The sequence below is a fragment of the Triticum urartu genome, chromosome 6A (assembly GCF_056163025.1).
Source record: "Triticum urartu cultivar PI428250 chromosome 6A, HENAU_Tu73, whole genome shotgun sequence".
In the NCBI taxonomy this organism is placed as follows: domain Eukaryota; kingdom Viridiplantae; phylum Streptophyta; class Magnoliopsida; order Poales; family Poaceae; genus Triticum; species Triticum urartu.
This window is the reverse complement of record NC_141878.1, coordinates 269,940,920-270,013,008: the sequence shown is the minus strand read 5'-3', so window position 1 is coordinate 270,013,008 and position 72,089 is coordinate 269,940,920. Positions and strand designations below refer to the sequence as shown.

Here is a 72,089-nt window from a genome sequence, read left to right as displayed (position 1 = left end):
TGGGTTATGTTTAATGATGATGCTTAATTGGGATTGAGAATGCTGTCAACCATTCTCAATGGTTAACAACCACCATGATAGTAATTAAATTTTATTCCTTTGAAGTAGGGAAAAATTGGCTTTACGCAAAACTGTAACCATAGAGCTTTCCACCAGCCAAATATGCATATAGTATAGCTGTTTCATTCCATTACTCTCTATGTGTTACCTTGCCAGCATATTCCATGTGCTGACCCGTTTCGGGATGCAACGTTAATGTTGCAGACTTTTCAGACGACGATTAAGGAGTTTTTAGGTCGTGGTTCTATACTCAGTGATGCCGTTGGAGTTGATGGACTCACTTATCTTCCAAGCCTTCCGCTGTTATCGTTATTAGATGGCCTTAAGCCATATTTATTGTAATAAGTTCTCTTTTGAGACACTCGATGTAATAAGTGTGTCATTGCTACTCTGCTATAAATCCTCCGAGTACTGTGTGGTGTCAGCATTACTGATCCAGGGATGACACCGGAGCACAGAGATCAGACTATTTGAGGTCTGGTCGCTACAGACAGCAAGGTCTCTTTCGCTCTGTTGCTCACCCAAGGAGCAAGGGATAGGAAGAAAGGATGAACACTGAAGTGTTGTGAGGGCTGAAAACAAGAACTTTTGATAGATTGCGAAAATGTGGCAAGCGCTGGATTGATGAGTTGCCAGTGGTTCTTTGGTCAATCAGGACGACACCAAATCGAGCTACTGGTCAGACTCCCTTCTCCCTAATATATGGTGCAGAAGCAGTGCTACCCACGGAACTCATATATGGGTCGCCTCAGGTACTTGCCTATGATGAAGTAGTGCAAGAGCATCTACGGCATGATGATGCCATGCTCCTCGAGGAAGATCGTCTTTGGGCAGCTATAAGTGTTGCATGATACCAGCAAGCCTTGCGCCGCTATCATAGTCACAGGGTTCACGCCCGGATCCTTGAGGAAGGTGACCTTGTCCTTAGGCATGTTTAATCCACCAAGGGTTCAAACAAGTTGACATCAAAGTGGGAAGGCCTTTACCGTGTAGTACGTGTCACCACACCTGGCGCAGTCCGTATGGAGACCGAAGATGGCATCCCAGTGCAAAACTCATGGAACATTGAGCATCTTCACAAGTTCTACCCGTAAGGCGTGGTTGCCGGGCCTTGTTTGCCAACCTGTTTTGTACAAGCATAGTCCCTTGGACTTGTAACCCTTTGTACAAAGCCAGGCGCAGACCCTGTGCAAAGATAATAAAATGAAGCGTTGGCATGAAACTTGCATGCATGTTTTATTAAGCACGGCTTTATGTGATTGCAATAATCCTAATATAAGGTGACTAACCCATTAAGAAGGATCATATACATTCGTTTCTCCCATGTCCTTCTTTTTGAAGTTAACAACAGGGTTCTGCCGCAGATGGACTCTCCGGGAAGAAGAGTGAGAACGAGCCCGCATATTGGTCCTCGAGAACTTTTTCTTATCGGAAACGGTAAGAATAACACCAAACACAGATAAGTCCACCTCTCCATCTGTGTCGTATTCATGTATGAAAAACTTGTGCGTAGGGAAACCTTGTTGCTTCTGTCATCTATGCTCCCACCTTTTGATTGGAAGTCTTTTCGGTCAAGTTGGTTGTCATGACATTTGATGGGAGCTGACAAGGGGCGAGCCTTCATCTACGCTCCTAACCCATTTTTCAACTCATCGGATGAGGTTTAGTGGCAGTTGTGATGAGGGCCGGTAGGATGTCTAGCCGAAAAGATTCGTTGACTTAAGAGTATAGAAGGATCATTCCTCAACATGTTTTAACACATGCACAAGTGCGCGGCAAGCATTCTTCCATTAGTACGTGGATAAACAAGTACAAATCATACATAGTACAAACATGGATAGATGATTGCATGATTTAAACTAAAACTTGGCAAATGCCTACATCTTTTAATTTGAAAAATGATAAGTGCCCCATAATGCCTTTATTGTCCCTCTCGTCCTAGGAATTGCATCAGGAAGGAAAGAAGGCAAAAGCAGTGCATGTGCAGAAGCCCAGCCCGACCCCATCAGGACCCGCGGGACGCAGCCTGACAAGATGGGAGGGAGCCTCCCTGACAAGGAGAAAGAGGCCGGGGATGGGGAAAGTGACTAGGCAATGACATGGTGACCACTACCAGGACGAGAGGAACGCGACAAGAGGGACACTGGCAGGGAAGACAAAGCCGGAGTCCATGAGGAGGCCCATAGGGGTCTAGCTAGAGGAAGAGAAGTCGACCAGGCCAAGCACCCCCGCCAAATCGCTCTGTCGGGGTCCAGCTACAGATGATGGTGCTGTCGGTGCCTAGCTGACGGTGACGGTGCGTCTGACGCTCAGCCGGAGTCCGAGTCATCATCCTCATGCTTGACGATCAGGAGCTCGGCGTTGCAGTCTTCACCGTCAGTGTCCTCTTCATTGTTGTCGCTCGAGGAGGAGCCGTCATCATCAGTCGAGCTCTCCGCGCAGCACCCTAAGCGAGCACCCGAACGCCCGAAGACCTTGATGGATAGCAGATCGACCTCCATTAACTTAAAATGGAGAACGTGCCCCTCCGCAGGGCTATGGGCACAAGAAAAACTCTTCTAGCCACGTAGAAGAATAATGACATGAGGTGAAGGGAACTCCACGTCCACCTGAATGGTGCCATTACAGCAACCCCCCTTGTGCAGCTTCAACTTGTGTGGCTGATCGACCACCATCACCCTTGGGAAAGGGCCAGGGAGCCGCAAGCGGATGCGCGGGGCCTCACGCAGCCTCACGATGAATTCCAGCGTTGTGTCTCCCACATGGCCCTCCATTGGTGTAGGAGTGAATGCATAAGTGCTCCCTGGGTGATTTTGGTAATTAATGTCAACATATCTCTTGTTGGACTAATACTTCTATCTAGTGTATTTCAAACAAGTTCAACAATGGCATGGGAAGGACAAGAGGATGTGGAACCCCTTCAAAATGCTAAGGACACATATTGGCAAAAGCCCAAGCCTCTTCATTTATATTTTAGTGATTCAAGATCACATTGAGTCCATAGGAAAGCCGATACTATTAATAAGGGATGAGGTGTTGTTTAATGGTCTACTTGCTCAAAGTTCTTAGTGATATTGCTCCAAAGCCCTCAACCACTTTCTCATTTCCAAATGTGGGTAATGGTTGGATTTTATGTGGAGGCTATATATACCCCTCCACCCCCTTCTCCATTTGTGAGAGAGACATCAGAACGTGCCTACACTTCCAGCCTGCATTTTCTAAGAAAGAACCACCTACTCATGTGTTGAGATCAAGATTTGCCAGCCGCCCCTCTGTGCCAATCCAGGGCACTACGCTTTCTGCCATGGCACACGTTCTCGTGCCCTCCGCATCCGCCACCAACCTTGCACAATGCATGCAGCGAGCATGGTGGAAACGGCAAGCGTGGTGGGAAAGGTGAAATTGCAGTTACCCATGGATCAGGCGCGGGCACTCTAATTAACCCCCATGAATGTGGGTGTCCTCTGGCCCACTGCATGGGTGAACCCATGGCGTTTTGATGTTGCACTACTTGCAGGAGCCCGGAAGTTAACTCAATTCTAGGTTAATGAAAAAGCAAAGAACTCAAAGACATGGATTCCACTGTGGCAAGGTCAGGGTGCCAGCCTGTGCATTGTTTGGGACTACCCCAACGATGCACGGCGCATGTATGGGCCAGACCCGGGGGCTCCTGTCGGTGCAGCAAACATTCACATTTGCTGACCAAACTCATGCACAGGTGTGCTGACAATTATACATCCAGCACTAGTGCATGACATAAGGATAAACGAGTGAAGCCGCTCTTCTTGAGATCAAGGAGATCATTAAGGAGAGAAAGCTAGCAGAAGACACCTTGGGAAGGCAGGAGTTCCTTGCTAGGAAGGAGAGCCTAGCCAGGTCGAGGTCGCGCCTAAGGATAATTCCAGTTCTCCCCAGTACGGTTGCCGGGGCCGCCAAGACCATGACCCGCCAAGCTCCTTTGCCAGGAAACCTTCACCAAGATGCCACCGTGGGAAGGCCTCCCTTGACAGGCAGGAGAGCCTAGCCAGGTCGAGGTCGCGCCTAAGGATAAGTCCACTTCGCCCCAGCAAGGTTTTACGCTGCAAAGCGGCCCGATACTGGGTAAAAGAGAGTTGTACATCACCGTGATGCCCCCTACTGCTTCTGCTCTTTGTGCAACGTGGTCGTCCCCTTGCCGAACCACAAATGGGCAACCCTGCCCCATTGGTGATCGTGCTTCCATGTCGACAGCAGACACTCCATGTGATGACCTCAACTTGCCCCTGGGCCCAAGTCATGTACTATCTGCTTTCATACTCAATGAGAAGCACAAGATTACACATGCAAAGCTCGTGAAGAAACAACAAATTCAGAAGGGGAAGGAATTGAAGAAAAGCATGATTATCATATCTCCTCAGTAGCTCGTGACACTACAGCCTAAAATTAAACAACTGTCTGAAGAATATGAGCGCCAAGCCAATCACTGATGTGGCGTCAAGGATAGATTGATCACTGCCACCGCCAAGGTAGTTGATGACCACAACAACATGAGGCAGTGAAGTTTGGTATTGTGCCTCCTTAAAATTCTTCAACTCCTCTGCCAACTGCTCAGGCCAGTGAGATTGCGCCTTCACCTCCTCCGCACACACAAGCTAGGGCAACTAAAGAAGTTGCGCGTGAAGAAACTGCCAGGGCGACTGCATCAGTCATGCCTGAAGAAACTGCTCCACCAAGTTCCTCAACAACAGCGCCTTCAATGACTTCATATTTGAAGATCGTCACTCTTCCTTCTACATCAGAAGCGAAGAAGACTAAGGCAGCTAAGAAGGAAGCCAAAAATAGAAAGGCTTCAACTCCTCCTACCACTAGTGAATCAGTGAAGAAGCTAAAGACGACCCCATTTTCTTCAGTTATTCCTATTGATGCAAATCCTATTTCATCAGCATCCCCTGCTCGTACAACTGACAATCATCAAATTGTTCCTTATGGGGTATAATATGTCATTCCTCCACCTGATGAAGATGAAGAAACTAATGCCTATTATGCTACTACCATAGAGCAAATGGATGAAAAAATTGAAGTGGAAGCAGATGCTTCACTTCATCAAGTGTTGTCACGGAAGCCTTCTCAAGCTCCGATGACTAAAGAAAATGCCTCTGCTTCATCTGGAAGTAGTGAAGAAACTTAAGAGGATGCGGATATTGATGGTGCAACCACACCCGTACTCCATGATGAATATTTGGAAGCAGCCCATCCAAATTGACCCGTCACCATAGCTCTGACGCAAGTGCCTCAATTGCCCGCGCGCACTGAAGACATTCACACTAGTTCTGAATAAAGACAACCTTCTCTTCAAACCATTGATGAGGAAATTCCAGCTGCAACAACTAATGAGACTACACAAGAAGACCCGATGGTGGATGTTGTGAGGTAGAGTAGAACCCTAATCGCCCGGTCTTTCATGAAAGGAGCGGAATCCCGTGACGAACATGAAGAACAAAAAGGGGAAAACGAGGGAAACACAAGGGAAATAGGAGAGGAACACTCAAACCAACAAGATAGTCACACACGTGATAGATCCCCGAATACATAGGGTAAGATACACGATCCACGATCAATTAGGGACGATACACGGTAACCGGTCTTCTCCGTGAGGAGGTCTTGATATTCTTCCCTAAAGAGGGGTCTTGAATCTGCTTGGGGAATCTTCTCCGAGGAGGTGCGATCTCCGAGGAGAAGGTAACCAAGTGGGTGAGCAAAGCTCTCACACAATCATGAGCTATCTCTTTGCTAACCCTAAAACGTAGGTAGGAGAAGAGTATTTATAGTCTAGGTGACGAAAGGGTACCCGGGCCTCGGCCCAAGTCGCTACGCGCAGGCAGGGCCGGAAGTTCCGGGCGCCGGAGGTTCCGGGTAGGGTCCGGCCTAACCCGAGAGTTGGCACGGGTGGAGCTGGGTTGGCATCCGGGGGCCGGAAGGTCCGGGCTGGCCGGAGGTTCCGGGCACCGAAAGGTCCGGGACGGGTTCCGGGCTAACCAAAGAGTTGGCACGCCTAGGCTGGTCGAAGTCATCAGAGCCCGGAAGCTCCGGGTCGGCCAGAAGGTCTGGGGGCCGGAGGTTCTGGGCTGTCCAGAGTGTTGACGCATGTCTCTTCTTCTACAGCCCTCGGCTCCGTGTCTTGAGCGTTGTACCTGATCACACATAGCATCTCATACTTAGGAAGTATCCATGTCTCACTTGAAGAGGAGGGAAACTCAAGTAGGAGTGATGTCACCTCAGATTGAATAGCACGCGCCCTAGCTCTTGTCATGGGCCCACTTGGAGCTTGGATAGTTGAGGTGGCGTCCATGGGTATGGTCGTGGGATGCTCCGCATCATCTCCCCTCCCTTGGGGAAGATCTGTCCTCGGATTGAATTCTTCATCACCATGGAAGGGAGAGAGATCTTTGATGTTGAAGATGTCGCTCACGTAGTACTTGTCTCGCAGGAGGTCGATCTTGTAAACGTTGTCGTTGTAGCATGCGAGCACCTTGAAGGGTCCATCTGCTCGTGGTCGAAGCTTAGACTTGCGTTCTTGTGGAAAGCGGTCCTTGCGAAGGTGTAGCCACACGAGATCACCAATGTTGAAGACCATAGGTTGCTTGTTGACGTTGAACTTGGTCGCAAGGCGTTGTACTTGGCGCTCTATGGTGTTTCTTGTATCTTCATGCACCTTCTTGAGATGTGTCGCTCGTGCACTTGCGTCCAAATTGATGTGCTCGTGGAGTGGTAGCACATCTCAAGAAGGTGCATGAAGATACAAGAAACACCATAGAGCGCCAAGTACAACGCCTTGCGACCAAGTTCAACGTCAACAAGCAACCTATGGTCTTCAACATTGGTGATCTCGTGTGGCTACACCTTCGCAAGGACCGCTTTCCACAAGAACGCAAGTCTAAGCTTCGACCACGAGCAGATGGACCCTTCAAGGTGCTCGCATGCTACAACGACAACGTTTACAAGATCGACCTCCTGCGAGACAAGTACTACGTGAGCGACATCTTCAACATCAAAGATCTCTCTCCCTTCCATGGTGATGAAGAATTCGATCCGAGGACGGATCTTCCCCAAGGGAGGGGAGATGATGCGGAGCATCCCACGACCATACCCATGGACGCCACCTCAACTATCCAAGCTCCAACTGGGCCCATGACAAGAGCTAGGGCGCGTGCTATTCAATCTGAGGTGACATCACTCCTACTTGAGTTTCCCTCCTCTTCAAGTGAGACATGGATACTTCCTAAGTATGAGATGCTATGTGTGATCAGGTACAACGCTCAAGACACGGAGCCGAGGGCTGTAGAAGAAGAGACAGGCGTCAACACTCTGGACAGCCCAGAACCTCCGGCCCCCAGACCTTCCGGCCGACCCGGAGCTTCCAGGCTCTGATGACTTCGACCAGCCTAGGCGTGCCAACTCTTTGGTTAGCCCGGAACCCGTCCCGGACCTTTCGGTGCCCGGAACCATAGACGTCCTCGAAGGGGGACTTGCAAGTTGTTGAGTGTCTTGCCCGATTGTAGGTGAACTCGGCAATAGGTAGACACTCCTTGATGTTCTTCTTGATGAGTACTCGAAGTAGAGCGGAGAGTGTGCGGTTGGTCACCTCCGTTTGGCCGTCGGTTTGACGATAGTAAGCCGTGGAAAAGAGTGTCTTGATTCCGAGCTTGGTGCATAGGGTCTTCCCAAAGTAGCTAAGGAACTTGATGTCACGGTCCGAGACGATAGTGTTTGGCACACCATGTAGACGCAATATTTCCCTACAAAAGAGATTAGCAACATGTGAAGCATCATCTATCTTGTCGCAAGGAATGAAATGTGCCATTTTAGAGAAACGGTCCACAACGACAAATATGGATTCTTTCCCATTTCGAGTCCTAGGCAAACCAAGTACAAAGTCCATGCTAATGTCTTCCCATGGTTAGTATGGAATTGGTAGAGGCATATAAAGGCCATGAGATTGAGCTTTGGACTTAGCTTTGCGACATGTAGAGCATCGGTTGGTAAAATGATTGATGTCCCGAAACATCTTGGGCCAAAAGTAGTTCCTCGAGAGTGTGGCGAACGTCTTGTCGCGTCCGAAATGTCCCATTAAGCCTCCTCCGTGAGATTCCTGCAAAAACAACAAACGACGAGAAGACTCGGGGATGCAAAGTTTGTTAGCTCGCATAAGATATCCATATTTGATGTAATAGCATTCCCAAGAGGTGTGCGACAAACACTTGGCATAAGGAGTAGCAAAAGTTGCATCATGCTCATACAAGTCTTTGATATGCTCGAAGCCAATGACATCTAACTCAAGTTGTGTAACAAGCATGCATATGCGGGAAAGAGCATCCGCTACGATGTTTTATTTTCCCTTAATGTACTTTATGACATAAGGAAAAGACTCAATAAATTCACTCCACTTAGCATGACGCTTGTTCAACTTGGTTTGGCCCTTAAGGTACTTGAGAGTATCATGCTCGGTATGAATGATGAACTCAAGGGGACTAAGGTAATGTTCCCATTCATGCAAAACACGGACTAAAGCATATAGCTCTTTGTCATAGATGGGGTAATTGAGTTGCGCCCCGGAAAGTTTCTCACTAAAGTAAGTTAAGGGGCACTTCTCTTGAGTTAACACACCGCCCATGCCATTACCACTAGCACCGCAATGAATCTCAAAAGGCTTGTCGAAGTTGGGTGAAGCAAGCACGGGAGAATTAGTAAGCAAATTCTTAAGCTCATCGAATGCGGTACTTAGGATGGTCCCCAAACGAAAGGCGCATTCTTCTTACTCAAAGCATGTAAAGGCGAAGCAATGGTGCTAAAATCCTTCACAAAGTGATGATAGAAACCCGCAAGGCCAAGAAAACTACGCACTTGATGCAAGTTGGTTGGTTGCGGCCAAGTCTTAATAGCATTGATCTTGGACACATCAACATGAACACCCTTATAAGAAACAACAAAACCCAAGAAAACGAGCTTATCAACACCAAAAAGGCATTTCTCCATATTAGCATAGAGGCGCTCTTTTCTAAGAGTTTGCAAAACGGTGCGGACATGGGTGACATGCTCTTTGATAGATTTCCTAAACACAAGAATGTCATCGAAGTAAACCACAACGAATATACCAATGTAAGGGCAAAAGACATGATTCATAAGGCGCATAAAAGTTCCCGGTGCTTCCGAGAGACCCATGGGCAACTAAGCACTCATACAAACCAAACTTGGTGTTGAAGGCGATTTTCCATTCATCACCTTCTTGTATGCGGATTTGATAGTAACCACTCTTAAGATCAATTTTTGAAAATATAGTGGCACCACTAAGTTCATCTAGCATATCATCTAGGCGTGAATGGGATACCTATAGCGAACGGTGATAGCATTGATAGGTCTGCAATCGGAGCACATGCGGAAGCTACCGTCATGTTTTGGCACAAGAATGACCGGTACGGCACAAGTGCTCAAACTTTCACGCACATGTCCGTGGTCTATGAGATGCTTTACTTGCCTTTGTATTTATTTGGTTTCTTCGGGGTTGATGCGGTAGGGAGCTTTGTTCGGAAGCGGTCCTCCGGGGATGAGGTCGATGCGGTGCTCAATGCCTCGTAGTGGAGGTAGTCCCGGAGGTAGCTCGTCGGGGAAAACATCGTGAAATTCCTGGAAAAGAGAAGACAACACTAGAGGAAGAGTGTGAGAAGTGTTAGTTTGTGGTGCATTGTCCTTGCACACAAGGACGTAGTGTAGGATACTATATGGGTTCTCACACACTCCTCATATCCCACTTTTGGTGGCAAATAGGAGTAAGTTCTTCTTTTCGCTCATCGTGGAGGTGTTCAATTTGGGCTTGTGGCGCTCACTCTCTTTTTGGTGGCTCGCTCTCTCACTATTCTCTCCACGATGGGTGGCTTGCTTGTCGGCGATCACTTGACTTGGGGACATGGGACGAAGTACATACTCCTTGTCCTTGATCTTGAAGATGTAGTGGTTCGTTCGGCCGTTGTGGACGACTCCTCTATCGAATTGCCATGGCCGTCCAAGGAGAAGATGACAAACGGACATTGGAACGGCGTCGCACTCCAAGGTGTCTTCGTAGGCGCCGATTTTGAAGGATACTTGTACTCGGTGCTCGACTTGGATGGTGCCGGAGTCACTAAGCCATTGCACTTTGTATGGATGTGGATGCTTCGTCTTGGGCAATTGGAGCTTGGAGCAAAGATCTTCGCTTGCGAGATTATGACAACTTCCTCCATCGATGATGACCTTGATGGGTCGTCCATTGAGGCCGGCCTTGGTCTAGAATATGGTGCATCTTTGGTCTTCTTCTTGGTGATGTTGGAAGGTCAACACTTTGGAGACAACGAGTGCGGGACATGAGTCTTCATCGCAAAAGACTTGTTCTTCTTCATTGTTCACTTCGCGGTGCATGGCGACTTGCTCAAGGGCTTCCATTTCTCCTTCACTCATGGAGTCATAAGTGCCATCGTCTTTGAAGACCATGGTTCGCTTGTTGGTGCACTCATAGGACTTGTGGCCTCGGCCTCCGCAAATGAAACACTTGAAGGAACTCGTCCTGGTGGTCTCATCGGTTGGGGTTGATGATGATGAAGCTCTCGGCTTGACGTTGCTCGTTGTAGGATGGCTTGTAGTTGACGAAGCTTTCTTGGAAGTCGACTTGTCGATGTTGGTAGAAGAAGGCTTTGTAGTCGGTATTGGAGTTGTTGAAGCTTGGTTGTTGTAGAAGCCGTAGGACTTGGATGAGAACTTGGCATACTTGAAGTCATCTTGCACTTGGCGTTCCGCTTTGGTAGCTTGGTGCACTAGCTCGATGAGATTTGAGTATGGTTGGAAGTCGGCGATCTTCTTGATGGGATGATTGAGTCCATTCAAAAAGTGTGCCATTGTTTGCTCATCATCTTCTGTGACATTGGCTCTTATCATTGCAATCTCCATCTCCTTGTAGTATTCTTTAACGCTCTTGGTTCCTTGTTTGAGTTGTTGGAGTTTCTTGAAGAGTTCGCAGTTGTAGTAGGTAGGTAAGAAGAGTGCTCTCATGACATCCTTCATTTGTGCCCAAGTGGTGATGGGTGGTTCACCTCTTGCCTCTCGGCGCTCTATGATTTGTTCCCACCAAATGAGCACATAGTCTTGGAACTCAAGGGATGCCATTGCGATCTTCTTCTATTCTTCATAATTGTGCAAACGAAAGATCTTGTCAACTTTTAAAGCCCATGATAGGTACACTTCGGGATCGTTGCTTCCATTGAACTTGGGCATGGTGAACTTGAGTTTGCCGTAGCGTTGCTCGTCATTGTGTTGGGGTCGGGGATGATGACGCCCATGTTGTTGATGATTGTTCAAGTCGTGGTGCTCTTGGCGCGGAGGGTTGTCAACCACGTGTTGCTCTTGTCGTGGGGGATCTCCATTGTCTTTCATGATCTTGAGGGACTGGTTGTTCTTGGCATGCTTGTGGAGGAGCTTCTCGAGCTCGAGGAGGAACTTGACGGTGCACGCGAGCTTGATAAATCCTCTCGCGGACTTCTTCGTGAAGTGCTTCGGCATGTTCACGAGCTTGTCGGCCTTGGTTGGCTACGGCTCGACTTGAATCGTGTAGAGCTTGTTGTGCCTCAAGTGCTTGAGTGTCATGAAGTTGTTGTTCTTGATGTTGTGCCTCGGCATCTTGTGCATTTTGGTGTAGACGCGCGCATTTTTCCTCTTCATGTTGGCGTTGTCGTTGCCGTTCTCGTGCTAGTGCAAAGGCTTCTTGGGTTTGACGTCATCGGTGCTCTTGCGATTCGGTGTCATGTAGAGGATTGTGGTTTTCTTGATGCTCGTTGCGTGCGGCACAACGAAGAGTGTTCGATGTCGGTGTACTTGAGCCGGAGAGGGTGAAGTCGGAGTGGTGACTTGAACGGCTCCTTCTTGAAGTGGAACAAGAGCGGTTGAGCAACAAAGCGCGAATCTCGTCCATCCTTGCGTCATTCTCTTGCTTGTAATCGTCGAGCTTGTGGTCGAAGTAGTCCCTTGTACATTGCTCAGAGAGTCGCAAGTCGGTGGCGAGGTTGTCGATGCAGTCACTCATGGCTTGTTGTTCTTAATGCAAAGCATGTTGTGCACCAAAGAGGTGACTCTTGGTGATGAAGGAGTTCATGTCATCGTCTTGCTCCATGACGAGTGGATTGGTAGAAGTACTTGGCCTATCCATCATTCCAAGACAAATGTGACTGGTAGAAAGAGAAGAACGAATACCAAATATACCTTGACCGAAGTTGAAAGTGGATCGATGATCACTCCAATGGTGGACAAGGAAATAGCACGATTGGTACCAATTTTTGTCGGTTTCTCACACCTACACAAGTAAAATCTTATGGTGGAGCTTGGTTAGGATGGTGGCACAAAATTTGATGCAATTTGTAAGTGAGCTTCAATAATGTTGGAAAAGATTCGCAAGATGCAATGTAACAAGTAGACCAAGCATATAAGGTACACGGAAACACACACGCAAAAAGATAAGTGGGGTTGGGCAACCAAGGATGAGCCAAAATGTGGAATCCACAAAAATGCTCGTGTTGCACAACACTAGAGAGATGCTAGCACGATTGCACAATAGGCGGATACAAGAACTTGTGCACAACCTACTTAGCAAAAATGCAACGACTTCTATCCCAAGTATGTTCTATGCAAGGTGTTCCGATGATATGATCCAAGATGATCTAGTATGACAATCTTAATGTTGTATGATGCTATGGTTCTTGATTAAAAGCTCTTTGCTTATCTTTCCTTTTTGCTTAAAAGCTCGTTTGGCTCTTTAATGTTTGAGCTATTTCTCATGCAATGCTTGACGAACCAAGATAGTGATTGTGTATGCGGTAACAACGTTGTGACACAAGGGATGATACCAATATATGCAACAATGATGTGTGTATTCTATGGGAGGTATGATCACTAATGTGCACAAGTCTCGTTGCCGGCAATACTCAAAGGCTAGTCTCGATGGGTAAGCAACGCAAAGGAGTAAAGCTATGATGGCTGTCGGTGTCAAAACCGGCGGATCTCGAGTAGGGGGTCCCGGACTGTGCGTCTAGGCCAGATGGTAACAGGAGACAGGGGACACTTTGTTTTACCCAGGTTCGGGCCCTCTCGATGGAGGTAATACCCTACTCCTACTTGATTAATATTGATGATATGGGTAGTACAAGAGTAGATCTACCACGAGATCAAAGAGGCTAAACCCTAGAAGCTAGCCTATGGTATGATTGTTGTGTATGGAGTTGATTGCCTACGGACTACAACCCTCCGGTTTATATAGACACCGGATAGGGTTAGGCTTACACAGAGTCGGTTACAATGGTAGGAGATCTTGAATATCCGCATCGCCAAGCTTGCCTTCCACGCCAAGGAAAGTCCCATCCGGACACGGGACGAAGTCTTCAATCTTGTATCTTCATAGTCCAGGAGTCCGGCCGAAGGTATAGTCCGGCTACCCGAACACCCCCTAATCCAGGACTCCCTCAGTAGCCCCCGAACCAGGCTTCAATGACGATGAGTCCGGCGCACAGATTGTTCGGCATTGCAAGGCGGGTTCCTCTCCAAATCTTGTGTACCTGTAGGAATAATGTCCGATTTTTTTAATGTAGTCCTCCTCGGCTTCCATGCCCAATAATGGCCGTCTTCCACGTGTTCAAACAAATCCGAAAAGCCGGGCATTTTACATCCACACCCCTAGCCGTATAAACGAGCCGCCTATTTAACGGGATGGGGATTTAGGTCCAAACCACATCTTCTCCTTTCCGCGAGTTATCATCAGAGCACTTCCAGCAAAGGTCCATTCCAACATGACCAGCCATCGCAGCTCCTCCCCTCGCCCCTTCGGTCCCAAACCCGGGGACTGGGAGAGTTGCACCATCCTGCATAGCAAGTTAGCGTCACTTCAGGCCCAGGGATACCTCCCTCAGGCATGCATGGTCCCGGTCCGAGCCGGTCTCGCCACCTATAATGGCGGAAAACAAGCGGAGAACACCCCCAATCCTTCTAAAGGAGAGCGGGTGTGCCTCGTCCCCTATCTAATAAGGGGACTGGGATTTCCAATTCACCCATTTCTCTGCGGGCTTCTGGAGTTCTACGGCCTCCAGCTGCATAATCTCACGCCTGCCTCCGTATTGCACATTGCGGGTTTCGTCGCCCTCTGCGAGCTATTTTTAGGCGTTGAGGCTCATTTCGCGCTGTGGAAGAGGTTATTCTGCCTGGTGCCCCATTCTGAAAAGGGGTCCATATATCAAGTGGGCGGAGCCGAAGTATGGCGCATCATCAGGACCGGATACCTATCCGGAACCCCAAAGAAGGCGTCCAAGGACTGGCCTTCGGAATGGTTTTACATAGATGACGTCCCGCCACCGGACCCTATCCGGGTTGGTCTCCCTGAGTTCAACAATGCTCCATTGAAGGAACGCTTGAGCTGGCGTCCGCGGAGCTCTCAGAGAGAAAGTGACAGAGACGTCCTTTACCTGATGGGCCGGATAAGACTGTTGGCTCATTCCGGAGTAACCATGATTGGAGTCATGGTCGCATGCATTATGCGGGGGGTGCAGCTGCTTCAATATAGAGGCCACCCCATGTGGGATTTCAACGGGGAGGATGACGCCACATGTTACGGTCGTAAGGGGCCGGACTCAGCCGCCGCCTTAGTAAAGATCTTATCCTCTTTGTATAAGGGAGAAAAGGAGGAATTCCTCCGCGTCAATCCGCAGGCCAGATTCAGTATGTACGATCCTCCAAGTTGGGTAAGTGAACAATTGCACTTGCCCGTTTGTTTTATACTCCCATGGTTAGATAGGTAGTCTAACGACTTCAATGCAGGAACTGCGACAGGAGGTAAAGGACATAACCTGCCGCCCTCCACAGCCCGAGGACCTAGAACGGTCCCTCAATCCGGACTCCGAAGAGGATCCGGACATATCGGTGGATCTTATCGACGGGGTGTTCCATCAGCTAAGCAAGGGCAATACCTTGGTAGCCATCATGGCTGATTACCCAGGGTTAATTCCGGCCTCCCAAGTGACAGAAACCGGAGTCTCATTCCCTTGAGAGAGATTGCACTCTCGCGTATTCCGGTGTTTCTGACGACAACCGTGTTTTGCAGGAGAGTTTTCCGAGGTAGGAGGCCGAACCTGCGGCGGCTAGCCAACGAGGGGCTGCAGGGCCCCGTGGGGCAAAAAGGAATGAAGTCCAGACTGAGATGCCGGCGCAAAGGTATAGCGCACCCTCTGTTTCCATGGTGTTATTCTGTCAGGGCATATTTAACGTTCGTGCTCTCTTCAGAACGAAGAGACCTCGCCGGACTACATCCGGAGAGGTTGCCAATCGCGCCTCCACCAGCCAGGCTCGAATGGCTGGCCAGGAAGCGGAGGCGAGCACAAGGCACGTACCGGATGCTCCTCCGATAGAGGATGAAGACAGGTTGTCTGCCACAAATTCTGAAGTGGAGAGTGCCATGAACCACAGGCGTCGCCGGACAGTTCTACGCGACGCTTGTTTCTCCCAAGAGGCTTTAGATGCCTTTAATTCGGGAGATGCGTACCTCCGTGCCGCTCAAAATGGTTTAGCCAGAGCCACGGAGCAGTATGTAGAAGACATACGGGTAAGAAAATTTTGGTCAAATATATATATACCAGTAGCCCCCGAGACATGAAACAGTTAGAGCAACTGATTTAAGGATCTTTTAATATGCAGGTTCTTACATAGAAGAATACTGTACTGTCCCAGGAGATGGAAAAGTGCAAGGCCCAACTAGAGGCCGCACTAGCCGCAGCAGGGGAGTCCAAAGAGACCCCCTCAGGTAAGATACACTTTGAAAGATTAGTATTGTGCGGTGTGGGTGTAAATCTGACAAATCATATTGCAGATGGCGCCGGACTCGATACGGACAAACAACAACTCTTACGCCAGCTAAAGGCCGGTGAGAGTATGTTGACAAGGGTGAGGCGAGAGAAGAATGATCTTCAGGATGCCAACACCAAGCTGGACGTCGAACTTAAAGATGCTCGTGGCCAGCTGTCGGACTCCACGAAGGAGAATCAGCGGCTTCGACGCGGCATTTTTAGTAAGTGCTTGAACGAACTTTGAAAAAGGAGTTCGGCGAAGAAGTCGACTAACAGAGTAATGTCTGTAGGTATGCTCACAGGTCGTCCTGCAGAGGAGATGCCGGGTTCTACGGGTGACCTTCTTCCCGAACTCATATAACTGCATGAGCGAATTCGGCAGGCGATGCGAGGTGTTGCCCAAGCCTTATGGCCTGCCCACTCCATGCCCGAGGACCTTGGAGAGCTTGCGGAGAAGCTGAAGGGAGCTCGGCGGCGCTTCCGGTTGTGGAAGATATCGGCCTGCCGACAAGGCGCTAGGGAAGCCTGGGCCATGGTGAAGACCCGTTTTACGAAGTCTGACCCAAACCACATGGCCGAGGTCGAACCAGTGGGGCCTGACGGGAAGGAGATCCCTGTGAGCTTAGTATACAGCCAAGTAGAGTTGGCCGCGAAGTATTCCCAGCAGGACTGTAAATTAGACAGCCTGTTAGATGGTATAGAAGAGGAATACAATCAGTCAGAATGACTATGTAATTTTGAATTGACATGTGTAATGCCTTCTAGCCGGATTGTAGATCATTTGTCGTTGCTGACCTTTTCGCTTCGACCTCGGGACCTGACGGTCCGGAGTGTGTCCGAATACCATAGCGGTTATATAAGAACCGTGGTATGCATGGAGACCAGGCGTAGGGGTCATTAGTGCTTTATCAGACAAGTGCCCGACTAGTTATGTAATATTACATGGTTAGTAAGAAACATCTTCCAGAGAGAATAGTTCCGTTAGGGGTTCCTTTTGCTGGGAGGCATGCCCTAAAGTGCATGTCCGGACTGCGTAAAAAGACGCAGAAAAAAGCATCTGGGGGTGCATATAAAAAAAGAAAAAAGATCATCTTTTATCGCACCGACCGAATATTCCCTTAAGAACGCTAGCTTTCGGCTTCACCCAGTCTAAGGTACACATCCGGCTGACCCGGCAGTAACAATCACAGAGGTGCTCCCTTTACCACCTAGCCGAACAATCGGGAACGTAGGGGTAAGCACAGGAGCCAGGCAACCCAGCTTGGCCAAAACTTAAGTCATATCGATGCATATAATGGTGAAGAAAAAGGTACATGCGGAAGTTTGACGCATGTGTTGGGCGTGAAGCCCGTATAAATAAGCTTCTGTTAAAGAAGCCCCCAGGTTTAGTGAGCGCGAGTGGCGCGTCACTAGATAAGCCTTTAAGGGCTATAAAAGAAAAGAAGGGAAGGAGAGAAATGTAAGATAGAAAAATGCAAAAAATGGACAGAGGAAGGAGATGAACACAGAGTCCGGCGCTAGGCATAGAACTTCGGAGACGGGTGGCGTTCCACGGGTTCGGCTCGAGTCGGTTATCCGATGCATCTCGCAGGCGGTACGCCCCGCCAGTCAGGACTTGGTCGATTATGAATGGACCTTCCCACCTGGGCTTGAGTTTGTCCTTTTTCTTATCCGGCAGGCGTATAACTAGTTCACCAACATTGTAATTTTTGGCCCGTACTTCTCTGCTTTGATATCTTCGGGCCTGCTGTTGATAAAATGCGGAACGGGCTTTTGCCACGTCGCGCTCCTCCTCCAGGGCGTCCAAGTTGTCCTGCCAATCGAGCTCGGCTTCTCTTTCTTCGTACATGCGCACTCTAGGTGAGTCATGAATTATGTCGCAGGGCAGAACTGTCTCTGCACCGTACACCATAAAAAATGGTGTGTATCCGGTGGTGCGATTTGGCGTGGTCCGCAGCCCCCATAGCACGGAGTCGAGCTCCTCTACCCAGTGCGTGTTAGATTCCCTGAGGGACCGCACCAGTCTGGGTTTAATGCTGCTAATGATAAGACCATTTGCACGTTCGACCTGGTCGTTGGTTTGTGTGTGATAGACGGAAGCATAATCGAGCTTGATTCCCATGTTTTTGCACCAAAGTTTTACCTCGTCAGCGGTAAAATTTGTACCGTTATCGGTTATGATGCTGTGGGGGACGCCATAACGGTGTACAACCCCGGATATGAAGTCTATCACAGGTCCGGATTCGTCCGTTTTAACAGGCTTGGCTTCTATCCATTTGGTGAATTTATCCACCATGACCAGTAAGTATTTTTTCCTATGGGTCCCACCTTTAAGGGGTCCGACCATGTCAAGCCCCAAGACCGAAAAAGGCCAGGTGATGGGTATAGTTTGGAGTGCGGTGGGTGGCATATGGCTTTGGTTGGCAAAAAGTTGGCAACCAGCGCATCGTTGGACTAAGTCCTGAGGGTCTGCCCGGGCCGTCGGCCAATAAAAGCCTGTACGGAAAGCCTTGCTAACAAGGGACCAAGCAGCGGCGTGGTGACCACCGAGTCCGGCATTAATTTCAGCCAGAAGGTTCCGCCCTTCCTCTTCGGAGATGCACCTTTGAAGGACTCCGGTAGTGCTTTTCTTATAAAGCTCTCCCTCATGGACTCTATAGGCTTTAGATCGCCGCACTATGCAGCGGGCCTCGTTTTGGTCCTCTGGGAGTTCCTGCCTAGTAAGGTAGGCTAGGAATGGTTCTGTCCACGGGGCGATGACCGCCATTATTACGTGGGCTGAAGGTGTAATTTCATTAGCAGAGCCTCCAATTGTGTCAGATTGTTTGGCGTTGAGTGGTGCGGCTGTGTCCGGGCTGTTATTTACGGGTTCCCCCTCCCATGTTATGGATGGCTTGAACAATCTTTCCAAAAAGATGTTGGGGGGACTGCATCGCGTTTTGCTCCGATGCGTGCCAGGACGTCCGCTGCTTGATTGTTTTCTCGGGCTATATGGTGAAACTCCAGCCCTTCGAACCGAGCTGACATTTTTAGGACGGCGTTGCGGTAAGCTGCCATTTTTGGGTCCTTGGCGTCGAAGTCTCCATTTTTTTGGGATATCGCGAGGTTTGAATCCCCGCGTACCTCTAGGCGCTGGATACCCATGGATACTGCTATCCGGAGACCATGTAGGAGGGCCTCATATTCGGCTGCATTGTTGGAATCCATGTACATGATCTGGAGCACATATTGGACTGTGTCTCCTGTGGGGGACGTCAGGACGACGCCAGCCCCTAGTCCGGCCAACATTTTGGAGCCGTCGAAATGCATAATCCAGTTTGAATATGTGTCGTACTCTTTAGGGAGCTCGGCCTCCGTCCATTCTGCGACGAAGTCGGCCAAAACTTGCGATTTAATAGCTCGCCGTGGCTTATAGGTTATATCGAACGGGAGAAGCTCGATGGCCCATTTTGCAATCCGGCCCGTTGCGTTGCGGTTGTTGATAATATCGTTGAGTGGTACTTCCAAGGCTACTGTTATGGAACACTCTTGAAAGTAGTGTCGTAGCTTCCGGGATGCCATGAATACCGCGTATGCAATCTTTTGATAATGCGGGTACCGTGATTTGCATGGAGTGAGGACAGTGGATACGTAGTAGACCGGCCTTTGAAGGGGGAATTTGTGTCCGTCCGTTTCCCGCTCGACAACGAGCACTGCGCTGACAACTTGATGTGTTGCTGCAATGTACAATAACATTGGTTCGCCGGTGTTCGGTGCGGCCAGGACTGGGTTTGTTGCCAATATGGCTTTTATTTCATCAAGTCCGGCCGTGGCGGCCTCCGTCCACTCGAAGTGTTCGGTGCGCCGAAGGAGGCGATAGAGGGGTAGTGCCTTTTCTCCCAAGCGGGAGATGAAGCGGCTTAAAGCCGCCACGCATCCGGTTAATTTTTGTATTTGTTTGAGGTCCTTTGGGATATCTAATTGTGACAAAGCTCGGATCTTGGCTGGATTTGCTTCAATTCCTCTACCGGATACAATGAAGCCCAAGAGCTTTCCGGCTGGAACGCCGAAGACGCATTTTTCCGGATTGAGCTTGATGTCATATTTTCAGAGGTTATCGAATGTAAGCCTCAAGTCGTCTATTAGAGATTCGACATGTCTTGATTTGACGACCACATCATCCACATACGCCTCCACTGTTTTGCCGATCTGATTTGCCAGACATGTCTGGATCATGCGCTGATATGTTGCGCCGGCGTTCTTCAGCCCGAAGGGCATTGTGTTGAAGCAGAATGGGCCGTATGGTGTGATGAATGCTGTTGCAGCTTGGTCTGATTCTGCCATCTTGATTTGATGGTAACCGGAGTATGCGTCGAGGAAACACAACGAGTCGTGTCCTGCGGTGGCATCGATAATTTGATCGATACGGGGGAGGGGGAAGGGATCCTTTGGGCAAGCCTTGTTAAGGTCTTTAAAATCGACACACAGGCGCCAGGATTTGTCCTTCTTTGGTACCATCACCAAGTTTGCTAGCCAGTCCGGATGTTTTATGTCTCTAATGAATCCGGCCACCAATAGCTTGGCTAGCTCCTCTCCCATAGCCTGTCTCTTGGGTTCGGAAAAACGCCGAAGGGCTTGTTTGACAGGTTTGAATCCTTTTAGGATATTTAACCTGTGTTCGGCAGCCTGCGTGGGATCCCTGGCATGTCTGAAGGGTGCCATGCGAAAATGTCCCAGTTCTCTCGTAGGAACTCTCGCAGTGCGGTGTCTACATCAGGGTTCAGTCGTGCCCCGATGGAAGCTGTTTTATTGGGGTCCGTTGGATGGACCTGGAATTTGACTATTTCGTCAGCTGGCTTGAAGGATGTGGATTTGGATCTCTTATCGAGTATCACATCATCCCTGTTAACCGTGGAGCGCAGCGTAGTCAGTTCCTCGGCCGCTAAGGCTTCGGATAGTGCCTCAAGGGCTAATGCGGCCGTCTCATTTTCGGCGCGGAGTGCTATGTCCGGATCACTAGCTAGAGTGATAATTCCATTTGGCCCGGGCATCTTAAGCTTCATGTACCCGTAATGGGGTATTGCTTGGAAGATTGTGAATGCTTCCCGCCCTAGTAAAGCGTGATGTCCGCTCTTAAACGGGGCCACCTGAAACGTGACTTCTTCGGACCTGTAATTATCCGGCGTGCCGAAAACCACATCTAGTGTGATTTTTCCTGTGCAGCGCGCTTCCCGACTGGGGATTATTCCTCTAAAGGTTGTGCTGCTTCGCTCGACGCGGTTCCAGTCTATTTCCATTTTTTGAAGGGTTTCCTCATAAATGAGGTTCAATCCGCTGCCTCCATCCATGAGCACCTTGGTGAGGCGAAAGCCGTCCACTATGGGACTGAGGACCAATGCGGCTGGTGCTCGGGCTGTTCGGAATCTAGGTTCATCACTTGCATTGAAGGTAATGGCAATGTCGCTCCATGGATTTATTGTTGCAACTTGATAGACTTTGGCGAGGCTGCGGAGTGTTCTTTTTCGCCTATTGTTTGATGTGAAAGTCTCGAAGACCGTGAGAGCGGTACTGGTGTTCTTGGGCTGGTTTTCTGCGGCCTCCAGAATTAAGAGATCCTCGCCAATTTTGGCCACCTGCCGGAGTATCCAACATGCTCTAAGGCTGTGAGTTGGTGTGGCGTCCTCTGTACTGTGAATTCTACAGGGTCCATCAAGCCACCTTTCCAGTACAGTTCCATACCCTATAGAGGGTTTTGGCTTTTTGGTGTTTATCCCGGGTGTCCTATGATGATGCACCCTCTTAGTTCAGACGGGATTACTATTCAAGGCCGGATTATCCCAAAATTTTATTTCAGTTTTCCAGGCGCTTTCCATCGCACAATATTTTTGTACTATGGACGCCAAGTCAGCGAAGCGTGTAATATCACAACGACTTATGGCGTTAAGGATTCCCTTGTCCGTGCAATCACTGCAAAAAATTGATATTGCGTCTTCCTCGCGGCAATCCTTTATCCTGTTCATAACCAGGAGGAATCTGGCCCAGTAATGATGTACTGTTTCCTCGGGCCTCTGCCTGATTTGGGAGAGATCGCTTATGTTCAGGTGGGCGGGTGTCGTTGAATCTGAAACCTCACCCAATCCAAGATTCGGAGGCCGAAGAGTTTCCGAACTCTGAAGTTCAGATTCTTGGATGTTGTCCAACGAATCTAGCCCGTTGCCTGATCCTAAGCTCAGGTCTTGAGTTACATCCTCCCCTCCGCGGGTATCTGGCTTGGAGGAGTCGGGAATTCGGACGTAGCTAGTCCTTAAAATAGATGAAGGGTCGCCGCACTGCGCCTTTACCATGGCAACGTGGTAGGTGACTTGGGGGAGAGTTAATTTCTCTTAGATCGGGTTTAAGCCCAACCTGGTCGTAATCCGTAGCGACCCCCAGGGCGGCGATGCGATCCAAGAGCTCGTTTACGGAAGAGAGCTCCATTGGATCTAGCTGCTCGACGAGCTCCGAGCTGACGTGTAGGTTGCTTTTGATGACCCGAGAGGTCAGCGTCGGCGCAACAGCCGAACAGGCGGTCATGAGGAAACCACCTAGTTGGAGGGTTTGGCCGACAGCCAAGGCTCCCTTAGCAACGGCGCCGTCTTTAAAGACGGGAGGAGGCATCCTTCCTGATTGTGACGGCACAGAGGAACTCTCAATGAAAGCACCAATGTCGGTGTCAAAACCGGCGGATCTCGGGTAGAGGGTCCCGGACTGTGCGTCTAGGCCGGATGGTAACAGGAGACAGGGGACACTTTGTTTTACCCAGGTTCGGGCCCTCTCGATGGAGGTAATACCCTACTCCTACTTGATTAATATTGATGATATGGGTAGTACAAGAGTAGATCTACCACGAGATCAAGGAGGCTAAACCCTAGAAGCTAGCCTATGGTATGATTGTTGTGTATGGAGTTGATTGCCTACGGACTACAACCCTCCGGTTTATATAGAAACCGGATAGGGTTAGGGTTACACAGAGTCGGTTACAATGGTAGGAGATCTTGAATATCCGCATCGCCAAGCTTGCCTTCCACGCCAAGGAAAGTCCCATCCGGACACGGGACGAAGTCTTCAATCTTGTATCTTCATAGTCTAGGAGTCCGGCCGAAGGTATAGTCCGGCTACCCGAACACCCCCTAATCCAGGACTCCCTCAATGGCTATCAATGTAATGGCAAGAGTGATATGTCCAATACCAAGATGAGGTTACCGCACTTGCTTATGGTTGAAGGTTTCAAAAGGATGAGATTATAGTTGTTTTCGTAGTGTACGGTCTTCAGTACATTGGCGAAGATGCCGCTGCACCGTGGACGGAGTTGTCAAAGTAGCGGAAATCGTCGAAGATGTGCGAACTTTTTGTCTATGCTGGAAGGTCCGGGCAAGACGGAAGGTCCGGGTCCGGAGGTTCCGGTGCGGCCGGAAGGTCCGGGCGTGTCCGGAAGGTCCGGTGGTCACGAAACTGGCAAGAACAGAGAAGTGGGGATCGTTGACTTGGGCGGAAAAACTTGAGGAAAAACCCAAATCCGCAGGGGAAAAGCACGGAAATTGGAGGAAAAGAAGGGTGGGGAGGCTAGATCTACGAGCCACACACAAAACTCACGGATCAAATCCAACAAAACTTCAAGACACCAACAAATCACAAAAAAAATTGGGGCTAATTTTGGTGGGGATTTTTGGATTAGGATGAAAAACAACAAAATTAGGCTAGAAACACAATGGGGAGGCTCCGAAATTGTGATCAATGTGGTTCATGATACCAACATGATGTAGAGTAGAACCCTAATCGCCCGATCTTTCACGAAAGGAGCGGAATCCCGCGATGAACACGAAGAACACAAAGGGGAAAACGAGGGAAACACAAGGGAAATAGGAGAGGAACACTCAAACCAACAAGATAGTCACACACGTGCTAGATCCCCGAATACATAGGGTAAGATACATGATCCACGATCAACTAGGGACGATACACGATAACCGGTCTTCTCTGTGAGGAGGTCTTGACGTTCTTCCCTAAAGAGGGGTCTTGAATCCGCTTGGGGAATCTTATCCGAGGAGGTGTGATCTCCGAGGAGAAGGTAACCAAGTGGATGAGCAAAGCTCTCACACAATCATGAGCTATCTCTTTGCTAACCCTAAAATGTAGGTAGGAGAAGAGTATTTATAGTCTAGGTGACGAAAGGGTACACGGGCCTCGGCCCAAGTCGCTGCGCGCAGGCAGGGCCGGAGGTTCCGGGGAGGGTCCGGCCTAACCCGAGAGTTGGCGCGGGTGGAGCTGGGTTGGCATCCGGGGGCTAAAAGGTCCATGCTGGCTGAAGGTTCCGGGCACCGGAAGGTCCGGGACGGGTTCCGGGCTAACCACAGAGTTGGCACGCCTGGGCTGGTCGAAGTCGTCGGAGGCCGGAAGCTCCGGGTCGGCCCAAAGGTCCGGGGGCCGGATGTTTCGGGCTCTGGCCGGAGGTTCCAGGCTGTCCAGAGTGTTGATGCCTGTCTCTTCTTCTACAGCCCTCGGCTCCGTGTCTTGAGCGTTGTACCTGATCACAAATAGCATCTTGGACTTAGGCAGTAGCATGTCTCACTTGAAGAGGAGGGAAACTCAAGTAGGAATGATGTCACCTCGGATTGAATAGCACGTGCCCTAGCTCTTGTCATGGTCCCACTTGGAGCTTGGATAGTTGAGGTGGCGTCCATGGGGATGGTCGTGGGATGCTTCGCATCATGTTGTCAATACATGCCCTCAGTGTGATGAATCAATTCATTCAGCACAGACCGACATTGTTCCAACTACTACTGCTGAAGAAGTTGTGAAATCATTTGTTGTGACTGACCCTCAAGACTCAACTAGATCTCCAATACCAGTGTTTGATGTTAGACCGAAGAAGATAAATCTTCAACCAATTCCAGGCATGGCAAAAATTGGCAGAAGCCTCAGACGACCTCAGTTTGACAAGGCCAAATTCTTTGAAGACAAGAATTTCTTCATCTACAAGTCACCATATGACTCATCCAAGACCAGGCACTTGCGCTTCTAGACCAAGATGCAAATGAAATACTATGCTTCATTGTTGTTTGATAAGAACAAGATCTTCTCGCATCGGCATATTCCTCATGTGGACATGGAGTCTATTCCATGCTTCCGGCCAGTGTTGGTTGTTCTTCATGATGTTGGGCTGCTTAGCTTCTACTCATAAGTCTGCGATCGGAATCAAGAGCTAATTCTTCAGTTCTACACTATTGTGCACTTCTCAAGAAATGTTGATTCCATTGCTACATGGGCTCTGGACTGGACAACTGAAAACACTCATTATAAAGCACCAGTTGACGAACTACTTCAGGCCCTTCCAGTAGATCCACCCTTTGAAGAAGCGGGGAAGATCTATGAGGAACCTGAGCTACCATGTCATCTGATGCAAGTGCTAATGAAGCCATTGGCTGAAGGAGAAGCTCCAGGGACTACCTTCTTGGTGAAGTATTTGCTCTATGTGCCTAGAACTTCCTACAAGATATTTGCCTCAGTCCCATCAAAGGGCACAACTATGCAACTGAAGAAGTTGTGGGAGTCATGAAGAATATGCTCTTCCATATCATACATGGTACTCCCACTAACATCCATGATTTCTTCATGAGGAGTTTGGTCACAGTGGCCCAATCACCCTTTGATCTGAAGTTGTATGCTCCATGGATCATGAGATTCATCATATCCCGGTTTTCAATTCACCACAATGCTGACTGTCAAGATCATCTCAGCTATCTGCCTAAAGTAGAAGTTCTTCAGAGCGCAATCTCCTCAATTCTTGGCTAGGGAAAGGATGTCATTGATGAAGGAATTTGTCCCCTTGATGGAAAATATTGTCAGCCTGTCTCCAACTCCACATGTGATGAAAATGCTAGTCAGGACACTGTTGCAAAAGTGTCAAGGCCATCTCCTCAACCGGAAGCACCATGTGTCTTGACTAACCGTGAATTCCTCATCAACTTGCACCAGAAAGTAGACAAGAATCGTGAATAGGTTAAGCGTCTACTTGGTGCCATCAATGCAAATATGTTTGTGATGCATAACTCTGTTTGAAGAAATCACTATTATGCCCACGAGATCTTTGATAGAACATGGGCCATACTATCACACTTAAAGTCAGATGAAGAACTTGTTGCTATGGAATTCCAGATGAAGTTTGATTGGGCTAATCCGCCCAAGAAGAAGTTCAAGAAGCTTCAAGTTCCTTCGTGATCTGTTGATTAAAATGAAGACATTGAAGACACTAAGGCTGGTCCTTCTGCTTCGCGTGACCCTGACAACAACGCTGGCGCTCCTCCGACTTCGTCATGATATTCTACAGGGGCATTAGTTCTTAGTTTCATCTCCTTTTGGTCATTTGATGACAAAGGGGGAGAAATCTGAGTTATTCTTCAAGCAGGTCGTTATATGGGATGTTTTTGCTGAGTTGCAACTCTTGAGCTTGATTTGATTTGCTCTTTGATGAGTTGTAACTTAAATAACTGTTGGTTGTCTGACTCTTATGCTACTATTTATATGCATGCCTTGATCTTAAATATATTTGCTCATGCATGCACAATTTCTACAGACACCAATTTTCATCATGCATTCAAATTCTTCAATCTCTTATGATCATGCATGATTGGATTCCAAGATATAGGGGGCGATCTCCGCAATTTCAGCCTACCATGTGCATTTGCACTCTGAAACAAATTCTTCATATGCACATCTTCAGGGGGAGTTCCTCGATATCTTGTAGCCAATTTCTTCATACTCTGTACTTACACTTCCATTATTTACTCCCGTTGAAAACCTAACTGATTTGTCAAAAATCACCAAAAAGGGGGAGATTGTAAGTGCATCAAGTGCCCCCTTAGTGGATTTGGAGTATTGAAGACAAATAGGTTGAGGGACTAACGTTTTTGTGAGTGTACACAGGAGATATAGTCCCTGAAGATTTGGTTTATAACCCATGGAAGACGACTCCTAAAAATAATATTTCTTCAAGTGAAGAATTTGGTGATCAAATTGGTACGACCTTTAAAGAAATTGATGTGAGGACTTGAAGCTTGAAGACTTTTGTTTTTATAGTTTCTTTCTTCTTATTTTTGAGTCACAGGTAAAATCGTACTATTAAAGGGGTCTAGGTGAATCATAGTTCACATTTCCAAAGTGATGCTCAAACCTATACATACACAAGCTGCTTCGAGTGAAGCCTTTGGAAATATCCAAAACAACTAATTAATTTGGTCAGGCTAAGGAGTTAGGATTTCGCCAGTGCGATCTGCCTATCGTGAGGAAATTGAGTGCCCCGACAAAATTGAGAGTTCAATTTTCCGATCGCTGTTGCGCTGCAGGCTAACTGTCGAGTGGATCTTTATCCTGACAACAGTCCTATCTTAGAAGGGCATTTATGACAATTCATGTCAGGTTGCCCTATTAATAAATATCCGCCCCCCACAACCACTTGTTCGTTGGCTGCTCAGAGAGAACTTTACATTTGTCATTTGGGAGCAATGCATCCTCTGACGACTTTGAGAGAATCCTAAGTGAGGAAAAAGCCACCAGAGCCAAAGGGATTGAGCATCACTGAAGAGATTGATCTGTGTGATCTGACACCTATTACCTTTTAAGACTGTCATTATTCCAGAGAGTTAGGCATCATGTTCTGAGCACCCAAGATTCATTGTAGTGTGCCGGTGAACAAGTCTGTGAAGGTTTTTTAAGCCTACCTTGAAGACTTACCACGAGTGATTGGGCGAGGTTTAGGTGACCTTACCTCAAGAGTAATACAATGAGGACAGTGTCTCCTTAGAGTTTTTCTTAGCACATCAACCAGACATATAGTTGATACAACAACTGGAACTGCTCTACCAAATAGCTATGTTTACATCGAGCCTACCTAGTTTAAAATTCCTGAACCTTACCTTTCCGTTATTCCTCTGCTGAAGAACCTGTGATCTATCTTCTGATGAATTTGAACTGAAGACTTTCATCATGTAGTTTTTCATTTCTTCAGTTCATCTTCTTCATGCTTGTATGCTTGTATGATTGCATGTTCTTCATCTATATGTATCGTGTATGCATGCTCTCTATTTATGTGATGATTAAGTTTCCTCGCGTTTTTATTTCTTCAGTCTCATCTTCATCAAATTCATCAGAGTTTAACGAATTTCTAAAGATCTCCGTTTCACCCCCCCCCCCCTCTAGGAGTAAACCTACGCTTTCAGGTTTAAATAAATTTACAAGATCACAAGAACCATTATCACCCTAATCATGATCATTGCAACAAGTAGTGGACATAACAAAACTATCATCCCCAAGCTTGTGTCTTTGCATATAATTAGCACAATTGACATTAATAGAACTAGGTTGATAGAGGCAAACGTGTCCCGTCATTCGATGAGATGGTGGCTATCGTTTTCTGTGGGAGTCGACTTTGACAATTCGACTACGAACGTGCGAGACATCGCGCCTTAGCAATCGCTAAATCAACTTCCGAGGGTTATTGACCACGCCGGAGCACGATCAACCTAACCATGAGGGTCTGTTTCCTGCGAGCAAAAAAAGAACAAGCAAGAAACTGAGATTGCAATCTGGATATTGTGAATATAAGATGAAAGCTTTATTGATCAAGGTGGGGTTCTGTGACGCCTTTGTCTAGTCGTTGAACACAAACGAAGTACGCGAAGTTGCAGCTATGGCGAAGTTTAATCTAAACAAAACCCAAAGTCCAAATGACGCCCTAAGGGCTGTATATATGGAGGAAGAGGGGGTGATTTCGTGGCCCTTGGAGTAGGGGTCCGAAACCAACCCTAACTCTTATTTCCCCACACATACGGACTCTAAAAACAGCCTATACTTAAGTATTTTGAAAATACATGGGCCTGGCCCAATAATAAGGTGACGTAGCACCTAAAATAGCATCTAGACGAAATTTATGAAGTGGCATCTTGTATATTTCGTCCAAGGCTTCATGCACTCCTTATGGTGGCTTCGAAGTCCTGAAATCATCACTTGTAACTCCGTTCTTGATCCCCTTGTGCATGCCATCATCTCCATGCTTGAACTTGCTCCAAGGTTTATCTTTCTTGTCCAAGCTAGGCCCTTCATTTGTAAGCAAAACAAACGTATCCAATTGAGGCAGCATCATATTCTCATGAACATCAGAATCGTTACCAAGAAACGAAAGTACCTGATAATTCAATTGGCGTGCGCGAGCTCTAGTAATTGGTCCAGTATGTATAGCAGCAGGGGATGCGGGTGTAACAATGGTATTGATGTCCTCATCATCCTCCCCTTCTTGAAATGAAGTCGTCCTCGATGGAAGTTCATCATCCTGACCTAAATAAGGCTTCAAATCTGCAATGTTAGAAGTGGGACTAACCCCAAAATCCATAGGCAGCTCAAGTTTATATGCATTATTATTTATTTTCTCTAACACCTTAAAAGGACCATTAGCATGTGGCATTAGCTTTGATTTGCGCAAATTCGGAAATCTATCCTTACGCAAATGTAACCAAACAAGATCTCCAGGTGCAAACACAACATGTTTTCTACCCTTATCTCCAGCAAGTTTATATTTAGCATTCATACGCTCAATGTTTTCCTTAGTTAACTAATGCATTTTTAAAATCAATTCAGCACGTTCTTTCGCATCAAAATTAACCTTCTCCGAAGATGGAAGAGGCATCAAATCAATAGGTGCACGAGGTAGGAAACCATACACAATTTCAAAAGGGCACATCTTAGTAGTAGAATGCAATGAACGATTATAAGAAAATTCAATATGAGGCAAGCATTCTTCCCACATTTTCTTATTATTCTTCAAAACAGCCCTAAGCATAGTAGACAATGTTCTATTGACTACTTCAGTTTGTCCATAAGTTTGGGGGCGACAAGTAGAACTAAAAAGCAGTTTAGTCCCCAACTTAGCCCATAAACATCTCCAAAAGTGGCTAAGAAATTTAGTATCACGATCTGAAACAATAGTATTTGGCACACCATGCAAGCAAATAATTTCATGAAAGAACAAATCATCAACATTAACAGCATCATCGCTTTTATGACATGGTATAAAGTGTGCCATTTTTGAGAACCTATCCATGACAACAAATATGCTACCCATCCCCATCTTTGTTCGAGGTAAACCTAAAACAAAGTCCATAGATATATCCTCCCAAGGAACACTAGGTACAGGGAAAGGCATATATAAACCATGAGGATTGAGTCGTGACTTAGCTTTTTGACATGTAGTGCAGCGAGCAACAAGACGCTCAACATCCCGTCTCATCTTTGGCCAAAAGAAATGTGTAGCAAGTATATCCTCCGTCTTCTTGATGCCAAAGTGTCCCATTAATCCTCCTCCATGCGCCTCCTCCAACAACAAAAGACGATCGGAGCTAGCTGGAATGCATAGCTTGTTAGCACGAAACACAAATCCATCGTTAAGAACGAACTTGTTCCAAGTTCTCCCTTCCTTACAATTTTGCAATACATCTGTAAATTCAGCATCATGCACATATTGATCTTTGATGGTCTCCAAACCAAATATTTTAAACTCAAGTTGTGAAAGCATAGTATAACAACGAGACAATGCATCAGCAATAACATTTTCTTTACCCTTCTTATGTTTAATAAAATAAGGGAAACTCTCAATGAATTTAACCCATTTAGCATGTCTATGGTTCAGTTTTACTTGACTTTTAATGTGTTTCAAAGATTCATGATCAGAATCTATAACAAATTCCTTGGGCCATAAATAATGTTGCCATGTTTCTAAGGTCCGAACAAGAGCATTTAATTCTTTATCATAAGTAGAATGGTTCAGACTAGGCCCACTCAATTTTTCAGAAAAGTATGCAACAGGTTTGCCATCTTGTAATAACACACCTCCTAATCCAATTCCACTAGCATCACATTCAAGCTCAAAAGTCCTATTAAAATCAGGAAGTTGGAGTAAAGGAGCATGTGTCAACTTATCTTTCAATATCGTGAAGGCTTCTTCCTGTGTGGTACCCCAAACAAAAGGCACATCCTTCTTTGTAAGCTCGTTGAGAGGTGCAGCAATGGTGCTAAAATCTCTCACAAAACGCCTATAGAATCCATCGAGGCCAAGGAAACTCCTCACTTGTGTGACCGTTTTGGGCTGCGGCCAACTCTCAATAGCTTCAATCTTGTCTTCATCAACTTCAATTCCCTGTGGAGTAACACATAGCCAAGAAAAGATACTCGGTCGGTGCAAAAGGTGCACTTTCCAAGGTTACCAAACGAACGTGCATCACGTAGAGCAATAAAAACAACACGTAAATGTTCCAAATGTTCCTCCAAAGATTTGTTATAAATCAATATGTCATCAAAGTAAACTACCACACATCGTCCAATGAAAGGACGTAAAACTTCATTCATTAATCTCATGAAAGTACTAGGTGCATTAGTTAACCCAAAAGGCACGACTAACCACTCATATAATCCAAACTTAGTTTTAAATGTTGTTTTCCATTCATCTCCCAATTTCATACGAATTTGATGGTATCCACTACGCAAATCAACTTTGGAGAATATTTTAGCGCCACTCAATTCATCAAGCATATAATCTACCCTCGGAATAGGATGACGATAACGAATAGTAATATTATTAATGCCTCTACAATCAACGCACATACGCAATGTACCATCCTTTTTCGGCACTATAATGATAGGAACAACACAAGGACTAAGGGATTCGCGTATATAACCTTTGTCGAGCAGTTCTCGTACTTGACGCATAATCTCCTTCGTCTCCTCTAGATTGGTACGATATGGTGCACGGTTGGGTAATGATGCACCGGGAATTAAGTCAATTTGATGCTCAATCCCTCTAATATGTGGTAATCCCGGTGGCACATCTTGTTGAAAGACTTTAGCGAACTCCTGCAAAATGTTAGTGACAGCAGGAGGCAAAGAGGAAGGCACGTCCTCGAATGAAAATAATGCGTCTTTGCATCCAAAAGCATAGCAAACAGATTTGCGAAAATCTAGATCATCAATATCAGATTTGGTGGCAAGTAAACATGCACTTTTCAATTTAATTTCAGAAACAACACTAGATGGTTTATTATTAGGCTTCATTTGTTGCTCAAATTCTTTTGCCACAATCTGATTTTCACTCTTATTTTTCTCCTGTTTTGCTTTATTAGCTCTATTAATATCATCTTTAAAAATGGAATCATGAGTCATAGGAATCAAAGTAATATTTTTTTCCTTATGAACAAGAGTGTACTGATTGGTTCTACCATGGTGTACAGATTTTTTATCAAATTGCCATGGTCTACCAAGTAATAAGGAACATGCTTGCATAGGGACCACATCACAATCAACATAATCAACATATGTAGAGATACTAAAATGCACACGAACAGTACGTGTTACCTTAACCTCGCCGCTGTTGTTGAACCGTTGGATGTAGTAAGGATGTGGATGTGGTCTTGTGGTGAGAGATAGCTTCTCCACCATCTCCATGCTAGACAAGTTATTGCAGCTCCCTCCATCTATGGTGACGCGAACATAACGTTCCTTCACAACTCCCTTTGTATGGAACAAATTATGCCTCTGATTTTGCTCAGCTTGTGTAAACTGCACACTCAAAACACGTTGAGCAACTAAACATTCATACCTGTCAGCATCTTCAGCAGCCATGTATTGTATCTCATGATCAGAATCATCTCCACCGTGTTCTTCATGTGTAATAAGAGCCAAAGTGTCCTCATCATAGTCACTAGAGGACTCATACCCACCATCCTCAGTAACAATCATCACACGCTAAGATTTGCATTCTCTCGCAAAATGTCCTCTTCCCTTACAACGACGACAAATAATATCACTTGTGTGCCCTGTTGATGCCATGGAAGAAGAAGAACTCTGTGCAGGCCCATCAGGTGTGCTCCTGGCAGATAGTGATGGTTGTTCTTGCTTTCTTGTATCACGACTGGAGGCGGCACCTGATGGTGGTGCTGGTGTAGTGGAAATAGAGGATGCACATGGTGTCCAAGATGAAGATCGACCTACAGAAAAGTTAGTTCGCGCCAATGCCTGTCGATCCTACACTTCACGTTCAGCTTTGCAAGCAAGATGGAATAAACGAGTGATATTAGTATACTCCTTATACTCTAGAATGGTCTGAATCTCTCTATTTAATCCACCCGTAAAACGTCCAAGCATAGCTTCATTCTCCTCAACAATACCACATCTAATCATGCCAGTTTGTAATTCCTGATAATATTCTTCGACAGATTTTTTTTCCTTGTCATAAACGCTGCAATTTTTGAAGTAATTCACGTTGATAATATGGTGGATCCCAACGAGTACGCATAGCAGTTTTCAAAGAAGCCCAAGTAGCTAAAATAGGATATAATCTACAATGTTCAGACCACCAAAGACATGCAAAGCTAGTGAAAGCACAAACAGCAGCAGGAACATGTCTCTCCTCAGGATATTGTAAACATGTAAATTGTTGTTCAGTTTCTAACTCCCAAGTAAGATATATATCAGGAACATATCTACCCTCAAATGGTGGAATGTTCAATTTCAGTTTAGGAAGATGGTCATGATCACGTACCTGAGGTGGTTGTGCAGCCCTACCATTGCGATGATATGCATGAGGATGACCTGGTGGCGGTGGTGGTGGTTGCATGTAGTTCTGATTTTGATCAACCTCATCCTCGTAATGGTCCTCCACCTCTATAGTAGCAGCAGGAGCTACAGAAGCATCAACAGCGGCACCAGAATTTTGACCAGGCTCAAGGGGAATGCGCAATGCCCGTCCCACTTGATTTGGAAGGCGATGTTGTTGTTGTTGTTGTTGTTGTTGTTGTAGAGGTCCGTTAGGTGCAGCTGGTAGTGGTGGTGGAAGACGCGTGAGCAATTCATTAAACTTGTTACCGAGCCTTGTTTCAAACATCTTCTCCGTGCCATCTATCTTCTCCATGGCCTCTTCAAATCTGTTTAGCACATCTTGCACATGTCCACTCATCATTTGCTGAAATTTATCATGTAGCTCTTTGTTCGTCATGTTCTCCCAATTTGTCTCATTGGCTTGTGATCCTGCCATGGTTAGCAGCAATATAAACACACATGAATATGATCCTACAGACTACTAGGAAGTGGTGGTGGTGGTGTATCACAAATCCGGCAAGCGAATCTCAAATTCTTACCAGTTCTTACCCAACAGCAGGTAGTGATCGGCAACCGTGGTAGTCAAAACCCTCAAAGATTGGATAGAGCGATTGCCAGGTGGTGTCAAACGCACGATGTAGATGTATGTGGAGCTAGTAAGGCTTATGATATCGTAGCAAAAATGTCAGCAATAATAAATTCAGAGATGCAGAGTTGAATAAACGCTCAACGACGGTACTATGTTGGTCCTAGGCTAGACCGTACTAGAGACGCGAGCCTAGAACACGAACAAAATCATGGCCCGACACATAAACAAGGGAGGAGCACTCTCTGAATTTTTTTTTCCTCTTTTTTTTTCTGCACAACAATTATTTTCTTTGAAAAAGTCTACAAATGGTTTAAAAACCGCCTAGCCAGAATTTTCTAGATTTTTTTTGAGTTTGGAACTATTTTTCTACTGCGGGTAGCACGGACACTCGGAGTCCTACTCTGTCATGACTCGGAGTATGGCGTGATTTGGAACTCGAAAACAAAGCAGCAAATAGTGGACTTGGACTAGGACTGGTGGCGGAGATGAATCTGGTGGAACTCGTACTGGTGGTATATCTGGACTCGGATGGTGGTGGTATATGGCGATGGTATATCTGGACTCGGATTGGTGGTGGTATATGGAGATGGTATATGTGGACTCGGATTGGTGGTTGTATATGGCAGCGGCGATGTATATGGCAGAGGCGATGTATATGGTGAGGTGGTGGTATATGGTAATGATGATGACGATGGTGCGGTGGCGGCGGCGTGACAACCTGTGAACAGAACTCGAAACTCTAAGGGACTAGACGCTAAGACCAGCAACTTGACCCGACGATGCAACCGCAAATTCAACAAAGCAAAACTCTAAAACGACTATGCAAAGGCTCAGATTGGTTCGGATATGATGACCTAACCCTAAAAAAATTTTGGCTTTTTCATGGACTATAGGTATGAAGAACAGACTCGACCTAGACTACGAAAAACTATAAAATCTCACTGAGCAACCTCGAAATCTGATACCACTTGATAGAGGCAAAGGTGTCCCGTCTTTCGATGAGATGGTGGCTATCATTTTCTGTGGGAGTCGACCTTGACGATTCGATGACGAACGTGCGAGACATCGTGCCTTAGCAATCGCTAAACCAACTTCCGAGGGTTATTGACCACGCCGGAGCATGATCAACCTATCCACGAGGGTCTGTTTCCTGCGAGCAAACAAAGAACAAGCAAGAAACTGGGATTGCAATCTGGATATTGCGAATATAAGATGAAAGCCTTATTGATCAAGGTGTGGTTCTTTGACACCTTTGTCTGGTCGTTGAACACAAACGAAGTACGCGAAGTTGCAGCTATGGCGAACTTTAATCTAAAAAACCCAAAAGTCTAAACGACGCCCTAAGGGATGTATATATGGAGGAAGAGGGGGGGATTTCGTGGCCCTTGGAGGAGGGGTCCGAAACCAACCCTAACTCTTGTTTCCCCACACATACGGACTCTAAAAACAGCCTAGACATAAGTATTTCGAAAATACATGGGACTGGCACAATAATAAGGTGACGCAGCACCTAAAATAGCCTCTGGACGAAATTTATGAAGTGGCATCTTTTATATTTCGTCCAAGGCTTCATGCACTCCTTATGGTGGCTTCAAAGTCCTGAAATCATCACTTGTAACTCCATTCTCGATCCCCTTGCGCATGCCATCATCTCCATGCTTGAACTTGTTCCAAGGTTGATGTAGGGTAGAACCCTAGTGGCCCGATCTTTCACGAAAGGAGCGGATCTCGCGAAGAACGCGAAGAACACGAGGAGGGAAATGAGGGGAAAATCATGAGGGGAACACAAGAGAACACTCAAACCAACAAGTATGATCACACATGTGCTAGATCCTCGAAACACAAAGAGAGATACAAGATCCAAAGTCAACAACGGACGATACAAGAGGTAACCGATTCTTCTCCGTGAGGAGGTCTTGAATCCACAAGGGGATCTTCTCCACAAGGAGGTCTTGAATCCAAGGTGGATCTTCTCCGAAGAGGGGCTGCGGTCTCTCTCAAGGAGTAGATCCGATATGGATGAGCGTAGTTCTATCTCTCGAATGAGCTATCACAACGCTAACCCTAACTAGGAGGAGGTGGAGGAGTATATATAGTCTAGGCGAATGAAAGGGTAAGTGGCTTCGGCCCAACAGACGGGCGGGGGCACAGGCGTTGGACATCCGACTTGTACCGGACGTCCGGTGGCTCGTGAGGGTCCGGTCGTCCGGTTCATGTCGGATGTCCGGCGTTTTGGCTCTGGACAGGTGGTGTCGGACGTCCGGTCGGCGTCGGTCGTCCGGGCGCTGGAGAGTGTCGGACGTCCGGTGTCTGGCGGTCGTCCGGGTGCTGGGAGTCATCAGACGTCCGGTGGCTCCGGTCGTCCGTAGATTCGGCTCGGGTCCTCAGGGCCCGGACGTCCGGGCTGGGCCAGTCGTCCGGTGGCTGTAGCTTCGTGCAGCTTCTTCTCTTGGTCCTTGTACTTGGCGTCCTCGCTAGCTGTTCCGTTGGATGTCGTGACTTCATGGCTTTCCTCCAAGTACCTGATCATGCATAGAACACACGTTGGAGGTAGTGGCCATATCTCACATGTAGAAAGTGATGGTTCGGAGAGGAGCAAGTTCACGTTGTGTCCAATGGCGTATGTTCGAGGTCTCGTCATATGTCCACTTGGGGTTTGGAGAGTAGTCGGAGTGTACATGGGATGCTCCACATCATCTCCCCCCCCCTTGGGAAAGATCCGACCTCGGATCGTGATCCTCATCACCATGGAAACGGTAGTCGTGGACGGACTTGTAGTTGGACGGAGTGGAAGACGTTGCACAATCCAAGTACTCCAAGGTGTCGCCGGAGTGGTATACATGCAAAAAGAGCAAACACAAACGACACTCGGAAATACAATGGTTAGAGCACACAAAGTGTCCATCATGTAAGAATAAGTCCGTGCAACAAGATTGATCATGACAAGGTGCATGAAGCTTATCCAAAAGATATGGAAATGTATGCACAACATTCATGGTAGCAAAAGCAAGAATATGATGAATGCAACCATGGTGCAAAATAATGTCATAGTGAGACGGTTTATCAATAGCATGAATATGGCAATGGATGCTCAAGATGAGTATGTGATGATGCAATTGATGATGGGCAATATGATCATGATGTATGAATATGCCATCAAGAAAGATCACAACAAATTTGCTAAGGAAATGCACAAGCTCATATATCATGGATGACATGGGAATACAAGATGCAACAAGGCAATCGTAATGGGAGTCAAACCATGCATGAGATGCAAATTTGTCATGTGTGTAAGATATCCAATGAGCCTGACAAGTCTGAGCACAATCAACAAATATGGAGGTGTTGGTGTACCAATGCTCGATGCCGTGGCATGAGTGGAGGTTCAAAGGTGCATCCAATAAGTCCGAGTGCTCCTCAACTTGAAGGTCCATGGGTTCCATCTCCAATGTCGGTCCTCCGTCCAATAGATGTAACATGTAGACAAGAACAAGGAAACAAGAATGAAAGAGTGACCCATCCAATATGCATATTTGAGGATGGCTCAAAGGGAAGGAGTTCACCTTTAGGAGATTCTTGCAAATCTTGGTGTTGCACATCGTGTATGCCTTCACATGACCAAATTGTGTCATGCCGGTATCGCCTTGTGAATCCTTCAACATGAAAGAACATGACAAACACTCGGAAAAACAAATGAGGTTAGCGGAAAACCTATCATTCATGCGGTAAAATACCCAACAAGTGGATGCATCATGCTCATCATAAGAAAGGACAAGGGAGCATTTCATAGTATGGAGGCATATGACGCGAGAACAACCAAATACAATAGGCGTAATCAAGAAAGCATGCATCACAAGTAAGGTGTCCAAGTCTCCACAATCAATAAGTATAGATGCAACAATTGGAGGCAAGCGACAATGAACAAAATATATCATGTGAGAGGCATGAACATATACGTCATCAACCCAAGAAAGCAAGTAAGAATGGAACATGGGTGATGCGACAAAGCAAGCAATCATGTGAATCAAGGAAAGCAAGCTAGTAGTGCGAACATGCAACGTACTAGAAGGAATCATGTCAAGTATGTCATGTGTGCAAATAGTGGTCATGAATAATGCACAAGACATATCACAAGCATGAAGGCAAGATATGAGGAAAATAGCATCAATAGCATGAGGCACATGATAAACATGGCAATAGCAACAAGGATCTTCACCAAGCATGCAAATACACATAGGAGTAGCATAATGATGAATCATGGGTAGATGCAAGCAAGGGTCACAATTGCATGGCAAAGGCATAGAAGCAAGCATAGCATGCAAAGTGAACACGGTAAAATGAGCAAGAAGCGAGAAGCGGTATATAGCCCATAGCCATGTGAGAGCCAAGTGAAAGAGATGCGCGTAGTCGTTGCGCGAAGAGAGTGGTGGAAAGGATAGTTCACGGGATCCCAAGTCATCTTTGATCTCAAGAGCTCGTTTCGTCAACTCTTGGGATTGAGAGGTTGACGAGTATACGTGAGTACCTACACAAAACAAGGACAAAAGGAAAATTGTGTGTGCGTGGTAGATGTACACATCATCCATCATGATGCGCACGTGCTTGTGTTGGTTAGCACAAAATATCCAATGCTCAAATAAATGAGATGCGTGATATAGAAACATGTCATCCATCATGAGATGTTTGTTATTATGTATAGCATAATGGAGACTCAAATTGTGTAATGCATCACAAGAAATATGTAGAGCATTATTGTTCATGGAATGCATATGGTGCAAGCAATTATGGGAATCATGTAATGTATGGAATGCATCAAAATCTCCTAATATGCATGAGGAAACTATGGGGGTCTCCTCATGAGCATGAGTAGCAACATCGCATGGAGAATATTGACAACATCCAAAACAATGCATATTTGGAACAATGTGATCATGGCATGGTATAGTAGATGAATTGCGCAAATCATGTAAAGGAAGCATGGCAATATCATCACAGAAAAGCAAAAGCCAATGACCATCATCTCGTCATCTATGCCATAAGTGCAAATGGGATGTATTTGAATGGGGCATGCATAGTTACTATGTTGAGATTGAAATGATGCAATATGGGATATCTCACTCATAGCATATGACAAGGTTAATGGATTGTCAAACATAAAGTGACCAATAGAATTTTCACAAGATATCCTATGAAGCATAGCATCACAACTAGGCAACTCAACATGCTCATCATCATATTCATCATAAATAGGTAAGTCAAGGCATGAAGAAGTCTCACTAGCGTGAAGCATGGTAATAGGTAGGTCAACATCATGGGAGCAATCGATGTCAAGATAGTCCACTAGTGGGACAAGAGAAGTACCATCACCTATGTTACCTTTGGAGCGTCGCTCATGTGTTGTAGGTGAGGTGTTGAAGATCGTCTCGTTGTCATCTTCATCTTGATGGAACCATGTGGGGGTGCATCATCGTCCACCATGGCCATCGTCGTCTCCATTGGAGGTATGTACTCGTCGAGGATAGGCATGTCGTCATGTAGGAGACCTAGCACCAAAGAAGAATACACACTCGGAGTAGAGGGTAAGTCATTAGAAATCATAATGGCCTCACATGCCGTGTCAACTACCTCACTCACTAAGTGTTGTGGCTCACTCACTCCCTCAAGGATGCTCTCACTCATATGGTTGGTGGATTCACTCAAATGGCGCTTAACCTCACATAGGATGTGTGGCATGCTCTCATGTGTGGGGCTAGTGGTGGTCACACTCGTCCTTTCATAGGAAATGCTCTCAATGTCACATATGGTGGAGTTACTCATATCACTCATGGTGGGGTGGCTCTCCTCACATGGGAATTGGGTCATCTCTTTATATGTGGGTGTCGGAGAGATGTTGGTGCAAACGTCTCCATGCTCAACTCTGATCGCCGCCTTGGTTGAAGGGATAGTCCCATGCTCAACCTTCTTGTCACCGTCTTGTTGTTGGAGGCCCATATGATGTGGCACCTCGTAGCTCGTCTCCATGACCGAAGGGAATTTCCCATGCTCGGCCATCTTCCTTGGGGGGCTTCCGAAGATGGAAGGGTCGCCCTCGCTCGTAGGTAGTCGCCTTGGACTTGCTGAAGTCGATGTAGGCGTACACGTGGGAAGTAGGCGAAGATGTCGTATGTCCAAAGGCGAAGATGCCTTGAGAACACTTGGCGAATATGCCGAAGTGGTTGATGTAGCCATAGCGCCGTCTTTGTTGTGGTCGTCCCGCGGTCTTCTTTTGTGCTCATGAAGCTTCGACTTGGCATGAGGTAGTGCTTGTTGGGACTTGTGCACTTGCGCTTGTGGAGCATCTTCATGATGATGATGATGTCGTTGTCGTGCTTGAGCTCGTAGTAGATGCCGTTCGTCATCATCGTGCACATGATGCTTGGAGGTGACTTGCCCTTCATGACGATGTGGATCACGAACGTGATGGTGGTTGCCATGGAGATGTGGACGTGGGCGACTTGCGCTTGCATCGCTTGGGCGCTCTGAAGACTTGTGGCTTGAATGTCGCCGCCTTGAGGATGACAAAGGGGAAGAAGACTTGATCAAGGCTCTAATCTCCTCCATCCTTGCATCTTGCTCCTCTTTATGTGCGGAAAGCTTCTTGTCGATGTAGGCCCTTTTCCTTACTTCAGAGTGACGAATGTCGATGGAGATGTTCTCGATGTGCTCTCGCAATCTTGATTGTGCGCCTTGCATTTGTCGTTGTAGATCGAAGATTGACGCTTTGGTGATGTAGTTGTTCACGCCGTCATTTTTGTGGAAGACCGGAGATGAAATGCCTTGCCTATCCATCACAAAATTCGAGCCAATATGAGTGGAGAAAGACAAGAACGAATACCAAATGTACCTTGACCGAAGTTGAAAGTGCATCAATGATCACTCCAATGTGGACAAGGAAATAGCACAATTGGTACCAATTCTTGTCGGTTTCTCACACCTACACAAGTAAGGCTTATGGTGGAGCTCGGTGAGGATAGTGGCACAAAAATTTGATGTAAAATGTTAGCAAGAGTCAATAATGTTGAAAGAGATTCACAAATTCGTAAGTGAAACAAGTAGACCAATAGCAATATGTGGCACACGGAAACACACACACGGATAGATAAATGGGGTCGTGCAACCAAGGATGATCACAAAATGTGGAATCCACGGAAAACGCTCGTGTTGCACAACTCAAGAGAGACGCTAGCACGATTTCTCTATAGGCAGATATGACACTTGTGCACAACCTATAAGATGCAAAATGGATAACTTTCTATCCCAAGTATGCTATGTATGTATGGTTCCCGGTGTTATGATCCAAGATGATCTTATATTACAATGTGGTATGATGCTATGGCACTTGCTTACAAGCTCTTTGTTCACTCTTTTTCTTTGCTTAAAAGCTTTATTCTTTTTTTTGTATGGCCACTTTGCGAAATGCACAAATCAAGATAGCGATTGTGTATATGCGGGAACAAACTTGAGGCACACGAGATGATATGATACCAATATGATATGGTATGTATACAATGAATGGTGTAGATCACTAATGTGCACAAGTAACGTTGCCGACAGTACTCAAATGGCTAGTCTCGATAGGCAAGTAACGCAAAATGGGCTAGGGGTTATCAATGCAATGGCAAGGGAATATACAATGGAGGGATACCACGATACCAAGATGATATGGAGGTTACCGTCCGCAGTGATGATGAGTGGCGGTGATCTTGATGGATACACCAAGATGATGGTGACTCGTCCCTAAGTAGCCGAAACACCTTAGGAAACGGAAAAACCGCGAACTCAAAATATCAAACATCAAATGTCAAAATGGTGGTAGCGGGATGCGGTGGTGTTGCACTAGGTAATGCGGAAGTGGAGGTTATGGTGGTGGACTATAAACGGTGTCGGAGTTTAAATCACGGTCCCTAAGTAGCCGAAACACCTTAGGAGACACAACTCACAACACAAACAAAATTGGGTTAAGTTGAGGTGGCGGGAGTGTATGGTGGGCAAGGTTATGCGGAAGTTATGGTGGTGGTGGTGGTTGATTAAGAAGCAACCGTCCCTAAGTAGCCTAGACACCTTAGGAGACTCAAATCACTCCTCAAGCACCCACTAATGTGATGGGGAACAAAATTGGTTAGGTTGCGGAAGTCGGTGGCGGTGTAGCGGATGATGTGGTGGAAGCCCTAGGCAAAGATGCCAAAATTGTCAAAATTTGATGGAGTCAAATGGTGATGGTGGTATTTTTGTGGGAAGGGGGATGTCAAGAGCTTTTCAACGAGCTAAAAAACGTCAAAATCGGACTCCGGATGAATTAGTTATGGCCGAAACAAAATTTGAGCGAAGTTGATATCTACAGGTAGCGGACGTCCGGAAAAAACGGTCGTCCGGTCGCCGGACGTCCGGTCGGGTCGGAAATCCGCCGATTCTGCTCGGGTTAGGGGGTTCCGGTCGTCCGGTAAGGTCGGACATCCGGTGGTTCCTGCGGCTCCGGATGTCCGGTAAGGTGACGGTTGTCCGGTGTATCGGGGTCAACTCCAGATCCGAGATTTGGCACGTGATTTTGGGCGGAATTTGGGGATTTTGGGGTCAAAATTGATGATATTTCGTGGAAGAAAGATGGGGAAACTTGGGGAGATGCTAGATCCACTTGAAACCAAGCAAATTCATGGATCAAAATCAACAAAACATCATCAAACCAACAATTCACAAAAAAAATTGGGGCTATTTTTGGTGGGGATTTTCGAATTTAGGACGAAATCAAGCAAAAGAAGGCTAGAAAACGGTGGGGGAGGCTCCGAAATCGTGATCAACGTGGCTCATGATACCAAGATGATGGTATCAAGAGACAAGCTGGCTCTGATCCAAGATGATGTAGGGTAGAACCCTAGTGGCCTGATCTTTCACGAAAGGAGCGGATCCCACGAAGAACGCAAAGAACACGAGGAGGAAAACGAGGGGAAAATCACGAGGGGAACACAAGAGAACACTCAAACCAACAAGTATGATCACACATGTGCTAGATCCTCGAAACACAAAGAGAGATACAAGATCCAAAGTCAACAACGGACGATACAAGAGGTAACCAGTTCTTCTCCGTGAGGAGGTCTTGAATCCACAAGGGGATCTTCTCCGCAAGGAGGTCTTGAATCCAAGGTGGATCTTCTCCGAAGAGGGGCCGCGGTCTTTCTCAAGGAGTAGATCCGATATGGATGAGCGTAGCTCTATCTCTCAAATGAGCTATCACAATGCTAACCCTAACTAGGAGGAGGTGGAGGAGTATATATAGTCTAGGCGAATGAAAGGGTAAGTGGCTTCGGCCCAACACACGGGCGGGCGCACAGGCGTCGGACGTCCGACAGGTACCGGACGTCCGGTGGCTCGCAAGGGTCCGGTCGTCCGGTTCATGTCGGACGTCCGGCGTTTTGGCTCTCAACAGGTGGTGTCGGACGTCCGGTCGGCGTCGGTCGTCCGGGCGCTGGAGAGTGTTGGACGTCCGGTGTCTGGCGGTCGTCCGGGTGCTGGGAGTCGTCGGACGTCCGGTGGCTCCAGTCGTCCGTAGATTCGGCTCGGGTCCTCAGGGTTCGGACGTCCGGGCTGGGCCGGTCGTCCGGTGGCTGTAGCTTCGCGTAGCTTCTTCTCTTGGTCCTTGTATTTGGCCTCCTCACTAGCTGTTCCGTTGGATGTGGTGACTTCGTGGCTTTCCTCCAAGTACCTGATCATGCATAGAACACATGTTGGAGGTAGTAGCCATATCTCACATGTAGAAAGTGATGGTTCGGAGAGGAGCGAGTTCACCTTGTGTCCAATGGCGTATGTTTGAGGTCTCGTCATATGTCCACTTGGGGTTTGGAGAGTAGTCAAAGTGTACATAGGGATGAACGTGGGATGCTCCGCATCAAAGGTTCATCTTTCTTGTCCAAGATAGGCCCTTCATTTGTAAGCAAAACAAATGTATCCAATTTAGGCAGCATCATATTCTCATGAACATCAGAATCGTTACCAAGAAACAAAAGTACCTGATAATTCAATTGGCGTGCGCGAGCTCTAGTAATTGGTCCAGTATGTATAGTAGGAGGGGATGTTGGTGTAACAATGGTATTGATGTCCTCATCATAGGTGATGCCTCGTGTGTTGCTGCGGGATTTTGTCATGGATTTTGGAGTAACATTCACATATGAAATTAGAAAGTCAATGAATCAACAATATGGAAGAGTTCACAAATAGGTAATTGTTCAAAATTATTGGTGGTATAAATATGCACTGTATGATAAAACTATTAGTTTGTAGCACAAACCATATTCTTAGTAGGAACAAAATGTGAACTATTCTATAAATTAAATGAATAATCAAGGTAGCCAGTTGAGATGCCAACATATTTTCATTCTTCCTTTACAAAATAAAAACTACTGACTAAACTGGAAGTTCAGTTGTCCAATGATAGAGGCGAAGGTCATGATCTTTCGATGAGATGATAACTATCGATTTGGTGGAGACGACTTTGGCGATCCGACTACAAACGTGCATGACGTTGCACCTTAGCAATCGCTAAACCAATCTCCTGAGGTTACTGATGATGCCGGAATCACGGTCAGCCTGACCACGAAGGTCTATTCCTGCAGGCAATCAAAGAACGAGCAAGAATATGATAAAGCAATCTGAATATTGCGAATATAGATGAAGTATTGATAAAGGTGGGGATCCGAAAGCAGTCTTGGTCTAGTCATTGGACACAAACGAAGTACACGAAGTTGCAATGGTTAACTTTTAACTAAACAAATCCCAAGGAAAAAGCTACTAGATGGATCTACTTATATAGGAGCAAGGAGTGGCGGCGAAGGAGGTGGGAGGACGTCCCAAGGCAGCCTAAAACTAACCCTAGGTCATACAAGGCTCATGGGCCCAAGTGGAGGTGGTGCAACACCTTTGGACTTGTTATTTGACTCAGATTCTGCTGCAGCGTCAGATTGTTTCGTCGATATCTCAATGCTCTGGACGAATTTGAAGCTGATTCCAATTGGGTTAGAAAGAGCACGAAATCTACTTTCCAACAAAAAAGAATCACCCTATTCGGAGTCCGTATGAAAAAGTTGTTGACGTTTTGAGTCAGGTATGTCTGTACAGTCCGAATCTGAATCCAGAACGTGAGAGACTTGGACTCTATCTTCTCTTGGCCCAAAAGTGATGTGAGAGGACTTTTTGAACAGAACCTAAATTTTTCCGTTTCCCGTATCTTCATATGTAGATTGTACAAATGTCCCATACACCTGCAATTAGACAAAACACAAAAGTGTGTGAAGTATTTTTGTTCTGGTAACATAGATAGATTATTGAATAGTTTGCACTAGAAATCACCTGACAAATATGCATGTATGCAATATTTTTGGTCGTATCCAAGGTAGTCATGTCCTCATCATCCTCCCCTTCTTGAAAATAAAGCCGTCCTCGGCGTTGCTTAATCTGAAATGTGGCTAACAAAAGAGACAAGGTGTACATGTTGTATATGTATATGTCATCCATTTTTTACATCCCTTGATTTTTGCACATATGACACATGTATACATGAGTAACTTTCATAGTTCATAAAATCTAAAGCCAAAAAATTATCACAAGAAGTAGAAGGCATGAAAATATTGCAACTCAGTATGCACATATAAGTGAAGCTCTTATTCATTTCAAAAGATTGACAATGTTCATCATTAAACCATCCCAACATTGGTGAATAAACCTTACTTGCATCAAATTTACATGCTAAACATGCTTAAATAAGCAAACATGCAATAAGTCATTGGACATAGAATCATCACCAAGATTAGAGGTCATATCAAAATGATTAAACATTGGTTCTTTTGCATCAACAGTTAACTCAATGGGTGCACTCAAAATTGTTGGTATTTCAGTTATTTGATCACATGACGCATTCATGAAAGTAACAAGATTCTCTAAAATAGGTGGTGTGCTCAAATCAATAGGTAACTCAACACATGATGCATTCAAGTTAACTAGGCATGCATCATTCTCATGTGAAGTTATATCATCAATACTTGTATTGTTACCTTGTCGCAAAGACGTAGTTGATGTAGGTACAGACGTTGACAATGTACCATACTCTTGAGATGATGTCGCGCTCACAATCCGAGGTGGGGCTGCTCTAGTAGGTGCAACGGTGGAGGAACCAACCGGCGGTAGTGAGCATGAACTGGAATAGTAGTTGTAATCACCCAATGCATCCTCCTGTATATGTCCCTCAAAGTACAAGCACGAACATACATACCAGTAATGCAACGAGGAATATACTGAAATCTTGCCTGAATATCATGGTTCAAACCATCAAAAAGTCTATTCATTATATCATCCTCAGACTCTCCTATGTCACAATGATGCATATAAGATTTGAACTCTTGGTAGTAAGCATGAACAGTGTTGTTGCCTTCTTTAAACTATTCAAATTTGTGAAGCAATTCACGACGATAGTAAGGAGGGAAAAATTGTTGTCTACATATTTCAAATATTTCCATGTTGTGGGTTGGTTATCATTGTTTTTCTTACAATGCACACTCCACCAAACAGAAGCAAAACCAGTAAATGCTCTAGTGGAAGCTCGTACTCGCTCAAGTTCAGAAAAGTCATGGTGACTAAAAACTTGTTCTACTTCAAGCTCCCAAGCTAGATAAATAGCAGGATTAAATCTACCCTCAAATGACGGTAAAAAGTTAACCTGACCATGTGCTTGTGTGTGTTGTCCCAACTCTTGTGATGGTGGAGATGTGTCCGTCGTCCAAGAACTTCTATCTCCGGAACCTGTCATGATTAGTAGAAACAAGAAACAAAATTTGAGAATAATGTTCCTATGAACTACTAGGATGTGGTTGTAAAGTTCTCACAGTAAAGAAAATATCAATATCTTACAAGTTCTTACCATGCGGCAGGTGGTGACAGGCAACCAGCAGTGTCAAATAACTCCGAAGATTGTGTAAAGTGATTGCCAGGGGAACGTACGTATACACGGTGTAGAAATATGTGGAGCTGGGTTGGCTATATATGGTAGCAAAAGATTAGCAATAATCAATTCAGAGATGCAATGTTGAATAAACGCTCAACGACGGCACTATGCTGGTCCTAGGCTAGACCGGACTAGAGACGCGAGCCTAGAACATTAATGAGGTCATGTCGTAGCACAACTAGCATCAATAAAGGATATGAAGTAGCTCTCGACAGCAAAATATAAGTGAAGATCACAATAGCCGTAAAGATAATGATGTGAAATAACAACCAAGCAGGATATATTAACAACTTTCTCCCCAAATTTCCTATGGAAAAATTTGTGCCAATTTTTTTGATAATTTTTTTCAAGAATGGTATTGACTCAAGCTTTCAAATGCAAAAGGAATCACTCAATTCCGAGTTGATATGAGGAGTCAAAAAATTCTAAAACTGGCTTGAAAAACTAGAATAAGCTGTGTTCGTGAACTTCGGAGGGAAAAATGACCTATTTAGAAGTCAATTGAGGTGCCAAATATTGAACTAGCTTCTGCAACTATTAGATGTGGCTCGTCTCTAGCTTTCATTTGAATACTCACGGAGCCAAAACGGACTTCATATGAGGAAGTTATGCTTGTTTTATTGAACAGTGCACCAAACCGATTCCAATCCGAATTCAACTACGAAATTGAGTCTAGATAGATCCGAATTTTGTTTTTTTTTCTCTCTTTTTTTCCTCACACTTTTTTCTTTATCTTTTTTCTCTAACTTTTTTCTCTCTTTTTTTCTCTCTCCCTCTTTGCAAAACAAACTAGATAAGATGCAGATTGGATCTAGCGAAGATGTGAACGACCTCAACTATGATTGTGACAATGAACGATGGGTAGCACGTGGTGGAAATTGATTGATGGGTGGTGGACAGTGGAAGGGATAACAATGTAGCGGCGGCGTGACTAATGTGAACAGAACTCGAAACTCTAAATGAACTAGACACTAAACCCAGCAACTCGACACGACAATGCAACCGATAATTCAACTATGCAAGCAATGAAAAGAAAAATGCAAAGGCTCAGACTGGCTTGGACAAAGGATGAATAGATCTAATAGAGGCAAAGGTGTACCGTCTTTCGATGAGATGGTGGCTATCGTTTTAGAGGAAGTCGACTTTGACGATCCGACTACGAACGTGCGAGGACGTCGCGCCTTAGCAATCGCTAAACCAACTTCGAGGGGTTATTGACCACGCCGGACAATGATCAACCTGACCACGAGGGCATGTTTCCTATGAGCAAACGAAGAACAAGCAAGAAACTGAGATTGCAATCTGGATATTGCGAATATAAGATGAAAGCTTTATTGATCAAGGTGGGGTTCTGTGACGTCTTGGTCTTGTCGCTGGACACAAACGAAGTACGCGAAGTTGCAGCTATGGCGAATTTTTAATCTAAACAAAACCCAAAGTCTAAACGACGCCCTAAGGGCTGTATATATGGAGGAAGAGGGGGGAATTTCGTGGCCCTTGGAGGAGGAGTCCGAAACCAACCCAAACTCTTGTTTCCCCACACATACGGACTCTAAAAAACAGCCAACACTTAAGTATTTCGAAAATACATGGGCCTGGCCCAATAATAAGGTGATGCAGCACCTAAAATAGCCTTTGGACGAAATTTATGAAGTGGCATCTTGTATATTTCGTCTAAGGCTTCATGCACTCCTTATGGTGGCTTCAAAGTCCTGAAATCATCACTTGTAACTCCGTTATTGATCCCCTTGCGCATGCCATCATCTCCATGCTTGAACTTGCTCCAAGGTTCATCTTTCTTGTCCAAGATAGGCCCTTCATTTGTAAGCAAAACAAATGTATCCAATTTAGGCAGCATCATATTCTCATGAACATTAGAATCGTTACCAAGAAACAAAAGTACCTGATAATTCAATTGGCATGCGCGAGCTCTAGTAATTGGTCCAGTATGTATAGCAGCAGGGGTTGTGGGTGTAACAATGGTATTGATGTCCTCATCATCCTCCCCTTCTTGAAATGAAGTCGTCCTCGACGAAAGTTCATCGTCCTCACCCAAATAAGGCTTCAAATCTGCAATGTTAAAAGTGGGACTAACCCCAAAATCTGCAGGCAACTCAAGTTTATATGCATTATCATTTATTTTCTCTAACACCTTAAAAGTACCATCAGCACGTGACATTAGCTTTGATTTGCGCAAATTAGGAAATCTATCCTTATGCAAATGTAACCAAACAAGATCTCTAGGTGCAAACACAACATGTTTTCTACCCTTATCTCCAACAAGTTTATATTTAGCATTCATACTCTCAATGTTTTCCTTAGTTAACTCATGCATTTTTAAAATCAATTCAGCACGTTCTTTAGCATCAAAATTAACTTTCTCCGAAGATCGAAGAGGCAACAAATCAATAGGTGCACGAGGTAGGAAACCATACACAATTTCAAAAGGGCACATCTTAGTAGTAGAATGCAATGAACGATTATAAGAAAATTCAATATGAGGCAAGCATTCTTCCCATATTTTCTTGTTATTCTTCAAAACAGCCCTAAGCATAGTAGACAATGTTCTATTGACTACTTCAATTTGTCCATCAGTTTGGGGGTGACAAGTAGTACTAAAAGGCAGTTTAGTCCCCAACTTAGCCCATAAACATCTCCAAAAGTGGCTAAGAAATTTAGTATCACGATCTGAAACAGTAGTATTTGGCACACCATGCAAGCGAATAATTTCACGAAAGAACAAATCAGCAACATTAACATCATCATCGTATTTATGACATGGTATAAAGTGTGCCATTTTTGAGAATCTATCCACGACAACAAAAATGCTATCCCTCCCCTTGTTTGTTCGAGGTAAACCTAAAACAAAGTCCATAGATATATCCTCCCAAGGAACACTAGGTATAGGCAAAGGCATATATAAACCATGAGGATTGAGTCATGACTTAGCTTTTTGACATGTAGTGCAGCGAGCAACAAAATGCTCAACATCCCATCTCATCTTTGGCCAAAAGAAATGTGTTGCAAGTATATCCTCCGTCTTCTTGATGCCAAAGTGTCCCATTAATCCTCCTCCATGCTCCTCCTGCAACAACAAAAGACGAACGGAGCTAGCTGGAATGCATAGCTTGTTAGCACGAAACACAAATCCATCATTAAGAACGAACTTGTTCCAAGTTCTTCCTTCCTTGCAATTCTGCAATACATCTTTAAATTCAGCATCATGCACATATTGATCTTTGATGGTTTCCAAACCAAATATTTTAAAGTCGAGTTGTGAAAGCATAGTATAATGACGAGACAATGCATCAACAATAACATTTTCTTTACCCTTCTTGTGTTTAATGATATAAGGGAAAGTCTCAATGAATTCAACCCATTTAGCATGTCTACGGTTCAGTTTTGCTTGACTTTTAATGTGTTTAAAAGATTCATGATCAGAATGTATAACAAATTCCTTGGGCCATAAATAATGTTGCCATGTTTCTAAGGTCCGAACAAGAGCATATAATTCTTTATCATAAGTAGAATAGTTCAGACTAGGCCCACTCATTTTTTCAGAAAAGTATGCAATAGGCTTGCCATCTTGTAATAACACACCTCCTAACCCAATTCCACTAGCTATAAATCAATATGTCATCAAAGTAAACTACCACAAATCGTCCAATGAAAACACGTAAAACTTCGTTCATTAATCTCATGAAAGTACTAGGTGCATTAGTTAACCCAAAAGGCATGACTAACCACTCATATAATCCAAACTTAGTTTTAAATGATGTTTTCCATTCATCTCCCAATTTCATACGAATTTGATGGTATCCACTACGCAAATCAACTTTGGAGAATATTGTAGAGCCACTCAATTCATCAAGCATATCATATAGCCTAGGAATAGGATGACGATAACGAATAGTAATATAATTAATTCCTCTACAATCAACACACATACGCGACGTACCATCCTTTTTCGGCACTATAATGATAGGAACAACACAAGGACTAAGGGATTCGCGTATATAACCTTTGTCGAGCAGTTCTTGTACTTGACGCATAATCTCCTTCGTCTCCTCTAGATTGGTACGGTATGGTGCACGGTTGGGTAATGATGCACCGGGAATTAATTCAATTTGATGCTCAATTGCTCAAATAGGTGGTAATCCCGGTGGCACGTCTTGTGGAAAGACATCAGCGAACTCCTGCAAAATGTTAGTGACAGTAGGAGGCAAAGAGGAAGGCACGTCCTCGAATGAAAATAATGCCTCTTTGCACATAAAAGCATAGCAAATAGATTTGCTAAAATCTAGATCATCAATATCAGATTTGGTGGCAAGTAAACATGCATTTTCAATTTAATTTCAGAAACAACACTAGATGGTTTATTATTAGGCTTCATTTGTTGCTCAAATTCTTTTGCCACAATCTGATTTTCACTCTTATTTTTCTCCTGTTTTGCTTTATTAGCTCTATTAATATCATCTTTCAAAATGGAATCAGGAGTCATAGGAAGCAAAGTAATATTATTATCCTTATGAACACGAGTATACTGATTGTTTCTACCATGGTGTACAGAATTTTTATCAAATTGCCATGGTCTACCACGTAATAATGAACATGCTTGCATAGGTACCACATCACAATCAACATAATCAGCATATGTAGAGATACTAAAATGCACATGAACAGTACGTGTGACCTTAACCTTGCCGCTGTTGTTGAACCATTGGATGTAGTAAGGATGTGGATGTGGTCTTGTGGTGAGAGATAGCTTCTCCACCATCTACATGCTAGCCAAGTTATTGCACCTCCCTCCATCTATGATGATGCGAACAGAACGTTCCTTCACAACTCCCTTTGTATGGAACAAATTATGCCTCTGATTTTGCTCAGCTTGTGTAACCTGCACACTCAAAACACGTTGAGTAACTAAACATTCATACCTGTCAGCATCTTCAGCAGCCATGTATTGCGTCTTATGATCAGAATCCTCTCCAGCATGTTCTTCATGTGTAATAAGAGCCAAAGTCTCGTCATCATAGTCACTAGCGGACTCATACCCACAATCCTCAGTAACAATCATCACCTGCTGAGATTTGCATTCTCTCGCAAAATGTCCTCTTCCCTTACAACGATGACAAATAATATCACCTGTTTGCCCTGTTGATGCCATGGAAGAAGAAAAACTATGTGCAGGCCCAGCAGGTGTGCTCTTGGTAGATAGTGGTGGTTGTGGTTGCTTTCTTGTATCACGACTGGAGGTGGCACCTGATGGAGGTGCTGGTGCAGTGGAAATAGAGGATGCACGTGGTGTCCATGATGAAGATCGACCTGCAGAAAAGTTAGTTCGCGCCAATGCCTATTGATCCTGCACTTCATGTTCAGCTTTACAAGCAAGATGGAGTAAGCGAGTGATATTAGTATACTCCTTATACTCTAGAATGGTCTGAATCTCTCTATTTAATCCACCCATAAAACGTGCAAGCATAGCTTCATTCTCCTCAACAATACCACATCTAATCATGCCAGTTTGTAATTCCTGATAATATTCTTCTAGAAAAATTTTCCTTGTCTTAAACGCTGCAATTTTTTAAGTAATTCACGTTGATAATATGGTGGAACCCAACGAGTACGCATAGCAGTTTTCAAAGCAGCCCAAGTAGCTGGAATAGGATATAATCTACAATGTTCAGACCACCAAACACATGCAAAGCTAGTGAAAGCATAAACAGCAGCAGGAACACGTCTCTCCTCAGGATATTGTAAACATGTAAATCGTTGGTCAGATTCTAACTCCCATGTAAGATATATATCAGGAATATATCTACCCTCAAATGGTGGAATGTTCCATTTCAGTTTAGGGAGATGGTAATGATCACGTACCCGAGGTGGTTGTGCAGCCCTACCATTGCGATGATATGCATGAGGACGACCTGGTGGCGATGGTGCTGGTGGTTGCACGTAGTTCTGATTTTGATCAACCTCATCCTCGTAATGGTCCTCCACATCTACAATAATAGCAGGAGCTACAGAAGCATCAACAGCGGCACCAGAATTTTGACCAGGCTCAAGGGGAATGCGCAGTGCCCGTCCCACTTGATTTGGAAGGCGTTGTTGTTGTTGTTGTTGTAGAGGTGCGTTAGGTGCATCCGGTGGTGGTGGTGGAAGACGCGCGAGAAATTCATTAAACTTGTTATCGAGCTTTGTTTCGAACGTCTTCTCCATGCCATCTATCTTCTCAATGGCCTCGTCAAATCTGTTTAGCACATCTTGCACCTGTCCACTCATCATTTCCTGAAATTTATCATGTAGCTCTTTGTTCGTCATGTTCTCCCAATCTGTCTCATCGGCTTGTAATCCTGCCATGGATAGCAGCAATAGAAACACACAAGAATATAATCCTACAGACTACTAGGAAGTGGTGGTGGTGGTGGTGTATCACAAATCCGGCAAGCGAATCTCAAATTCTTACCAATTCTTACCCAGCAGCAGGTGGTGATCGGCAACCGTCGTAGTCAAAACTCTCAAAGCTTGGATAGAGCGATTACCAGGGAGAGTCAAACGCACGATGTAGATGTATGTGGAGCTAGGAAGGCTTATAATATGGTAGCAAAAAGGGTCAGCAATAATCAATTCAGAGATGCATAGTTGAATAAACGCTCAACAACGGTACTCTGCTGGTCCTAGGCTAGACCGTGCTAGAGACGCGAGCCTAGAACACTAACAAAATCACGGCGCTGCACCTAAACAAGGGAGGAGCACTCTCTGAATTTTTTTCCTTTTTTTTGCACTTTTTTTCCTTTTTTTGCTCCGCAACAAATTTTTTCGAAAAAGTATACAAATGGTCTAAAAACTGCCTAGCCAAAATATTCCAGACTTAGTTTTTTTTAGTTTGGAACTATTTTTCTTCTGCGGGTAGCACGAAAGTTCAGGAGTCCGACTCTGTCACGAATCGACGTATCAAGTGATCTGGAACTCGAAAAAAAAGCAATAAATACTGGACTCGGACTAGGACTGGTGGCGGAGATGAATCTGGTGGAACTCAGACTGGTGGCGGCGATGAATCTGGTGGAAATCGGACTGGTGATGGATATATGTTGCAGGTGAACTCGGATTGGCGTGATGGTGGCGGATATGGACTCGGATTGGTGGTGAATATGTGGTGGTGGTGGTAGATGGCAGCGACGATGAAGTTGGTGTGGTGGTGGTATATGGCAGCAGCGATGATGATGATGCGGTGGTGGTGATATATGGCAGCGGCGACGTGATAGTCTGTGAACAGAACTCGAAACTCTAAAGGACTAGATGCTAAGACCAGCAACTTGACACGATGATGCAACCGCAAATTCAACAAAGAAAATACAGAAAAGATTATGCAAAGGCTTAGATTGGTTCAGATAGGAAGAACTAACCCTAATTTTTTTGGCTTTTTCATGGACTATAGGTATGAAGAATAGACTCGATATGAACTACGAAAAACAGTAAAATCTCACCGAGCAACCTAGAAATCTGATACCACTTGATAGAGGCAAAGGTGTCCCGTCTTTCGATGAGATAGTGGCTATGGTTTTAGAGGAAGTCAACTTTGACGATCCGACTACGAATGTGCAAGGACGTCGCGCCTTAGCAATCGCTAAACCAACTCCGAGGGGTTATTGACCACGCCGGAGCACGATCAACCTGACCACGAGGGCCTGTTTCCTGCGAGCAAACAAAGAACAAGCAAGAAACTGAGATTGCAATCTGGATATTGCGAATATAAGATGAAAGCTTTATTGATCAAGGTGGGGTTCTGTGACGTCTTGGTCTGGTCGCTGGACATAAACAAAGTACGCGAAGTTGCAACTATGGCGAACTTTTAATCTAAACAAAACCCGAAGTCTAAACGACACCCTAAGGGCTGTATATATGGAGGAAGAGGGGGGAATTTCGTGGCCGAGGAGGGGTCCGAAACCAACCCTAACTCTTGTTTCCCCACACATACGGACTCTAAAAGCAGCCTATACTAAAGTATTTCGAAAATACATGGGCCTGGCCCAATAATAAGGTGACGCGGCACCTAAAATAGCCTCTGGACGAAATTTATGAAGTGGCATCTTGTATATTTCATCCAAGGCTTCATGCACTCCTTATGGTGGCTTCAAAGTCCTAAAATCATTACTTGTAACTCCGTTCTTGATCCCCTTGCGCATGCCATCATCTCCATGCTTGAACTTGCTCCAAAGTTCATCTTTCTTGTCCAAGATAGGACCTTCATTCGTAAGCAAAACAAATGTATCCAATTTAGGCAGCATCATATTCTCATGAACATTAGAATCGTTACCAAGAAACCAAAGTACCTGATAATTCAATTGGCGTGCGCGAGCTCTAGTAATTGGTCCAGTGTGTATAGCAGCAGGGGCTGTGGGTGTAACAATGGTATTGATGTCCTCATCAAGATCTAACTTTTTTTGTGGCTTTTTTTGGGACAATATGTAAGAAAATAAATCTAATCTAGGAAAAACTGGAAATTCTCACCGAGCAACCTGAAAACTGATATCACTTGATAGAGGCGAGGGTCCCGATCTTTCGATGAGATGATAACTATCGATTTGGTGGAGATGACTTTGACGATCCGACTAAAAATGTGCACGATGTTGCGCCTTAGCAATCGCTAAACCAATCTCCTGAGGTTACAGGCGATGCCGAAAGCACGGTCAGTATGACCATGAAGGTCTATTCCTGCAGGCAATCGAAGAACGAGCAAGAATATGATAAAGCAATCTGAATATTGCGAATATAGATGAAGTATTGATAAAGGTGGGGATCTGAAAGCGGTCTTGGTCTGGTTGTTGGACACAAACGAAGTACACGAAGTTGCAATGGCTAACTTTTAACTAAACAAATCCCAAGGAAAAAGCTACTAGATGGATGTACTTCTATAGGAGCAAGGAGTAGCGGCGAAGGAGGTGGGAGGACGTCCCAAGGCAGCCTAAAACTAACCCTAGGTCATACAAGGCTCATGGGCCCAAGTGGAGGTGGTGCAACACCTTTGGACTTGTTGTTTGACTCGAATTCCGCTGCGGCGTCAGATTGTTTTGTCGATATCTTAATGCTCCGGATGAATTTGAAGCTGATTCCAATTCGGTTGGAAAGATCACGAAATCTACTTTCCAACAAAAAAAGAATCACCCAATTCCGAGTCCGTATGAAAAAGTTGTTGACGTTTTGAGTCAGGTATGTCTGTGCTGTCCGAATATGAATCCAGAACGTGAGAGACTTGGACTCTATCTTCTCTTGGCCCAAAAGTGACGTGAGAGGACTTTTTGAATAGAACCTAAACTTCTCCTTTTCCCGTATCTTCATATGTGGATTGTACAAATGTCCCATACACCTGCAATTAGACAAAACACAAAAGTGTGTGAAGTATTTTTGTTCTGGATAACATAAATAGATTATTGAATAGTTTGCACTAGAAATCACCTGACAAATATGCATGTATGAAATATTTTTGGTCATATCCAAGGTAGTCATGTCCTCATCATCCAAATACTCGAATGCTGGCATGTCAAGGAGATACTCTTGCATCATGTCATCATAAAGTTTTAGTAAATGCATCATGGTATAGAAGATTAAACTTTCATTGGGGATTCTTTTGCTTGACTCTTCAGTATGAATCATGTAAGAAGTTTTAATGTGGAGCTTGACCTAGATGAGGCTTAAGATGGCCACCAAGGAGGGGGCCATGACTGAAACTATATAAAGCGATAAATACGTATGAAAACAATAGAAGGTGCATAAGCTAAATAATCAATTTAAGAGGGGAGAGTGTAGCGACCGGATTTTTGGGATATTAATTTCCCAGAAAATGGCCCTTGTGCTCACCAGCCCCAGGATTACTGTTAGCTGATGAGACACCAACTTGATACAGAAACTCCCAGCAAAATACAAAATGTGTAGTACAAGACCATTTTGGCCAATGAGTACAACAAATGGTTTCTAGTGGTTGACGGCGGAAGCGGTTTGCGGTTCATCAGTGTCTATGGGACTCCATTTCCCACAGGAACAGCTGACCTGGATAACTCCTATCTTTGCGAGGCTGCTATCACCATTGCGTAGGTTCCAGGGCTGTCATTGCAACGCTCCTCTCCATGCAAGAAATCTGGCCAAGACAATAGCCAGGGACACGCCAGTGAGTACTTTGAATGTACTTGCAAACATTATGAACACGGGTATAATATAACAAATGATAATCATGCTATGAAATATTCTATGATCACAACATCAGTCACAAGATAACAATTCATGATGCACGCAAGAAGGTTATTCATATACCACATGAATATGCAATAAGGGAGTAGAAATAGAATGCACCGATCGGGTGTCTGAAGCGACGCCTCGAAAGGATAATAATATAAAGCATGCCTCAGTCGGGCGTCTGAGCGACACCACATAAAGGGATTATAAATAAAAGAAATAACAAGCATACAACAGTCGGGCGTCTGTGCGACACCACATAAAGGGCTTATAAATAATTTAAATAACAAGCATGCCACAGTCGGGCATCTGAGTGACACCACATAAAGGGCTTATAAATAATTTAAATAACAAGCATGCCACAGTCGAGCGTTTGAGCGACACTACATAAAGGGCTTATAAGAGAATAATCACAGTGAATATCCAGGAGGTAGGACCGTCCCAGGGATATTCAATATTTCAAGTAATGTAAATGGTTAGTTCATAATAATAGTAATCATAATCATCATGAGTCACAAGTCATGATCCATGTTCTGGTTTAGCAATTTTTCCTCGGAAGGCCGACACTAAGACCGACACTTGATCCATCCCAGACTGTAGTCCTTAACCATGGACACGGCTATTCGAATAGATATAATCTCTGCAGAGGGTGTACTCTTTACCCACGAGTAACGGATTCCTTTAGTCCATTGGGACTAATTCCGTCTACGGTCTTTTAATTGAAAACACACCTGACCGCACACGCCAGCCTAACTTACCGGTGTCTGGAATCACCCACGACACCCGTTAAGCGAAACTCTAAGTGGGGAGGCTACAACCTCAATTAGCATGGGATCACAAAATTTATAATGCGCGCAAACTAGGGGAGCTACCCCCTCGGCTCCAACCAGAAACACCCATGCCCCCGGACCAGGTGGCATGCCTACCGGATGCAGCCGGTATCTTCCACCATGGCCTCTCTGTACGGTGTGTGCTAGGAAGGGGTTGACAACTTACTGAACCGTACCCTACCTATGGCAGGGACAAGTGGTAGTACGAAACAAGTATGGGGGTTACTGGAACAAGACTCGATCTATGGTCGACTTAGGAGGTTAAAGCATTTCCTGCATGATAAGCATAAGAAATATATTTCACACCAATCAGACAGAATCACCACTCATCATACCTCACCATGCCTTACCGGACATAACCGTCTCGACGAAGAATTAGAGACCATCTCGTGTCTACCCAAGACAGAGACTTTCCCAGATTCCTTCCGGTAGGCATGAAAGGCATACGAGGGTGATTACTATCAGAAGCATATCAAAATCCCAATAGCAAGGAATCATCATTATGCACTCATGAATATGATCATCGCACCACATAAAATACCGAATACTTCGCGTCGAGGTGGTGTCGTATTTGTATCAAACAACACACAACAATATTATGCCAGGGTTCAGAATGCTTGCCTTCAAGAGTATCCAAGTGGGGGTGCACTTTTAAAAAGTTGATTCCCTCTCCAAAAATCCTATTTAAGAAAATTTCAAATTAACACATAGTTTCAAAACAGTACAAAAAAGTTGTCCGGAATTTTTTCAAATAAATATGAAAATAAACTACACAAAATTTGAGAAACATCAGAAAAAGAATCAAATCAATTGGACTTATATTTACAAAGTTACAGCCAGTCAAAGTTTAGTCAAAATCTGTTTTTAAATAAAAATCAGAAAAAGAAAACGGTTCGGGGAGTAATACGTTTTCGAACAGGAGGAGACGTACTCTGGGTTTTACGCTTCCACTAAAGCCAGCGTGGGTCGTCGCTCGGTCACTGACAGTGGGTCCATCGGGCCCACTGGTCAGGTTTGACCAGTCGCCCGCGCCTTCTTTCTCCTCTAGCCGAGCAGAGGCGGAGCTCCGGCGATTGCCGCCGACGAACGGTGGCTCCCCACGGGAATCCGACGGCAGGGATGGATCCGCCAGTCCAGGACGGTCCTTCCAGTGGTCGAGAGGGTCGTGTGGACAAAGGGGGTCGCCGACGGCGAGCTCCGCGGTGGACGGTGGCCTCTGGTGGATTGGGGTCTCGGGCTACGGTGGCTCCCGATCGTGTTTGAGAGGTGGGGTGGCTCCTCACGGTCAAGGGGAGGAGGATGGGAGTTAGGGGCCTCGGTGTTGGCCGGATTTTACCGGAACGTGGCGGCGGCCGGGCCTGCTGGAGATGGAAGAGATGATGGCCTCTGGCCAACTGAGGAGGAGGGCGGGCTTCCTACTACTCGAACAGGGTTGCTGACGAGCCTAGGCGTGATTGGAAGGGCTATTTATAGCCCGGGGAGGTCGGTCCCCGCGGCTGCGGATAAGAACGTCGGCGAACCGCCATTCTATTGCCAGCAGAGCGACGTGGCAGCGACGGGCGCTAGCGGACAGACTCGTGGATGAGCTCGGGCTGTTCAGGGGCGAGATGGCGCGCTGGAGTGGCTCGGGCGGCACCGTCCATGGCAGGAGCCTGCTACGGACGCCGGCGTGCCACCAAGGGAGCTCTGATGGCGGCGCTGTAGGGCGCCAGGGGTGGCTTGGAGGGTTCTGGCGAGCGGGAGAGGACAGGGCGTGCCCCTGCGAGCGAGCAAAGGCCAGGGCGCGGAGGTAAGCGAACGCGGCGGCTCGGTTGCGCGCGCGTGCAAAACATGCGCTCTGGGCGCGCCCAGAGCACGCACTCCAGGTGCTCGACGAAATGCCAACGTGTGTTAGAGGGCTCGAATGAGGCTGGTAGTTAACAGGCTAGGTTAGAGGTAGCTAGGAGCTTAGTGGACAAGGTTGTCGGGTCAGGGGATAAAGTTCATAATGCAAACTAAAAACTATGTCAAATCTGTCCATGAACCCAAGATGCTCGACGGAATGCCATGGGCATCTAGGCATCTCTTTGGGTGGCCAAAATCTCCAGATCAGAGTCTATTTAGATGATAAAGTGGGTGGCAAGGTTAGTTTGATGAAAACAAAAACTCCCTAGTGCAAGTTTTTGATAAAACCAAATCTGGACAGGAAATAAAGGGCATTATTGCATGGACCAAAAATATTCAAATGGTTCCTAAATCCTGGACTTAAGGGTTTGGTAGGGTGTACTTCAAGCAGGACAAATCCTAAGGCAACAAGAGCAATATAAAATATGGTTGCAGTATAAATCACCAAACAGGACAAGAATGAAGATGAGGATGGTTTGCTCAAATTTTTCAAAGAACGCCAATGGGTTTTCACATAAAGTTGAATTATACACTACTACTAACATCCCCAAATTTTGGTGGAATTTACAAAGAAATATTTAAATAGGTTGTAGTGCAAATTACAAACTGGACCAGATTTGAAAACTTAGGGTAGGGCTCAAAATTTCCAAATGACTAAAAGAGATTTCGCATAAAAGTGATGTGGGAACATCACATGAGATCCCCAAATTTTGGTGGGGATTTTAAAGAAGAATTTGAAAGGGTTGTAGTGCAAATGGAACCATAAAACTTATGAAAAATCATTTTTTAAGAAATAAAGCTCAGGGAAAATAATTGTAGAAATAATTCCACTGATAGAAGAAATGTTCTTGGGAAGATATACAAGTCCAACAATATTTTTGAAAGGTTTTCACTTGGGGTAAAAACTCCACAATTAGGAGAAAAGAGTGCATCTGAATTAAAAGAAAATCCAGAAAATAAAATTTTAATTTACCATGGTAAAGTTTTAATTAATAAATCATGGTTAAATTTTTGGGGTGTTACAACACTACCCCCCTTAAGAAAAATCTCATCCTCGAGATTTGCTAAGGGCTGTTTTGAAAAGAATTACTCCTACAATCTCAATGTAATATCACAAAAATAACCATCCTACACATGCAATAAAATGTGGCTATAGTGAGTGGGCAATTAAGTGGTGTAAAACTACAGTGTGGAATACTGGCGCTGCGTGAAAAAATCCATGGTTGGGGGAAAACGAGAAATTCCTACTTTTGGTTACAGTAAATTTAGAATAGATCTCTAAATTTCGAAAATACGTTGGTCGTACTCGAGAGCACAGTGCTCTCTCTGGCTGACAGATGGACCCAGGGCCCACTGTCAGTCTCTTCTTCTACCTGTGGCTCTCTCTTCTTCCTCTCTCTCGTGCGCTTTCCCGCGCTTTCTCGACCGGCGATGTCTAGCGCATAGGGCATCTAGGCCATACTGCGGTAGTGTGTGGCACGCTAGCTGCTGGTGCAGCGTGCACTCACCTCGTGGGCCAGTGCACTGTCGGCACTGCTCGCGGATTCGCCTCCGAACACCGGCGATCGAGCGACGAGCGGCGCTGCTGGACTTCGCCCACCGTACACCGATCTTGAGTTATAAAATGACCGAGGTGCTCCTTTCTTCTTCCTCACACCTGGCCTCGCTTCTCCTTCTCCTTCTTTCTCCTCCATTTCTATTTGCAGGAGCTCGAGACGAGGCTCTAATGGCGGAGGTGATGCCGGACTGGTACATGATCCTGATGTGCGGAGAGTTGGTGGCATTGCTGGGGTTCTCCATGCTCTTGTGCACGATGATCCTCGATGATCGTCGTGATGCTACTGCTCGAGTGTTAGCTCTCCACGGTGGCGGTGATCATGAGGATTAAGAGCGGTGTTGGGTGCTAACTGTTGTCAGTGTGCTGGAGGCAACTTGCACCCGAACAATTACCCACAAATCTCTTCTTCGGAGACTGTGGTGTGCTAGGGGGGTGATCAGTTAGGTGCAAAATATGCACGTGGATTTGCAATTAGTGCAAGGGGTCGAGTCGTTGTGGTTGTGAGTCTGCTGTCGTGGTGCTGCGTGAATAAAAATCTATGTCGTGAAGAGATATACGCTGCAACAACTCAGGGAAAAAAATCTCACTTCAGAATTTACCGAGAGCGAAAATAGTTAATAAAATTAACAGCAGTAAAAACTACTCTCATTAATTGAAACCAAATATTTAATTCATCGCACAAATTTAGGATATCACGCATAAGTTGCAACACATAAATAAAAGTCGTGGAACAATAAACATAACAGTGACGTCTATAATGAAAACGGTAAATATACAGGGTCCTCAGAAAATATCTCTGGTACTGGGGCACACTCTTCTTCTATTGGGGGAAGCGGATTGACTAGTCGGTGAATGCGTCTCTCTTGGTCGAGACTCAGTGGTCTTCCAATAGCGATATGAGGATTTAAATTAGCGAGGCTCTGGAGATAACCCATTACCCGCTGGGTCAAATGCTCTTGAGCGATGAGATACTGGGCAAGGTTGGCCAGCACTGGGTCTCTCTCAATTCGTCCACCGGGAAAAGATGCTACTTCTTCGGGTGCTGCACGACTCAGGAAGTAATAATACCCCCGTTCACTGGCATAGGGTACCGCGAATCGAAGGCGAGCAAGTGCTTCGTAGGCAGCAGCTTCTATGGCCATTTGCGGAGTCGGCATAGATTTTCCCACGAAGGAGACTTCCGTTGGGTCTTGGTTTGGGTTTGCGGGAGGAATGTGTACCACTGCCCAATATTTCGAGGTGGAAGGGGTGATCCTCGATTTGAGCAACTCGTACTGGGGTGGATGGGTAGAACTCATTGTACTGCAGGTAAAGTCCCACAATATTTTAACTAAAGTACCTGGGGTTGCATCTGGAGTTCTCAGATAAATACTAGGGCTCGGCATGGCAAGGAAATGTCTGTGAGGGTTGTGCACAAGGTGAGGGGTACTTGGCAAGGTCACGAGGTGGCCTTTTATATAGCATCTGGGCTGGGTCATTTATCGATGTGAGGGGGGTAACTAGCTTGTCGGTTCTGCTCTATGGGGTTGGGGTCAATGCCACAGATACACATATCTCACAAAAGTGATGTATTATTGTGGGTCTCGTCGGGGTGGTTTTCGGTACCTACGCCCAGAATTACAAAATGCAACCGTACGCCAACATACTTATGCATGGCTACTATTTAAAATAGGGGCGCACAAGCAGACAGTATTTAATTATGGGGATACAAGATCACACAATTACAGGGCGTGGGCATACTAAGACTTGGTACTACTCGAGTGACTTAGTCTACCTCGTTTATATCTAAGCGGGCGGGCCTTGTGGACGTCGAGGCTTCTCCACGGGTTTCTTCATCGGGGTTAGCTAGATGGAATTGAGGGGCTGCAGGGTCGGGGTAGCGATGATGACTATCGCGGGGGTTGTTGGCCACAATCCCATTGGAGTGTGTTCCCAAAAGGTGACGAAGCACTTCTGGGGACACCAAGGCATTTTGGTCGACGGCTGGGGCAGACCTCAAGGACTCGATCGGTTGTCCGAACAGCACGATTGGGTTGTCGGTGTCGGGCTCATCTTCTCTTCTTGCCAGGGCTCGGCGGACCAGTTCTCCATGGGCTGCGATCAGATCAAGGGTGATTTGATCGAACAGTTCCTCTAGTGCACTTACATAGCGCACCAGATGCAACAATGCAGGATCCGTCTTGTGGTCTCCGTTGGCAACCTGGGGTGGCCTACCATACCCGTCACGGCTGGGGTAGTAGTAGAACAAGCGACAGTTGACTTTGGGTGATAAGTGCCGGAGTTGAACTATAGCCTCTCGAGCAGCTAGTTGGATGGCTTGTGGCTCAAAGGAAGTTGTCCTTCCGGTGAACCTGTAGGGGCATTCTGGCGATAGACCCCTACCATAGACGTGCACAGTGGCCCAGAATTGACGGCTCTCACCGCTCATGCGCCCTCGGTACACAACATACTCTGGGGGCTCTTCTAATGCAAAGGCACGGTGGGTGAGGTTTGCTAGCACTGTCACAAAACCTCCAAGGTTGGCTGATGTGGTCTCATTGTGAACAATGGGTCTAGGCATTATAGATCGGTTTGGGGTAGAGGCTGTGTTGTGCTGGGTTGAGGCTAGCGTGCCCTTTTTATAGAAAGAGGGGACGGAGTCTTCCTTCGCACGCTTGCGAATGAGACTTTTTAGGTGTCGGTCACTGGCGCGTGATCGACAGGCTAGGCTAATAGGTTGGGCACCAACTGCCAAAAGGTGTCGAGGTCACTGTGTGGCTGTCTTACACGAGAAGCTTGGCCGGGGTTAGGTTAAAGTCTGGTGGGTTGGTTAACCTAGGTTTTTTCGACCTGGCTAAGATAGGATTAGCCAATGGTCAGCCTGGCTCTGATACCAAGGTTGTAGCGACCTGATTTTTGGGATATTAATTTCCCAAAAAAATGGCCCTTGTGCTCACCAGCCCCAGGATTACTGCTAGCTGATGAGACACCAACTTGATACAGAAACTCCAAGCAAAATACAAAATGTGTAGTACAAGACCATTCTGGCCTATGAGTACAACAAATGGTTTCTAGTGGTTGACGGCGGAAGCGGTTTGCGGTTCATCAGCGTCTATGGGACTCCATTTCCCACAGGAACAGCTGACATGTATAACTCCTATCTTCGCGAGGCTGCTATCACCATTGCGTAGGTTCCGGGGTTGTCATCGCAACGCTCCTCTCCATGCAAGAAATCTGGCCAAGACAATAGCCAGGGACACGCTAGTGAGTACTTTGAATGTACTCACAAACATTATGAACATGGGTATAATATAACAAATGATAATCGTGCTCTGAAATATTCTATGATCACAACGTCAGTCACAAGATAACAATTCATGATGCACGCAAGCAGGTTATTCATATACCACATGAATATGCAATAAGGGAGTAGAAAGAGAATGCACCGATCGGGCGTCTGAGCGACACCACATAAAGGGCTTATAAATAAAAGAAATAACAAGCATGCCACAGTCGGGCGTCTGTGCGACACCACATAAAGGGCTTACAAATAATTTAAATAACAAGCATGCCACAGTCGGGCGTCTGACCGACACCACATAAAGGGCTTATAAATAATTTAAATAACAAGCATGCCACAGTCGGGTGTCTGAGCGACAGCACATAAAGGGCTTATAAGTAATTCAAATAACAAGCATGCCACGGTCGGGCGTCTGAGCGACACCACATAAAGGGCTTATAAGAGAATAATCACAGTGAATATCCAGGAGGTAGGACCGTCCTAGGGATATTCAATATTTCAAGTAATGTAAATGGTTAGTTCATAATTATAGTAATCGTAATCATCATGAGTCACAAGTCATGATCCATGATCCGGTTTAGCAATTTTTCCTCCGAAGGCCGACACTAAGACCGACACTTGACCCATCCCAAACTGTAGTCCTTAACCATGGACACGGCTATTCGAATAGATATAATCTCTGCAGAGGGTGTACTCTTTACCCACGAGTAACGGAATCCTTTAGTCCATCGGGACTAATTCCGTCTACGGTCTTTTAATTGAAAACACACCTGACCGCACACACCATCCTAACTTACCGGTGTATGGAATCACCCACAACACCCGTTAAGCGAAACTCTAAGTGGGGATGCTACAACCTCGATTAGCATGGGATCACAAAATTTATAACGCGCGCAAACTAGGGGAGCTACCCCCTCGGCACCAACCGGAAACACCCATGCCCCCGGACTAGGTGGCATGCCTACCGGATACAGCCGGTATCTTCCACCATGGCCTCTCTGTACGGTGTGTGCTAGGAAGGGGTTGACAACTTACCGAACCGTACCCTACCTATGGCAAGGACAAGTGGTAGTACGAAACAAGTATGGGGATTACTGGAACAAGACTCGATCTATGGTCGACCCAGGAGGAAAGCATTTCCTGCATGATAAGCATAAGAAATATATTTCACACCAATCAGACAGAATCACCACTCATCATACCTCACCATGACTTACCGGACATAACCGTCTCGACGAAGAATTAGAGACTAGCTCATGTCTACCCAAGACAGAGACTTTCCCGGATTCCTTCCGGTAGGCATGAAAGGCATACGAGGGTAATTACTATCAGAAGCATATCAAAATCCCAATAGCAAGGAATCATCATTATGCACTCATGAATATGATCATTGCACCACATAAAATACCGAATACTTCGCGTCAAGGTGTTGTCGTATTTGTATCAAACAACACACAACAATATTATGCCAGGGTTCAGAATGCTTGCCTTCAAGAGTATGCAAGCGGGGGTGCACTTTTCGAAAGTTGCTTCCCTCTCCAAAAATCCTATTTAAGAAAATTTCAAATTAACACATAGTTTCAAAACAGTACAAAAAGGTTGTTTCTAAAATTTTCAAAAAAATATGAAAATAAACTAGACAGAATGTGAGAAACAACAGAAAAATAATCAAATCAATTGGACTTATATTTACAAAGTTACAGCCAGTCAAAGTTTAGTCAAAATCTGTTTTAAATAAAAATCAGAAAAAAAACGGTTCGGGGAGTAATACGTTTTCGAACAGGAGGAAACGTACTCTGGGTTTTACGCTTCCACTAAAGCCAGCGTGGGTCGTCGCTGGGTAACTGTCAGTGGGTCCATCGGGCCCACTGGTCAGGTCTGACCAGTCGCCCGCGCCTTCTTTCTCCTGTAGCCGAGCAGAGGCGGAGCTCCGGCGATTGTCGCCGACAAACGGTGGCTCCCCAAGGGAATCCGCCAGTCTAGGGCGGTCCTCCTAGTGGTCAAGAGGGTCGTGGGGACAAAGGGGGCCGCCGGCGGCGAGCTCCACGGCGGATGGTGGCCTCTGGTGGATTGGTGTCTCGGGCTACGGTGGCTCTTGATCGTGTTTGACAGGTGGGGTGGATCCGCACGGTCGAGGGGAGGAGGATGGGAGTTAGGGGCCTCGGTCTTGGCCAGATTTTACCGGAACGTGGCGGCGGCCGGGCCTGCTGGAGATGGAAGAGATGATGGCCTCTGGCCAACTGGCGAGGAGGGGGGGCTTCCTACTACTCGAGCAGGGTTGCTGACGAGCCTAGGCGTGATCGGAAGGGCTATTTATAGCCCGGGGAGGTCGGTCCCCGCGGCTGCGGATAAGAACGTCGGCGAACCGCCGTTCTATTGCCAGCAGAGCAACGTGGCGGCGACGGGCGCTAGCGGACGGACTCGTGGATGAGCTCAGGCTGTTCAGGGGCGAGATGGCGCGCTGGAGTGGCTCGGGCGGCACCGTCCATGGCAGGAGCCTGCTACGGACGCCGGCGTGCCACCAAGGGAGCTCTGACGGTGGCGCTGTAGGCCGCCAGGGGTGGCGAGCGGGTGAGGACAGGGCGTGGCCCTGCGGGCGAGCAAAGGCCAGGGCGCGGGGGTAAGCAAATGCGGCGGCGCGGTTGCACGCGCGCGTGCAAAACGTGCGCTCTGGGCGAGCCCAGAGCACGCACGCCAGGTGCTCGACGAAATGCCAACGTGTGTTAGAGGGCTCGAATGAGGCTGGTAGTTAACAGGTCTAGGTTAGAGGTAGCTAGGAGCTTAGTGGACAAGGTTGTCGGGTCAGGGGATCAATCATAATGCAAACTAAAAACTATGTCAAATCTGTCCATGAACCCAAGGTGCTCGACAGAATGCCATGGGCATCTAGGCATCTCTTTGGGTGGCCAAAATCTCCAGATCAGAGTCCCTTTAGATGATAAAGAGGGTGGCAAGGTTAGTTTGATGAAAACAAAAACTCCCTAGTGCAAGTTTTTGAGAAAACCAAATCTGGACAGGAAATAAAGGGCATTATTGCATGGACCAAAAATATTCAAATGGTTCCCAAATCTTGGACTTGAGGGTTTGGTAGGGTGTACTTCAAGCAGGACAAATCCTAAGGCAACAAGAGCAAGATAAAATATGGTTGCAGTATAAATCACCAAACTGGACCAGAATGAAGATGAGGATGGTTTGCTCAAATTTTTCAAAGAACGCCAATGGGTTTTCACATAAAGTTGAATTATACACTACTACTAACATCCCCAAATTTTGGTGGAATTTACACAGAAATATTTAAATAGGTTGTAGTGCAAATTACAAAGTGGACCAGATTTGAAAACTTGGGGTAGGGCTCAAAATTTCCAAATGACTAAAAGAGATTTTTGCATAAAAGTGATGTGGGAACATCACATGACATCCCCAAATTTTGGTGGGGATTTTAAAGAAGTATTTGAAAGGGTTGTAGTGCAAATGGAACCCTAAAACTTATGAAAAATCATTTTTAAAGAAATAAAGCTCAGGGGAAATAATTGTAGAAATAATTCCACTAATAGAAGAAATGTTCTTGGGAAGATATACAAGTCCAACAATATTTTTGAAAGGTTTTCACTTGGGGTGAAAACTCCACAATTAGGAGAAAATAGTGGTTCTGAATTAAAAGAAAATCCAGAAAATAAAAATTTAATTTACCATGGTAAAATTTTAATTAATAAATCATGGTTAAATTTTTGGGATGTTACAGAGAGCTTGCATACCGAGGTGAGTAGCAAGAAACATGTTAACCAATGAAGCCAATGCGAGCAGCAAGAGAACTATGAGGGAATAGATGAAATCATTTGATTTTGCTGGATCAACAAACTGAAGAAGAAAGTATGTTTAGGATGATAGGAGATCTATATTTGCTTAAACCCTGTGTACTTATTTCGTAGCGATGCATAACCTATTGTCATAATATGACAAGAAAACTGAAAGATTCATGGACAAAAACCCCAGGTGATGGATCATATGAAACATTAACATAAAAAGTAACGCCAGAAGGAATGTGAAATATCTTCTGAAGTTTCCTTCATTATGTTCTACCATGTATTTGACTTGCTCTCTACTCTCCATAGTTCTTTTGTAAGGAACAAATACTAAAACTTATATAATAGGTAAATAAAGCACAATTTTGTAAGTCAAATTAAATTTAAAAAATAGCATTCGATATGACTAACGGTATATGACCAAACCCAACAAATTTGCATATGACTAACTATATATATGAACAAAGCCAACAACTGCACATCACTAACTGAGGTTCATTGATAGGACTACTGAACAATGAAGTCGGTGCAACAAACCCTGGTCTGTTGCCCAGATTGTGCACAGGCACGGGAGCGAGGTTAAACCACTAGCCCAAGTCAGAATACAAGAAACCCAGAGATTCGAAGGACCAAAATGTAGATCAGAGGGACCGAGAATGAGCCAAGGAAGCAGGATATCGACAACAGAAAAGGCCCCCTTCCCGGGCAGGCGAGCCTGGCAAGGGGCGAGGCCACCCCCAGAAGCAGATGACCAAGGCGCCCCGGCAGGGCCTGCCGGGGCTCATGGAGGCAAAATGATGTAGGGTAGGAACCCTATGGGCCGATCTTTCATGAAAGGAGCGGATCCCAAAGAGAAACACGAAGAACACGAGGGAAAACACGAGAGAAACACTCAAACCTCCAAGAACAAGTCACACATACGCTAGATCCTCGGATACATAGAACGATACACGAATCCACGGACAACTAAGGATGATACAAAAGGGTAGCCGGTTCTTCTCCGTGAGGAGGTCTTGAATCCACAAAGGTATCTTCCCGTAAAGGGGTCTTGAATCCAAAGTGGATCTTCTCCGTAGAGGGGCCGCGGTCTCTCTCGTGGAGTAGATCCGATATGGATGAGCAATGCTCTATCTCTCAAATGAGCTAAACCAATGCTAACCCTAGAAAGTTGTACGGGATAGAGTATTTATTGTCTAGATAACGAAAGGGTACACGGGCCTTGGCCCAAGTGACTGCGCGCAGGCAGGGCCGGTAGTACCGGTCAAGGGGGCGGTTGTTCCATTGGGAGCTCATGCATGGTGGAAGTACCGGTCCTGGAAGGCGGTAGTTCCGCTGGGAGGTCTGGCGCTGGCTTGCGAAGATGGACGTCGAAGGGGCCAGCGGTTGTACTGGTTGTCGTGGCGGCAGTACCGGTCTTTTGGTAGTTACCGGTAAATCCGGTGTAGTGCCGGCCTTGCACAGCTCGATCACAGAAGGTAGACTGGTTGTTGGGCGGTAGTCAGCCGGTTGTTCCGCCCGGGCGGTGGTCGGGCGGTTGTTCCGGTCCTTCAGGGCTGGGCAGAATGTCTCCATGCTCTTGATGTCCATCTTGCACCATTCCATCTCCTTGGTTGCTTACATGGTACCTAAGCACACAAAGCAACTCTGATTGAGGAAGTAGCCATGTCTCACATGGGTCAAAGGGAAGTTCAACAAGGAGAGAGTTAACTTCGTTCTCGATGGCTCTCGCACGGGCTCTTGTCATGGGTCCAAGTGGTGTCGTGGGAGATGTAGGTAGGTCCATGGGGATGGCCTTGGGACGCTCCGCATCATCTCCCCTCCCTTGGGGAAGATCCATCCTCGGATCAAATTCTTCATCACCATGGAAGGGAGAAAGATCTTTGACGTTGAAGATGTCGCTCACATTGTACTTGTCGCGCGGGAGGTTGATCTTGTAAGCGTTGTCGTTGTAGCATGCAAGCACCTTGAAGGGTCCATCCGCTCGTGGCCGAAGCTTGGACTTGCGTTCTTGTAGAAAGCGGTCCTTGCGAAGGTGTAGCCACACGAGATCACCAGTGTTGAAGACCATAGGTTGCTTGTTGACGTTGAGCTTGGTCGCAAGGCGTTGTACTTGGCGCCCGATGGTGTTTCTTGTATCTTCATGCACCTTCTTGATATGGGTCACTCGTGCACTTGCGTCCAAATTGATTCGCTCTTGGAGTGGTAGAGGTAGAATGTCCAATGGTGACAAAGGGTTGAATCCGTAGACGACCTCGAAAGGGGACTTGCCGGTTGTTGAGTGTCTTGCTCGGTTGTAGGCGAACTCGGCGATGGGTAGGCACTCCTCCCACTCCTTGATGTTATTCTTGATGAGTACTTGAAGTAGAGCGGAGAGTGTGCGGTTTGTCACCTCCGTTTGGCTGTCGGTTTGAGGATGGTATGCCGTGGAGAAGAGTAGCTTGATTCCGAGCTTGGCGCATAGGGTCTTCCAAAAGTAGCTAAGGAACTTGATGTCGCGGTCCGAGACGATAGTCTTTGGCACACCATGTAGACGCAATATTTCCCTACAAAAGAGATTAGCCACATGTGAAGCATCGTCTATCTTGTTACAAGGAATAAAGTGTGCCATTTTCGAGAAACGGTCCACAACGACAAATATGGAATCTTTCCCATTGCGAGTCCTAGGCAAACCAAGTACGAAGTCCATGCTAATGTCTTCCCAAGGTTGGTATGGAATTGGTAAAGGCATATAGAGACCATGAGATTGAGCTTTGGACTTAGCTTTGTGACATGTAGAACACCGGTTGGTGAAGCGATTGACGTCCTGAAACATCTTTGGCCAAAATTAGCTCTTTGAGAGCGTGGCGAACGTCTTGTCGCGTCCGAAGTGTCCCATTAAACCGCCTCCATGAGATTCCAGCAAAAGCAACAAAGGAAGCGAGGACTCGGGAATGCAAAGTTTGTTAGCTCTCATAAGGTAGCCATATTTGATGTAATAGTGTTCCCAAGATGTATTCGACAAACACTTGGCATAAGGAATGGCAAAAGTCGTATCATGCTCATATAAGTCTTTGATATGCTCGAAGCCAATGGCATCTAACTCAAGTTGCGTGACAAGCATGCAAATGCGGGAAAGCGCATCCGCCACAACATTTTCTTTACCCTTAATGTACTTGATGACATAAGGAAAAGACTCAATAAATTCACTCCATTTAGCATGACGCTTGTTCAACTTTGTCTGTCCCTTAAGATACTTGAGAGTCTCATGATCGGTATGAATGATAAACTCATGGGGACGAAGGTAGTGTTCCCATTCATG

General features: G+C 45.8%; 1 pseudogene; it reads right to left on the bottom strand.

Annotated features, from left to right (window-relative positions):
- Positions 1-24,194: 24,194 nt before the first annotated feature.
- Positions 24,195-70,378, bottom strand: LOC147964977 (uncharacterized; annotated as a pseudogene).
- Between the last annotated feature and the right edge of the window lie 1,711 nt (positions 70,379-72,089).